Source organism: Bidens hawaiensis, unplaced genomic scaffold (genome assembly GCF_021521415.1).
Source record: "Bidens hawaiensis isolate Kalapana, Puna unplaced genomic scaffold, B.hawaiensis_p1.1 tig00010461_1, whole genome shotgun sequence".
Taxonomy (NCBI): Eukaryota; Viridiplantae; Streptophyta; class Magnoliopsida; order Asterales; family Asteraceae; genus Bidens; species Bidens hawaiensis.
The window spans coordinates 142,271-203,218 of NW_027491796.1; the positions used below are offsets into that span (position 1 = coordinate 142,271).

The 60,948-nt window shown below is 37.2% G+C and overlaps 4 protein-coding genes and 1 pseudogene across 4 annotated transcripts; 3 read left to right on the forward strand and 2 right to left on the reverse strand.

The window, feature by feature from the left end:
* Nucleotides 1–8,769: 8,769 nt before the first annotated feature.
* LOC143535272 (filament-like plant protein 4) lies at nt 8,770–14,219 on the forward strand. Its single transcript, XM_077029566.1, has 6 exons — nt 8,770–8,854; nt 9,998–10,101; nt 10,704–10,995; nt 11,073–13,098; nt 13,202–13,247; nt 13,713–14,219. The coding sequence occupies exons 2-6, from the start codon at nt 10,003–10,005 to the stop codon at nt 14,106–14,108; spliced, it is 2,859 nt and encodes a 952-aa protein (XP_076885681.1). The 5' UTR covers nt 8,770–8,854; nt 9,998–10,002; the 3' UTR covers nt 14,109–14,219.
* A 19,786-nt stretch (nt 14,220–34,005) lies between these two features.
* On the reverse strand, nt 34,006–34,407 carry LOC143535253 (protein SMALL AUXIN UP-REGULATED RNA 51 pseudogene; annotated as a pseudogene).
* Nucleotides 34,408–44,421: 10,014 nt separating this feature from the next.
* LOC143535254 (uncharacterized) lies at nt 44,422–47,594 on the forward strand. The gene is made up of 3 exons (XM_077029554.1): nt 44,422–45,123; nt 45,380–45,480; nt 46,882–47,594. The coding sequence occupies exons 1-3, from the start codon at nt 44,603–44,605 to the stop codon at nt 47,505–47,507; spliced, it is 1,248 nt and encodes a 415-aa protein (XP_076885669.1). The 5' UTR covers nt 44,422–44,602; the 3' UTR covers nt 47,508–47,594.
* A 7,930-nt stretch (nt 47,595–55,524) lies between these two features.
* On the forward strand, nt 55,525–56,844 carry LOC143535255 (uncharacterized). Its single transcript, XM_077029555.1, has 4 exons — nt 55,525–55,791; nt 55,980–56,042; nt 56,148–56,222; nt 56,316–56,844. The coding sequence occupies exons 1-4, from the start codon at nt 55,525–55,527 to the stop codon at nt 56,682–56,684; spliced, it is 774 nt and encodes a 257-aa protein (XP_076885670.1). The 3' UTR covers nt 56,685–56,844.
* A 604-nt stretch (nt 56,845–57,448) lies between these two features.
* On the reverse strand, nt 57,449–60,324 carry LOC143535256 (tubulin beta-7 chain-like). Its single transcript, XM_077029556.1, has 3 exons — nt 59,927–60,324; nt 58,849–59,118; nt 57,449–58,407 (listed from the first exon to the last, which is right to left on the reverse strand). The coding sequence occupies exons 1-3, from the start codon at nt 60,321–60,323 to the stop codon at nt 57,725–57,727; spliced, it is 1,350 nt and encodes a 449-aa protein (XP_076885671.1). The 5' UTR covers nt 60,324; the 3' UTR covers nt 57,449–57,724.
* Nucleotides 60,325–60,948: the final 624 nt, after the last annotated feature.

Genomic DNA, 60,948 nt, shown 5'->3' on the forward strand with positions numbered 1-60,948 from the left:
CTTCTGTTGGTATGGATAATTATGAAAAAAGGACAAGTTGACCACTCGCAGGCGCGTGAACAGATGATGGAACGTTTTTTACGGCTGTCACTGTTCCCGACTGTGCAGCTTTTTCTCTTTTTCGAATTTCCCGCGTGACGTGGCAATTACTGATTGGGCGATGATTTTCTCTCTCTAATGTTCATATCCATCGCATTAATTGCGATGGGTATAAATAAGGAGAGACTCTTTCTATTCGAAGTTTTATCGCTTTTTTCGTCTGATTATCTTCTTAGTTTTCTCTGAATCTTTTATATAACTTTCTTCTATCTTACTCAATTTCATTGTAATGTCGAACGTACAGACTGAGGTCGACGAAATAGAAGTGTCGTGGGATTATTCAGATTATGAAAATTATAGGAAACGTATGGTATTCCACCCGAATGGGGGCCGGAGTTTCCTTCCCCTGGTTTCATAGCCAGTTTCCCACCGCCTGGGAAAATGGCTGTGTATGTTGATTATTTCGTTCATGGGAATTTCCGTTTGCCCATAACGAGATTTCTCTAGAAAGTGCTAACTGCCTATGGGATCCACTCATCTCAACTGCATCCCCGTGCTATGATGCGGATCCGTCATTACGAATTTGTATGCATAGCACGTGACATGGTGCCACATTGATCGATTTCCAGTTTTTTACCATCTTACTATCCTTAACGGTTGGTATATATGTCAAGGGTTTTCTGATCGAAGTATCGGCTGTGAAGTTGAAAAGGTATCCAAAGACTGGCGGAATAAGTTTTTTTGGATTTCTGAGGACTTGGTACCGTTAAACATGGTTCGCCGCCCAGTGAATTCTGCCCTTCCTGACGTTGTTACCGCTGCTCATGAGGGTCAAGAATGGTATCGTGTACTCACGATGGAGCCAACACCTATGCGGGCCTTGCCGGAAGAAGCTCTAGTGTGGGCAGGCATGAGCCGTTTGTGGCTAACGGAATTTATGGAGCCCATATTCGTAGATTTGGATGAACGTAAGTTGCCTTTTACTGTCTCTTTGCTTTCTTGAGTGTTTTTATAATTAAGCTCCTATCTTTTCAGGTCGTAGTTCTATGATTAATGCTCTCTTTGAGGACTGAGGGTGTGTTCGAAAAAGTATCCGCGAGGTGGGAGACCAGCCTATTCTTGAAAAGACCAAATCTCAATTTCTTTTTCCGAAGAATGTTCGAATTGAACCTGTAATTTCGGATGCTACCTTTGAAACAGGTGCGTATGTTCTAAACCCTCCTCCACTTAATGCCATTACTTCCGACGGGATGGTCGCCATTCTATCATCAATCGATGACGATGGCGATGCTTCTGATTTTCCTGTTTCCGAAGAGGAGGAAGACTCTGACGAGGATGTCCTTAAACATTCCTCTGTCTCATCTTTATTGGCAGAACTAGAGAAAAAGAGAGCTCTAAGGAGTCAAACGGGCACGGCGACTGCGGATGCTGAGGCGGGGCCATCAAAGAAGAAACGAAAAATTCATCGTCCTAAGAAGCCACAATACAGCCTTGCTGACCGCCTGACCGTATTGACATTGTTGAAGGTACATATTGATCTTTTTAAGTACTATACTTTCATAAGATATGTGGCTAAAAATAACTTTTGTTTTTGTTGATCCACTGATCTTTAGTAAAGATGTCTCTAAGAAGTTGCCTACACCAACTCCTCAAACTGAACAGCAACCATCTCCTTCTCCAGAGAAGAATGTGGAGGATAAGCCTCCGACTCCTCTTAACAATATTAACACGGAGGATCCACCATCCTCACCTTTGGTAGAGGAAAGAGTGTCAACCCCTCCGATTGATACTGCCACTATGGAGGGATCTAACGTCCAGTCTGAAACTGATACTCGTTTTGACTATCTTTTTCAGGCTGGGGGTGGTACTGGTGGTCAGCAAGACAGTCCTGCTGTTAATGAGGAGGGTTACAGATTTGAGGAATCTCCTCCTCGACCTCCTCCCCAACAGCCTTTTTCAAACCCTGCTCGCCTTAAACCTTCAGGTTCCCATTACTACGGGGACACAGACCTGGGTGACAAACATGAACTGTTCGTCCCTCCATGGGGCATTACTAATGGGTCACGGTTCTCTCATACTAGAACTTGTATGGATTTTGTTGAACACTGTACGCCACCCGCTGAGATGGCATATCAACGTGACCTTTCCCGCCATGATCTTCACACAAACGTAGCTTATCACCTAGCTAATGCTTTGGCCGGTAGCCAGGAGGTCTTAAGTGAGTGGCGTACTCTTGGTGGGAAAGTGGGAGAAGCTCGGCGGGCCACTGAAGCTGCTAAGAAAGAAGCTGAGCAGCATCGTATTGCTGCCCAAACTGCTAAGTGGAAACAGGCCGATGCAGAGAATGCCCTTAAGAATGAGCAAGATCGTAACGCTGACGCTGCCCGCCGATGGAAAGAAGCCTGTGAAAGGCAGAATTCCATTCGTGAAGCTGATCGGGCAAAGGGTCAAAAGGACCGGGACGATTTAGTCCGGACCAAAGAAGCAAACTCTGCGTTGGAAAATCAAGTGGCTCTTCAGGGTGCCCAGATTCATGATCTTGAAGCTGAGCTAAAATTGCAGAAGGAGCGGGTCGATCTTAAGGACCAGAGTGCGGCTGAGATTCAAACTGCTTATGACACTTTCCTTCAAACTCATGAAAAAGCAACCATGGAATCCAAAGAACTCCAGATGCGAGTAGAACGTGCGGAGCAGGACCGGCAGTGGTTCCTTACTCGTGGGGTTGATGCTATAAGTTATACTTTGACACTTGTTGTCTATTTCTTATTTTTGATAATGAAAACTTATGTTTCTTTCCCAACAGGTCGTCCGTCATGTCAAGGGAAGTAAGGAGCTTAATGACAGTTTTGCCAATCTGATGGCTGCTTCCTCTTCACTTGGGCGTGTGGCGGGCTTTCATGAAGGGATGAATTATGCTCCGAGCAATCGTACATTTAAAGATCATCCGCTTCATGGTGTAAATGTTAAACAGGATCGTTCTAATCGAGTTAAAGAGCATGATACTCTGACCTTCCCTTTACAAGATATGCTCCCGGAATTTGCTTCCGCAGATGACGGTTTGCAACTTTTGAAGAACTATCTTGGTGAAGAATCTGAGGACGATTCTTCGGAAGATATGTCATTGAAGGCTTCGGAAGATCCATCGGCCTCAAATCCTTAGGATATACTTAAATTTTTTTTAACTTGTAATTTTTTCTTTCTCCTTTTGTAATTATTGTTTGGATGATTAATGAGAAAGATCTCATTGTCTTTTGTGAATAATCTTTTGTTCCAAGAAAATATCTTTTAGGAGATAGTTTTGAAATTTACAACATTTTGAAATGTTTAACAGATTGGATAACTATGATGACGTGGTGGAGAGAGAAGCTCATTGAGGACAACTGATAAGACGTGTCTGGTGCCTTCTGACAGCCTGTTTTCATTATCTTGAATTTCTCGCCTGACGTGTCAACCATCTGGCGGTTCGCGGTTTCTCTCTCCTCTGTCACTTTATGGATCGTATTAATTGCGATGGGTATAAATATAACCCTTGTGATTTCCATTTAATCTTTATCACTTTCAGATTTCTCTCAAACGCTCTAGACTTTCCAACCTTCTCTGAGATTTCTTCCCCTTTTCTGAGATTTCTTCATCTTTCTATTATTCAAATGGCTAAAGAAGTCTGCCTTAAATAGGAGGATTATAACGACGTTGTAAATGTGTACGGATTGACGACGGAGTGGGAACCGGAATATCCTGCTAGTGGTTCTATTGCTACGAGTCCACCTCCGAAGAAAATGGCTGTATATATAGACCACTTTACAACAGGGAACTTCCGGATTCCGGTGACCAAGTTTGTCGCATCGATCTTGACGACTTATGGGATCCATCTCTCCCAGATCCATCCTTTTGGGATATTGAGGATTCGGCATTTCGAGTTCTGTTGCCAATCTCGCAACCTTGAACCGACTGTTGGCATGTTTGCCGTGTTTTATAAGATGACTTTTCGTGATGGGTGGTACGGTTTTCCATCCATCGAGAAGAGGACCATAGGCACGGAGTGGCTCCGTAGCCTTCATTGCTGGAAGCCAAAAATTTTTTGGATCCGAGAAGACGTCATTCCTTTCAAGATGACAAAGCGTAAGGCGGAAGCTCCCATGCCTGTGGTTCCTGCCAGTGTTCACGAGGATCACGCGTGGTATAAAACGCTAACCTCCACGCCAACTCCCCTGCTCCCAATTCACGAAGGGGCGATGGTGAGCGCCAAGATGAGCCGTTTGTGGCCATTCCCCAAGTTAGAACCATATTACGAAATGACCAACAAGAGTAAGCTTTCGTGTTATATCTGTTTTTTTTTTTTCACAAATGCCTAATTTCTGACTTGCTTCATTGTTTGTACAAGTGAGGGTTCCGCCTTCAACACTTTATTGGATCATGAAGGGGGCATGATGGTACGTCGTCCGATTGAACCTAGGGACGGCCCCTTTTTGGATCGAACTCGCAATAATTTTTTATTCCCTACTGTATTTCGTCCGGAACCTATGGTTTCCGAACCTATGTATGCCAAATGTGAGAAGTATGTTCAAGATATCGTACTCAAAGGTGAGGGCATTTTACAACCCCGACCCGTAACTGCCACTACTTCTAGCGGAGTGATCGTACTATTTTCATCTAGCGAGGAGGTATCACTTTGTGAAGAAGTATATTCGACTGATGTTAACAAAGCTGTAGACTCAATTGCAGGTCTTACCCGTCAACGAGCCCCTTCTAGTCAGGCGGCGGGTCAAGATGACGTTGATACTGCTGCGGACGCCAAGGGTCCGGAAGCTGATAATATTACCGCTGAGGGTAAACGTCCAGTCGCTGATGCGGACGTTTCTAAAGTGGCCGGGAAGCGCAAGGTTAATCCGGTCACAATTACCTTAAAGAAGAAAAAATCCAAGAAGGCAAATCCTGCCGCCCTGGAAGCTCGCTTGGATCAACTTGACGCGAACGATCCTTCATTAGGTATGCAACATCGTTTTACTTGTAAGCTGCTATGCATTAGAATTTTTCTAACCTTTTGCTAATTTTTTCAGTGAACCTGGATAACCTTTTCGAGGGTATTTCTGGTTTGAAAGACTCACCTCTTAGTCCGCCACCACCGCCTCCTAACACTGCCACGGACCCGATAATTGTGGCGGATGATTCTCCCTTAAAGGACAAGGGGATCGACACGACTGATCATGCCAAGGTGTCGCCCTCTTATAATGTTTACCGATTAACTTGGTATATTAAAATAAATAATTTAAATGATTGTTAAATATATTTATATTAAGCCATATGCGACAACAACCGAAACAAATTAAGAGTTTGTTGGTTAAATAGATTTGTAAGAGAAATTAGGGTTTGTGAAAGGAATAGTAAATGTTAATATTTATTTTTGTACATAGGAACTAGTTGCATAAAACAATTAATAGAACGAAAAAAACAAAACAAGAAAAAAAACCCAATATAACCGAACCGAAACCGAAAACCGAAAACCGAAAAACCGAAACCGAACGGTTTTTATATATGAAAAAAATCGAATTTTCGGTTTCGGTTTCACCTAAAAACCGAACCGAACCGAACCGTGGTTAGCCCTAACTATGACAGGGAATCCGGTTTTTTTTATGGTTCGACGTGATAAAAGTATTTATCAATAGAAGGATACTAAAAATTTATAACAGTGGTATAGGTTTTAAAATATAATTAAAACTATACTTTATAAAATTTTATCAAAAAACTATACTGTTTTTTTTAACTGGTATATTAATTTATTGAATTTTTAAACCCGCAACTTTGACATTTACAATAGTAAATACTACACCACACTAAACCACTGTATCATAAATTATAGGTCTAACATATAAGTTTTATTTATATAAAAGATAAAACTATAACCATGATTATTCCCTCTCACTTTAACATTCTGAAGAAACACGGATTCAATCTCCGGGTATGGGTCTTGGATCCAATGAGTCCACATGGTACAATATGATGACTACTACCACGATATGAGTAAGGCTCTCCGAAGTCCAACGACCGGAACATACAAAACAGACACCGTGAGTCTCGTTATAGGAAGTTCAAGAGGGGGGATGATCCTGTAACCACCCTCCGGCGTGAGAATCAGTAACGTTCGTAAACGGATAAAGTACTGAAGTAAACAGACTAAGTGTAGTCAGACTGCAAGTGAGTGAATGCCCACCTCATACCATTTGACAAGGTATTTATAGCCGAAGGATATAGGAAGGTGATTGGGCCAGCTGTCCTCTTCTAGAAGATTTTCGATAACCGCCTGGACGTGTGTCCTTTTATGATAGGTTGAGTTATACGCCCCATGTGCATGGGTATAACAACATGGACACGTGTCGCCCAATGATAAGATGGCTCGCCTCCTGGCCATGTGCACGGTTATAACAACCTGGCCAGGTGTCCTTTACTCATTGGCTGGTAGGTCACGTACTCCTCAAGTAAAAATCGTGAATATTCTTCTAAGTGATAACTGGTTGATGACTGTTGTCCCGCTGGCACTTCCTCCTGGTTGTTCGGGCGGACTTATGTCCTGTCCTGCGGACGACTTCTGAGGGTGCAGGAATGCTTCCGCGCGTGGTATGAGGACGTTCCTCCTCTACCGTGATATGCGGGTGATCCGTATGCCCCGCGGGTGGCCTATTAGAGGTTCCTCTATGAACCGCGGGTAGTACTTAAAGGTATTTGAGTCTTTTTGGTACCCTATCTCTATACATTCATTCCATAAATATATAAAGGTGTATCTAACCATGATTGTTCTCTCCCATTGTCTTTTAACTGTATCTAATATTACACTCTACTCCTTAATATATATAGTTTGTACAAAATTACCCCTAATATGTAAAGATCCACTTTCCTCTTTTTCTTTCCATTTATGCATTAGTCCTTCCCTTTATGAGTTTCTGTACTTTGTTTCTTGTAAACTATGCTATGTTTTGATTTAGTTGTATTTAGAAAAGACAATACATTCAAAAATAAAGTTTTAATCTATTTATCACTATACACTAATAATATTGTTATACAATATTTTTAATATTTAATACTAAATTTTAAAATAAGAAAATAATAGTTACATAAAAAAATAAATGAACCGAGCAAACACACACACACATATATATATATCTTTATATAAAATGAAGCAAATTTTGTTTGTCTGTGTTGTTCGCTTAGGAAACTAACTTCATCATTTTCTTATTTGTGTTGGTTAGTACGCTAAGCAAATTGGGTAACTAAGTTAGTAGATGATGGCTAGTGAGTTATACTGTAATAGTACTGTTAAAAGAAAAGTAATAATAATAGAGGGTCACAGTGAATTTCCAAACTTATACAAGATATAATTCAGGGGTTAAAGTGACATGTCTAAATATATACACCAAAATTAATGAGAGAGGTTAAAATGACGTTTCCAATGCCATTTTGTCACTTTCAGATATTATTGATGATGTTACATAAAATACATGCTATGTTGTAGATTATATAGTAATTTTTATATTATATCATGTGTAGGTGTTATAATTTTTTGTGTGAAATAATTATCAAAAAGAAATATAAATCATCTTTCATAATTTATATGTACTGATTTTTAAGCAATAGAAGTGGATTAACATATAAATAAAAACGAGATTATAAGTTCTAATTCCAAGCAATTAAAGTGGTTAAACTAGGGGCCTTAGCTGCCTTTAAACAAACAGTCAATCCACCACTGTGGCTGATATATGTAAAATGTTAGGTTGAGTGAATGCAAAATACATATTAAATGAGTTTGCGAGTGATCATGTTTATGCTAACCTGCTTAATAAAACAGGTTAAACACCTAAACTATAAGACAACCCTGTATAATTACCCTATCATTATTAACCCCCCCCCCCCCCCCCCCCCTCTCCCTCTTCCTCAAATAAAATGTTTCATGTTTAGTTAGTTTTATTTGCCTAAAATAAAAGTCAACTCGAATACAACACGTTTATGAAATATATTTGACAACCAGACACTTGACCATATTCATGTCTTCTTTTGAGTCATGCTGAAAATTACCAACCGCACTAAAAGCTGTCATCAGAGTTTTTATTAAGTAAATAATTTAGACTTCACATAAATAAAAGGTGATAAAACGTATTAAAGCGATACAAAATACATATAAGCTTGATCCACCTCAATACAAAACAATATATACATATATATACAATTTGTTATTCCAATGCAATAAAAAATTACGTGCATTAAGCGATACAAAATACATATAAGCTTGATCCACCTCAATACAAAACAATATATACATATATATACAATTTGTTATTCCAATGCAATAAAAAATTACGTGCATTAATGTCCTGCATTTGTGTATGATCCTTGTATATGCAACTGCACTTATAGATAACCCAATGTTAACTCAGGTTTATCAAATCTTAAACATTAAAACCTGAAGGACTCAAACTGTACAAATCTTATAACAATGTGCCAAAACATAAACTTGTGCTTAAATACAAAAAGCAAAAGCAGGGGGTAAAAGTGTAACTTCCGTATATATATTTGTATTACATAATGAATGATATATTCACTGAGTTTTCAAGTGCCACCAACACCTTATTCCGCCACCGTCACCGCCACCACACCGCCGTCAAATTCCGGTCATCACAACCTCCAGCTCAATTGCATATAATCTTCTAATTTGGATCTCTAATTGCAACTTGAACCATAATATTATTCAACCCAGCTTCTTTAATCGATTTATTGCGTCGGTTTATTACTTTAGTTTCATCATCTGAGAGCGACTGCATTGTCTCCGGTAAATTTAATAATAATATTATTATTATTAATTGCTGTTCAAGTAATTAATGGGTTGCTGAATTTGCACTGGTCTCTAGACTATATGTTTTTTTTTATCGAATTAAGTTTCAGATTTAATTTAATATTGCAAAATTTAGATTACTGCTGTTATCGATTAAGTGTTATTCAACTTTACTGATCTTCAGTTGGATATGAATTTGGGCGATTTGTGATATGAATTGTATTATTAGTAGGTGACTGGCAAACGGGTCGGGTTGGAACGGGTTTGGGTCGGAATGCGTTCGTGTCGAAACGGGTTGGGGTCGAAATGGGTTAGGTCGAAATGGGTCAAATTAAAAAGGGTCATTTTGGATCGGGTCGGGTTAGGGTCGAAATGGGTTAGAGTCGAAACATGTCAAATTAAAAAAGGTTCGTTTTGGGTCGGGTGACAACGGGTTAGGGTTGAAACGGGTCGAATTAAAAAAGGTCGATTTGGGTCGGGTGACAATGGGGTAGGGTCGAAATGGGTCAAATTTAAAAATGGTCGTTTTGGGTCAGGTCGGAACAGTTTCAAGTTGGAACGGATTTCGATAGGTCATGAAAATTGTTTTTGCTTGGTTGTGTTTATGAGTTGGAAATATCTGTAAATTGATGTGGTGTTATTTAATTTGAAGTATTTTAATTAATTAATATAATATTCTGATTAGGTTTGATTTTCTCCTAAATTTATGTCGGTGTATTATTAATATATTATTATTATTATTTTAAAAAATAATATATCTCCAGATTTGGTGAAGCATGTAAATATGCCATTCTTGTAGGATTGGAATATTGGATTCCTTTGAAATTATTTTATGCCTTCACTTTCTGTCACTTTTTATCTTAAAAAACTTTTTGTTATATTTTTCTTTTTCACTTTTTTACCTTTTCATGAATTTGAATTCTGAGCCATTGTTTTCTAGCCTGTTGGTGATATGTCTTGATCTGTAACCTTTTTCAAAAGTAAATAGTTATTGAAAATGATAATTCTAATAAGCTTTTAGCTGGTACTAAGGTTTCTGAATGCCCTATATCAGCAGAAAGGTCCCCATTTCTATCAAGATTCCAACATTATCATTTTTGGTTTGATTTTATTTTTTGTTTATTTTGTGTAAATATACAGTCGATATGAGTTGGCCGTGGAAGAAGAAGTCATCGGATAAGTCCGGTTCTGAGAAAACAGAATCTGTTATTATAACTACTTCCGTTGGTTCACAAGGTGGCAAGGTTCGTTTGTTTACGGTTTACCTTTCTATAGTTATTTATAAAAATGTTTATATGCTCGGCCCGTTTGCTCGCTAATCTAGCTGGCCCGTTTAAATTAAAGCCCGAATTATAAATTTTGTAGATTATTTTTAAGCATTTTTGTATGTTCAAAATGTTGTTTTATATCTTTTAATGTATATCAAGAGATTGTGATCAAACTTCTATAAAAAATGTGTGGCCGAACTTTAAAGTACAAAAGTTTTGTGATCAGTATTTAAAAAATAAATTTTCAAAAAAATTTGTGGTCAAACTTCAAAGTACAAAAGTTTTGTGGTCAATTTATGAAGATTGTAAACTATAATATTCATAAGTTGCTATTTATTAAAAAAAAAAAACTTTGTGGCCAAACTTCATAGTAGAAAATTTTTGTGGTCAATCTATAAAACTTGAAAACCATATACGAAAGCTTTGTGGCCAATTTATAAAACTGGAAAGTTTTGTGGCCAACTTTATAAAGTTTGAAAGTTTTGTGGCCAATCTATAAAACTTGAAAACTACAATATTCTTAACTTGGTTTTTGTAGTTATGTATGTTATTTATTTTGTTGCAATTTTCACTTACAGGTTACACAAGAAAGCTACAAAAAGCCAAAGTATGTTCAAATTTCTGTGGATCAGTATTCAGAGTTAACTGGATTGGAGGATCAAGTTAAATCATACGAAGAACAAGTGAAATCATATGATGAACAAGTGAAAAGATATGAAGATCAACAGTTAGTATATGAAGATCAAATTAAAACTTTAGAAGACGAAGTCAAGGACTTAAACGAACAACTTTCCGAAGCGCATACTGAGTTGACCACAAAGGAGAATTTAGTCAAACAACATGCAAAAGTCGCCGAGGATGCCGTCTCAGGTTTGCACATTATGGTTATTATTTCATATTAATCGCGATTACTATAAATTATAAAATTTTAATATTTAATTTTATAGGTTGGGAAAAGGCTGAGGCAGAAGCTGCAACATTGAAGAACCATTTGGAATCGGTTACTCTGTTGAAACTAACTGCTGAAGACCGAGCGACACATTTAGATGGCGCTTTGAAGGAATGCATGCGCCAAATAAGAAATTTGAAGGAAGAACATGAAAAAACCGTGCATGACGCCGTGCTTGCAAAAACGAAACAGTTTGAGAACATGAAACATGAGTTCGATACAAAGGTAGCAAATTTAAACCAAGAACTCATGCGGGCTGCTGCTGAAAATGCTGCGGTTTCAAGGTCGTTACACGATCGTTCCAACACAATAATCAAAATTAGTGAAGAGAAATCACGAGCGGAAGCGGAGATCGAGCTGTTGAAAAGCAACATTGCGTCGTGTGAGCGGGAAATTAATTCTCTTAAATATGAGTTACATATTGTTGCTAAAGAGATGGAAATACGTAACGAGGAAAAAAATATGAGTGTACGGTCTGCTGACGTGGCAAACAAGCAGCACTTGGAAGGTGTAAAGAAAATTGCTAAATTGGAAGCCGAGTGTCAAAGGTTACGCGGGCTTGTAAGAAAGAAATTACCCGGGCCTGCAGCACTGGCACAAATGAAACTAGAAGTTGATAATTTGGGCCGGGATCACGGCGAGCCTTGGGTCAAGCGGTCCCCAGTCAAACCACCGACCCCGGTGAGCCCGCATTTCTCTTCAGTTCCCGACTTCTCTCTCGACAACGCTCAAAAACATCAAAAGGAAATGGATTTGTTGACCGAACGTTTATTGGCAGCCGAAGAAGAAACGAAGATGTTGAAAGAAGCGTTGGCTAAACGTAACACCGAGCTTCAAGCTTCTAGAAGCGTCTGCGCTAAAACAGTAAGCAAACTTCAGAGTCTGGAAAGTCAACTGCACTCAAATCCTCAACTGAAAACCGTCATCAGTCAAAATGCAAGCAACGCGCCAAGTGTGGTTTCAGAAGAAGGAAATGATGATGACGTTAGCGTTGCTGGATCTTCGGCTACCACTTTAGTCTCTGAGTTATCTCATAACAAAAAAGATAAAACCGAAAATGCAAAGCGTTTGGAGCTTATGGATGATTTCTTGGAGATGGAGAAGTTGGCTTACTCATCGAATGAAAAGACTGAACCAGATGTTTTCGAGAATCTTAAATCTAAAGTATCCGGTTTACTAAATTCATTACCGAAAGATTCAGATACCGATAAACTTTATGAAGAAATCAAGCGAATTGTACAAGGTAATGTTGAGGGAAAATACGAAGAATTTGCGGCTGCGGTTTCCCGAATTTACGACTTTCTGTTAATTCTACGGAAGGAAGCAAAGTCTGTAACGGGAACATCTCTAGAAGAGACTGGAATGTTCGAGAAGCTGGAGGAGTTTAAAGAAACCGAGTCTGGCAAAATGGATATAAATGATTTTATTCTGTGTGTTTCGGGTATTCTCGGAAAAGTTAGTGAGCTTCGGTTCAACTTTGTCGGGTACGAAATCAATGATGCTGAAGCCAGTAGTCCTGACTGCATAGACAAAGTCGCTTTACCTGAAAACAAGGTCGACTATTCAACCAGTTGTAATCAGTTTTCCGACACGGCTTCTGATCCCGACACACCTCACGATGGAAACTCAGTCCCGACCTCTGAATTAAACGTGTCGCGGTTGAAATGCTCGTTGGAGGAGTTTGAAGAGATGAAATTAGAAAAGGAGAAAATGGTTATTGAACTTTGTAAAAGTAATGAGAATTTTGAAACTATAAAGTCAAAGCTGAGTGAAACTGAGCATCAGCTATCGGAAGTCAAATCTCAGTTGACCGCCGCTCAGAAGTTGAATATATTGTCTGAGACGCAGCTGAAATGTATGGCGGAGTCGTATAATTCACTTGAAGTTCGTGCAACGGGATTGCAGTCTCGGGTCAACCTTTTGGAGTCAAAGATAGTAATGCTGGATAATGAACTTGCAGAAGAGAGGACAAAGTATAAGGAGACTGAGGCAAAGTGCAAGGATCTTCAAGAGCAATTACAAAGGTAAATAACATAATTTTTTTTTTTTAATAAAAGCCGGTGCTCGGTTTGTACTTTTATTTGATTAAAGTTTGCATCTGATTAATCTTTCGGTTCATTATGTTAGAATTGAAACATCCCCCATTGCTGACGTGGACGACAAAAGTAACCAGGTGACTTTCTCTATTACCTTTTAACATAACTGTTTTTGTGTTATATATATATATACATGAGGGTGGCAATTTCCGACACGACCAATGTATTACATAAAAGTAATGAGGTTTTGGGTTGAAATATCTAACCTGTTCAAAAAATGTGTTCAGGTTGACCAGTTTAGTTAAACGGATCATGGTTGGGTTGACTTGTTTGATCATTTCAGGCTAAACACGTCGAAACACCTAACCCATTTTTTACGACCCACCAACCCGATTAACATATTTACAACTTTATCATCACCCGCCAACCCGTTTGATTCATTTAGATAATAAGGGTTAAACGGGTCATTTTCGGGTTACACAATTTTATGTGTGTGCGGGTTAGCGTTTACGTTTTTGACATGAATAAAAATATGGGTCATGTTCGGATTCAACATGGATCTAGTGACCATAATAACGACATTTCGTTGATGGTAATCACAGGAGAGAGAATTGGCAGCTGCAGCAGAGAAGCTAGCCGAGTGTCAAGAAACGATATATCTTCTCGGAAAGCAGTTAAACGGGCTGCGACCTCAAACCGAATCCATCGGGTCACTGTTAAGTCAAAAAGATCACGCCTTTGTTGAAGACGAAGAACACGAAGAAGAGTTAACAACTAGTAGTGGCATGGATTTACATACGGGAAACGAGTCCCCGATACTATCAGAATATCACCAATACAGTGCCTCAGATTCTGAACCAACCAATCTTTTAACCTCACCCGTGCGGTCCAAACACCGGCCCACAAAATCAGGATCCTCGTCTTCGTCATCATCTAACCCGACTCCTGAAAAGAACACCCGTGGGTTCAGTCGGTTCTTTTCCGCAAAAGCAAAGTGAACCGAGGCTTGAATACGTGTAGATACTATGGAAACAGTGCGTGTTTGATGTTGTTTATCCTGTTATATATATGGTTAAGCTAGTGTATTTTTATTTTTTGGTTTGTTACTATGAAAAGTTGAAAACATGACATAAGGTTTTGATGAAGTATGTTTTTAGTTAAAGAAATAACTAATGTTGTTTTTTATTACAAAATGTGTGCATTATTTCATTTCTGATCTGTATATATCCTTATATATTTTAGAGTTTGAATAAAACATAAATATATATCTTACAAATGGCAACTTCTTTAAACTTGCTATAGCCCAGCATCTTAGATGAAAAAAAAAAGTAGTTTTTTGTATTTTTAGTTATAGTTATTTGTATAAAATCAAATAATAGTTAAAAGATTAAATGTGTTTTCTAACTATTATATATAATTTTCGAACGGGCTAACGTATCTCTTGTATAATCCTATTCCTAAATCTGTATCATTTTTCACTATGAAGAGGTATGTACCCGCCTCAACACCGAGCGAGGCGGGTCAACCCACAAGATATAGACAAGAGGCTTGAAATCAAGACATTATGAAGGCACAAAGCCAAAACCTATGCGCATGGCGCATATCACATATGCTCACGCATATCACATATGCTCATGAATCACATGCTCAGGCATCACATGCTCAGGCATCACATGCTCAGGCATCACAGATGCTCAGGCATCACATATGCTCACGCATATCACATATGCGCGTGGCGCATATCACATGCTCGTGCATATCACATCTGCGCATGAAACATCTGCGCGTGAGAATAAAGAGAAGACCTCGCGCATCCTCAGGATAGGCGCATATCACACATGCACATAATCAACCTCGTCCTTATCCAAATCAGGATTAGGGCAACCTTGATTGTGCACGTCAGACAACCTTCCAGAAGGTATCTTTTTAAGGAATAAGAATATGCTGATGTTGACAGCTGCCAATGAAAGGTGGACAACTCAGCAAAACCCATGTGCTACCACGTGATTATAACCAATGAAAAAGCACCAGGTGTCCCAAGGACACGTGGCGCAAAGCAATTGGAGGAGGCCAACAAGGCCCTAATTAGGTCTGAGCCCAATCATTGGAAACCCTAGCACTATAAATACCACATCAACTCCACAAGGAGACACAGACCCAATTACAGAGTATTCAGCTATATTAAGCAATACACTCCATTTTCCTTACTCTCATATTATTATCTTCTCCTACAAACTCTTATTCTCACACCGGAGGGTTACCCCAAAGAGGACCCCTCTGTCCCTTTCTGAGGGGTAAGTTTACGGTGCTGTTCATTTTGTAGGTGGAAGAACCCAGATCCCAGAGAACCATCGGTGAAATAGCATAATCACACCCGAGGAAAGTAGATCGTCTACCAGTGAGTCGATCCACGTTTCTTCATTGGCGCCATCCGTGGGATCTTGCCGACTGGGCAAATCGATGGGTTCGAGGAACTATTGGAAAAGTTCCAAGCCCACTTCGTACAGCAGCGCAGACACACGCGCGACCCTGATGACATCATGCACTGCGTGCGCAGGAATGATGAAACGATTGAAGACTACATAACTCGTTTCAATCAGGAGTCTCTGGCAATCGGAGGTATCACTGAGCAACTCTTGCGCGTGGCCTTTATACAAGGCGCGCGCAGTGATCAACTCCGCCGAGCTCTCGTGAGCAGAGATGGCATGCTAACCACTTGGGCCAAACTAATGGAAGCATCGCGAGTCTTCGCGAGAAATGAAAAACAAATTGCCCAAGATAGGGCAAGAGAAAGAGCGCATCAAGCTGAGACACCGCGCAGCAACGAAAGAAGGGGCAAACAGAACTCTGTATGGTCCAGGTTGCAACCAACCAGTTTTTCTCCCGCAGAAAAGCAGGCGCAACCAAGCTCACCCCAACCCCAAAAAGACATTCGTAATCGCGGGGAGGGTGACAAGAGGGAAGGCAGCAGAGATCCTAACAGACCTCTGCCAAGAATATGGACTCCCCTCACTAAAACGCCTTCACAAGTGTTAAGCACTGAGAATGTCCAGTTCAAAAGCCCCAAGCCACTACACTACAAGGGACCATCAGACAGTGGCAAGTACTGTGAGTTTCACAAGTCCACAGGACACAACACTGATGCATGCCACCACTTGAAGGATGCAATTGAAAAAGATGTGAAATCAGGCAAGCTGGCTCACCTGGTAAAAAACTCAAGACCAGAAAATGAACAACCAGAAGGTGCCTCTGCCAGCAAAAGGTTCAAAAGAATCTGTGTAGCCGAGGGAGGAAGGCAAGGGCAAAATTCAAGAAAGAGAAGCGCGCAAATCCAAGGAGATTGGCGCGAGCAACAAGTAATCTTCCCAAGAATCAGGGGAGGCCCTTCCATCAGCAGTCCTCTTGTCATCACTACACACATTGCTCATTATGAAGTGTCAAAAGTCCTGGTGGACACTGGCAGCGAATCAGACATCATGTATGAGCAATGTTTCAGGAAACTGGATCCGGCAGACCAAGCAAGGCTTGAAATTGTGAATGCACCAATCTCTGGTGTTTCAAATGAAATCATTCATCCCCTAGGTCAAATACAATTTGAACTAACCATGGGGGATGAAAAACACAAGCGAGCCGAAATTGTCAACTTCTTGGTCTTGCCCACCACTTCGTGCCACAATATGATCTTGGGTAGAGGAACGATTGCCCAATTCAACGCCATACCGTCGCCAGCGCACGGCGCGTTGGGGTTCCCAACACCAACAGGTGTAACTTTTCTATACCGAGATCATTTGTGTGCAGTGACAAGTACTCCGCGGGAAGGGAGAATGAAACTTCCAATGGCAGACAACGCGCCAGAGGAATGGATTCTCAACCCAAAATTCCCGGAGCAGACAATCACAATTGGCGATACGATATCAGACGACACGAGGTTGAGAATGAAAAGATTGCTCACAGCATATATGTCGGTCTTCGCGTGGCAACACTCTGATATGACTGGGGTTCCGCTAGACCTGGCGCAACATTCTCTCAACACGTTCAAGTCTGTAGAGCCAATTGCTCAAAAGAAGAGAGTCATGGGGGATGAGAAGGCGAGGGCCATGAATGAGCAGGTTGAGGATCTATTGCGCGCAAACATCATCCGCCCGATACGATACCAGACATGGGTAGCCAATCCTGTGATGGTAAAGAAAAGTAACGGGTCGTGGAGGATGTGCATTGACTTCAAGGACCTCAACAAAGCGTGCCCAAAAGATTGTTACCCCCTCCCAAACATCGACGCAAAGGTGGACTCCGTGGCGCCATTCAAGCTCAAATGTTTCCTGGATGCCTACAAGGGCTACCACCAGATTCAAATGGCACCACAAGACGAGGACAAGACCGCCTTCAGAACCGACAAGGGTGTTTTTTGTTACACAAAAATGCCCTTTGGTTTGAAGAATGCGGGAGCCACCTACCAAAGACTTATGGATGCTGTTTTCAACGAGCAAATTGGAAGAAACCTAGAAGTCTACGTGGATGATTTGGTGATCAAAAGCAGGGAGGAAAAACAAATGCTCAAAGACATCGAAGAAACCCTTGGGCGCCTAAAGGAAGTTAACATGAAGCTCAATCCGAGCAAATGCACTTTCGGCGTACAAGAGGGAAAATTTCTAGGTGTAATGGTCACCAAGGATGGTTTCAAGGTGAACCCTGAGAAGGTGGAGGCCATCCTTGACATGCCCTCGCCATCCACCATGAAAGAAGTCCAGAAGCTGAATGGTAGATTGGTATCAATCAACAGGTTCCTAGCGAACCATGCAAGCAAATCTACCCCATTTGTCAACACATTGAGAAATTGCTTAAAGAAAAGCCAATTCAAATGGACTCCTGAGGCCGAGCAAGCTTTCAGTGAGATAAAAGAATGTTTGATAAATCTGCCCGCGCTCACAGCTCCACTTCCTGGTGAAATTTTGACATTGTACCTATCAGCAGGAGAACGCGCCATCGGCGCAGTATTGTTGGTGGATCGCAAGGGAATCCAAACGCCAATATACTATGTGAGTCGGGTGCTGACAGATCCTGAGACGTGCTACTCCATCATGGAAAAGTTAGTTTTGTCACTAACACACGCGTCGCGCAAGCTTCATAGATATTTCAATGGTCATCCCATTGAAGTTCTGACTGGTTACAACATCCAGCAAGTCTTGCGGCGCCCCGCGCTCTCGGGAAGGCTAACAAAATGGGCGCTGGAATTAGGAGAGCACACGATCGCCTATAAGCCCCGTCCAGCAATAAAGGGACAAGTCTTGGCTGATTTCATTGCAGAAGTCCCCGAAGGAAAAATTGAAGAGGCTCAGCGCGAGGTAGACCCTCCGCGAGCCAATGATGAAGAAAATGTTTGGAGATTATTCACTGACGGAGCTTCAAACAACGAAGGATCCGGCGCAGGCCTCAAACTGGTGGATCCAGAGAATCAGGAATATACTTACGCCATCAGGTTGGACTTCAAGAGCACCAACAATGAAGCTGAGTATGAAGCCCTGCTGGCTGGCCTGCGCATCGCGCATAAATTCGGAGTTAAAAAGCTAGAGGCCCATGTTGATTCATACTTGGTAGCAGCACAGGTCAATGGCCTTTATGATGCCAAGGAGAACACCATGCCTCTATATCTAGAGCAGGCGAAAAAGCTCATCGAGCAATTTGACTGCTTCAGAATCATTCATATTCCGCGCAGTGAAAACAAATCTGCCGACGCGCTGAGCAAGATGGCATCAACCAGCTTCGATCACTTTGGCAAAGATGTCAGGGTAGAAGTAATGAGCAACCCGTCGGTGGGAGCGAAGTCTGTCCTTGTAACTCATACAACCCCTTCATCATGGATAACTCCAGTAATGGAATTCTTGAAGGAGGGAAAAGTACCGGACGATCGCGCACAGGTGAGGAAGATAAGACACAAGTCGCAGAACTATGAACTGCTTGATGGTACACTATATCGACGCTCTTATCTTGGACCGCTCATGAAATGCCTAGATGCTGAGGAAGCAAGCTACGTGATCAGAGAGATACACGAAGGAATCTGTGGAATACATGCTGGCCCGCGCATGGTGGTTACCAAGGCAATGAGCGCAGGTTACTATTGGCCAGGCATGTACTTGGACGCTTTAAAAGAGATCCAAAAATGCAAAGCATGTCAGAGATATGCGCCAAACACCATGCGGCCAAATAACAACTTGATTCCGGTGACCTCCGCATGGCCTTTCCACAAATGGGCAATCGATATTGTGGGTCCCCTACCGCAAGCGCAAGGGCGAGTAAAATTTTTGGTAGTGGCAGTAGACTATTTTACAAAATGGGTTGAAGCCAAGCCACTAGCAAAAATCACAGCCGAAGCGATGAAGCAGTTTATCTGGAGCCACATCATATGCCGTTTTGGCTTGCCCATGGAAATTGTGAGCGATAATGGCAAACAATTCACTGACAGGAAGATATCCAACTGGCTCAAGGAATTGCACATCAACCAAATCTTCACTTCGGTATACCACCCTCAGGGGAATGGCCAAGTGGAGCGCGCGAATCAAAGCTTGTTAAATGGGCTGAAGAAAAGGTTGGAGGGAGAATCCCATTCTTGGGTCGAAGAGCTACCTAATGTCCTGTGGGCACACAGGACATTAAGCAAAACCAGCAATGGCGAATCCCCGTTTAGCCTAACCTATGGAACGGAGGCTATGATTCCAGCAGAAATTGGATGCCCATCCCATAGAGTGCTCATGATGAACAAGATTGATAACGAGCGCGAAAGGAGGTTGGATCTCAACTTACTTGAAGGGCGCAGAGAGGCGGCTATCATCAGTGAAGCCAAGTACAAGAAAAAACTGGAAAAATATTACAATCAGCGCGTGAAAGAATGCCACTTCAAGAAAAATGATTTTGTCCTTCGAAACAATGAAGCTAGCCGCGCGATACCCCCGGGAAAGATGTCCCCCAATTGGGAGGGACCTTATCAAGTCTCGGAAGAATTGGGAAAAAGCGCATACGCTTTGAAAGATTTGAATGGAAAGAAGATCCCGCGCGCATGGAACGCGGCACAGCTTAGAAAATGTTTCATGTAAAAATTGTCAAGTTTGTAATCAAGGCTTTTTAAGCCATTATGAATAATGATACGCGCTATCTTCTCTTAATGTGGATTCTATTACCTTTTGCATACATGTTTCACACTTCCCTTTATTAATTTTGAGCAATATGACAACATTGTATTGTCATCAAAACGAAATAAAACGAAGTAAAACATACATGCGCGAGCTTCAAGCTCAAACGCGTTAACGAGTCTTAACTCTAAAACGTCAGGGCCTTAGCCCAATAATATGAGCCTTAGCTCAGGGCCTTAGCCCAATAATGTGAGCCTTAGCTCAAATCACTCAACATCCATCCTACATACTGCGCAGCCTGACTATAAAAATACCTAAGCACAACTAAGGCAAAGCAAATGCCAAAACATAGTTGTTAAGGTCTCAGGTCGAGGTAGCGCATGAAATTGTAATGGATATCTGAGTAACACATACTGATACGTAAAGGCTAAAAAACTCATAATTCCATATAATAAATGCGAGATAACGTCGCGCAAAAGAGGAATAATGAAAACGCCAAGGCACGTGTCAACATAATCAAGATATGGCAAAATCACTTACAATATGACAAGGATTAAGTATAATAATTTCCTTACAACCTTGTTCTTATTTCAACGTGCAAGCATATCTTATATTCAACAAGCAAACATGCAATATAAAGAGATGAATGGGGAATGCGCAAGATGCGAAGAAGGGAAAAACAAAATTTCATTCCAAAGCATTGAAATTTACAAGTTTACAAGATGATGAGATACAAACTACAAATAAAAATAAAAAACATGAAGGGCTTCTCAAGTCTCCACGTCGACGTCAGCCTCTTCATAGTCCTCATCACCGCCCTCAGCACCTGGCGCAGCCCGCTCCTCGTCATCTCCAAACTGACCATAGTCAAGTTGTTCGTCCTGAATGGATTCTTCTATCACAATAGTGTCAGGAGCGGATCCTTTGGCCACGCCAGAGCCGCTAGCAGGGGCAGCATGCCCCGCGCCATCATCGCCGCCACCAGCCCCTTCGCACTCGTCAAGTAATTTCTTTAGCGCGCCGAGATCGGGCTGGTCAGCAAGCGCGGATATCTGCAAATCATAAGGAAAAATATGAGTACAAAAAGACTTGGAAAATAAGTCAAGGTAATCTCATTAAGGTTAAAATACCTGCGCAAGGATGGGAATGGGAGTATTCAAATACTTCTCCCCCATCTGGGCCATGTCCGCGCAGGCAACGTCGCTCTGATAAGGGTAGTCGGATGGGTTCTTCTTCAGCATGCCATATTCATAGCCATCCTTAAACCCTTCAGCTCGACCCACCAAGTGCGTGGCAGCGTTGTAATCCATCACAAGGGCCTGAAACTCGTCTGAGTATTTCATCGCGTAAGCGCAACGAGTCATACCCTGTGAGATTAGCCATTGGCGATCCTGCGCGAGGGAAGCAACAGACGTCTCAAGAGCAGGAATCTGAGAGTTTAACAACTCAACAGTTTCCTTAGTCTGTTTCAGCTCCTCTTTGTCGGACGCTGCTGCCGCCAAGGCTTCTTCCTTTTCCGCTCGCGCAAGCTCGAGTGCTTCCTGGCTAGATGCTGCCGTCGCCACGGCTTCATCTTTCTCGGCCTGCTCGGCCGCCAGCTCCTTCTTCAGGCGCGCAACCTCACTCTCCAGTGATGATTTGTCAGTTATAGACTGGACAAGAGCTTGGCCACGCGCCTCCGCGTCCAGCTCCAAGTCGCGCACTCTACGCGCGTACTTGGCCGCGTCCGCCTCGGAAGCCTGTAGCTTCTCCCGCGCAGTCTGTAGCTCATGCCCGCGCTTCACGAAGGCGGTGTTGGCACTTGCTCTGTTCTCACTGAGCTCTGCTTGGAGCTTCTCAGCTCTCTCTCGAGCATCAGAAAGATGCCAAGCAGACACTTTAGCCTCTTGCTTGGCTTCCGCAAGAGCATCACGTACCTTTACGTAATCATAGCGAAGCTCTTGGGAGGCAGCAAAGAAAGCCGACCTAGCAAACAGATGATCGTTGAGCAAGTCATCGCGAGCGCGGCCCTCCTGAAACCTCCTTTCAGCTGGAGGCACAGAATGAGCCCAGAAGTCCTCACACACACCCATTGACTGAAATGAGCTGTCCTCAGTAATGTTCCATCTCGGGCGGTAAATGTGATCGGCTTCCTGCAAACACAAAGTAATGATCTAAGTCATCAAAACACTAATATGGAAGTCCGCGCAGCGGAGCAAAAACGAACCTATACCTGCGGGGATGAAGCAGAAAAGTCAGCGCCAGCCCCACGAGAAGGCTGCGCCGGAAAATCTCGTGGCGCTGCAGGGCTGGCGCGGCCGCCGTCGGAGTTTTCAACTTCAAACTCCTTATCCTCCTCTGAAACAGGCCTTTTCTCCTGCGACCTAGAACCAAAATCAGTCTCGCGAGGAGGGCTGTGCGCAGGAGGAGGTGAGGGAGGTCTCGACGCCGCCAGGTCGGCGCGTAAAACGGCCTCCTGCTCCTTAGTAATCCCGATGAGGGGAGATTCAGTGCTTGCAGGAGCAGGAGCAGAACCAACGGCGCTGGCACCGACGCCAGGAGTGCCGCCAGCAGCTTGTACGCCAGCAATGACTCCTATGAAAAAATCAACAAAAAGAAATGGTTCATGACTTGATCTAAAAGAAAAAAGTCAGAAAATAAAAGCGCAATACATACCTTGGCGCAACTCTGTTCGCGAGGCAAACATCGCCATGAAGTCCATTCTCCCCTTTTTTGAGGGTAAAACAGGGGACTTCGAAGCGACCTCCGGCCCAGGCTCGGCACCTTGTTGCGCCTGAGGTTGGTCCACCAAGGTCGCCGGCTCTACAAACATTTAAGTGATCAAGGATTCATTAGTAATTCTATCAGAATCGCGCTCATAGAACCATAAAGGATAAGGAAAGTATACCTGTCGGAGAGCAAACGGCAGGCGCAACGCCGCTTCCCTTTTCCGCCGCGCGAAGGGAGGAGGTAGCGGCACCATACCTCGTATGGACAGGAGGTCTGCCCACTTTTTGAGGCAGGGAAGACAAGGAAAACTTGGTGGTAAACACCTGGGTCTTCTCAAGTCCCTTCGCCTGAGTAGGAGGATCCTGAACAACAGGGGCATCATCTTTCTTCTGTTTCTTACTGGCCCCTGCGCCAGTTTTCCCTTTAGCTTTACGCTTTAGTTGGGGCGCCTCCTCTTCCTCCTCCTCTTCCGCGAGCTCTAGCTCGTAGTTCTCAAGCGCGTCTACAATACACGCAACAGAAAGGTTAGCCAAATCTGGTATTATAAAGGCATAAGCATAAGTACAAAGGCTTACCAGGCGCATCGCTGTCAAAGAGAAATCCCAGATCAACAGGGATGAACATGTCATCGAAGCGATCGGGGAAGCCAACCTCCCCAGCGCCCAGCGCGACGGAGCCACCCTCCATATGCTCATCATAGGCGGCGTGGACATACTCCTTGCTGACTGCACAAAACAAGTCAAATGATATCAGCAAAACGAATTATATTCGCGCAGAAGTAAGGCAATGAGATTAACTTACACAAGCCGTCAACTTGGATAACGGGCTCAGTCGCGCTGTCGGCCCACCTCCTGCTCATACCAACCCCCACCAGCGCCTCCTCGCAAATGTTCTTGGCGGGGGATGGTTCGGCAGTCAACTTTTTTACCCAGGCGCCAGTTGGGTTCTTGAAGACACCCACATCCGCAGGCGCAGAAGAGATCGCGCGCATGGTCATGCGGATGGGGATCACACCAGCCTTAATGTAAAAAAATCTCTCAGACCAGTCATGAAGGCTCTTGAATGAAACAGTGCAGCACTTGACCTTCTGACTGCGAGGAATAAATGAGAACCAAGAATCTTGGATCTTGGGCTTATAAAAAAACTGAAAGCGCCGAGGGGTGGGCTCCTCGCGCTGAGATTTGCACATGAACTCAAAATGAGTCATGCGCACGAGTCCAAACGGATGGACTTGGGATATATGAATCCCATAAAACCTAAGCACCGCACCCACAAACCTTGTCATCGGGAGACGAATGTTGCAGTGGGTGAAAAAATGGCAGTAAAGGGATATATAGCCGGTAGGCGGGTCCGCAGCCGTTTGCCCGGCCGCCGGCAGCATGCAGCCATACTCAGGGAGAAAACCCTGAGAGGCGATAAGGCTGTCAAAATCGGCCTGCCTCAGTTTGCAGGGGATCTCATCCCACTTCTTCACTGCCTTAGTCCTCCCTACCTCCTCCGATGAGGCCTCAGCAGCCCTCTTCCCCTTGCCGGTCTTCTTCAACGTAGACATCACTAACGATTTCACACGGCGATGGATAGGGGAGGTTGTGTTGTCTGAGCTATCAGACATACAACTATAAAATCGGACAAAGGATGCTTCTGAAGAACAGAGATCTGGAAGCAGAAAGGCAATCGGAATAGAATGAAAGGGAAAATCTCTGAATAAACAAGAAGATGAAGGATAAAAAACTCAAAGGGGCTGGCTTTTATAGGCCCAGGAGAGAGAAAAATTGGTGCTGATCGGACTTCACGCGCCCCAACTCGCAGGTGTAAGCCAACGCGAGCGCGACACGTGTCCCTGACACTGTGTGAAGGGACACGAAAAGAAACTATACAGGTGCTGCCAGAGTTCACGCGCCACCACTCGCAGGAACGGACCAACGCGATCGCGACACGTGTTCCTGACACTATGTGAGGGGACATGAAAGGCAACTGTAGCACCTCGAGCACACGAAAGGTCTGACACGTCTCCATCACTGACGCATGTCAGCAACAACCAACCACGTACAGGGACGATTCGTTTTCAACAAAAAGGATAGAATTTCGCGCAGCGATGAGTAATAAGAAGAAAAAGACAAACCCCTACTAAAAGAGCAAATTATTAAGTCTAATATCTATCTTACCTCGCTCGCGCGAGACAAGACACACATTAGACTGGGGGGGCTTGAAGAGGTATGTACCCGCCTCAACACCGAGCGAGGCGGGTCAACCCACAAGATATAGACAAGAGGCTTGAAATCAAGACATTATGAATGCACAAAGCCAAAACCTATGCGCATGGCGCATATCACATATGCTCACGCATATCACATATGCTCAGGCATCACAGATGCTCAGGCATCACATATGCTCACGCATCACATATGCTCACGCACCACATATGCTCACGCACCACATATGCTCACGCATATCACATATGCGCGTGGCGCATCCGCGCGTGGCGCATATCACATGCTCGTGCATATCACATCTGCGCATGAAACATCTGCGCGTGAGAATAAAGAGAAGACCTCGCGCATCCTCAGGATAGGCGCATATCACACATGCACATAATCAACCTCGTCCTTATCCAAATCAGGATTAGGGCAACCTTGATTGTGCACGTCAGACAACCTTCCAGAAGGTATCTTTTTAAGGAATAAGAATATGCTGATGTTGACAGCTGCCAATGAAAGGTGGACAACTCAGCAAAACCCATGTGCTACCACGTGATTATAACCAATGAAAAAGCACCAGGTGTCCCAAGGACACGTGGCGCAAAGCAATTGGAGGAGGCCAACAAGGCCCTAATTAGGTCTGAGCCCAATCATTGGAAACCCTAGCACTATAAATACCACATCAACTCCACAAGGAGACACAGACCCAATTACAGAGTATTCAGCTATATTAAGCAATACACTCCATTTTCCTTACTCTCATATTATTATCTTCTCCTACAAACTCTTATTCTCACACCGGAGGGTTACCCCAAAGAGGACCCCTCTGTCCCTTTCTGAGGGGTAAGTTTATGGTGTTGTTCATTTTGTAGGTGGAAGAACCCAGATCCCAGAGAACCATCGGTGAAATAGCATAATCACACCCGAGGAAAGTAGATCGTCTACCAGTGAGTCGATCCACGTTTCTTCACACTATAAGACTTAAACCACGTCCAATCTCATGAGGATTTACGCATTTTCAACAACGCTTGATATCACATGAGATGTTTCTTTTAAAACTCAATTCACACACACACACATACATACATATATATATATATACACGGACTGATTTGATCGTGTATATTGTATATATTCTACACATGTAAAATTACTAAAAAAAAGGCTTTAGTTAACAATAGTTGATTTTTTTACTTCCATTGTTAAAAGACAATCATGCTCAAACATATAAGTAACTCCTGTTTTCCCTGATGAAAAACTAACTAATTTGTGTATCTATCAAAATGTTGTAAATTGTTTTAAAATGACATAAAATGAAAGTTAGGGGCAGATGAAGTTGTTTATCCTTTAGTGGTGTTGCTCGTGACAATAAAAACAAAAGTAGTGGCATAGATCATATAATATCAATGTGAATTATTATTAACCAATTCATAGATCTAGTCTGGATATTTATAATCTTGTTTGCCTATTTCTTTTAAAATCATATCGTTTATGTGTCTGATGTATATATTTTTCAAATGTATTATTCTTATAACATGGTAAATTTATGAGACAGGTAAACATAAAAAGTAGAATGTTTTAAGATCTAAATTGTCATAAAATGTGGTATATCGAAATATAAAACGGCATAAAACTATCCTGTGTAAGTCGTTCATATTAGGTTTATATATATTATTCTAGTATTGTATACTCGTATCCATTTGTTTATATATTCAAACAAACACACGTATGTCTAAAACGAACTCATTGCGACAGAATCATAGCTAGGCACCAGACATTCTCGTATAATGCTATCTTGACAAAACAATCCTTATTAACAAAGTCCATTGCAATGGTAACATGTCTATACATAATACTATAATACACAACATGTATTTTACTGCTTTTAATCTATTTACTTTGAAATTTGAAGTATACAAAATATCATTTCACGTTTTATAAACCTTTTCTATTTCTTAAACTTAGATGTAGCCAAAAAGATATTGATACAAATTGATCCCTTAACGTAGACATTGATTTAATAACATTGGTCCTTCATATATACGTGGTGCAACATGGTTGTTGATGTTAAGACAAACCGAACTGGCATTGTATTTATTAAAACTTTGGTGACCACAACACCTAGACCGTTTAATTGTGTAATGTCGTACGGTTTCGCTAGATCAAATGTAATAAGACCCCATCGGTTTATATTAATCTATTAAATGGCTCTCACGATTATTTATTTAATTATAATATTCAAATATCAATTTCCTATGATGGTAACTATTCGATGGACGTAATTACCTTTACTATCATAACTTAAGGTTTTTCATTACGTGCAACTGTATATATAGAGAATATAAGGGAGATATTACACCTGTTAAAACCCTAGCCGTCATATCACTATTAGTGATTCGATCTCTCTCTTCAAACCGTGAGCTAATTAAGTATTTCATCATCCCATAATAATCGTGCACCTAATCGGGAACCCAACATCATCAAGATCATGACGAATTCCATAACCGAATTCACTGGATTCACATACATGACTAATAGTATTATGTATTCTTCATCTTTATATCACGGAATTGATCAACATTTCATATATGGAAATGAAATTCGGTAGGAAGTCCATTCAATGTTGTGAGTCAAATCGGTTAATCGTATGATGGCTGATGACGTTACACACACAAAATAAAAAAATTAAAAATATACAACATAACTTTAGTTTATAAAAACAATAAATTTATGATCTAACAAATACTTTGTCCATTTATAAGAAGACCTTTCGTTGAGTTAAAATTTATGGGGTCCAAATGAGCTTTACCATAAACTAGTGGGTCGATGGATAGAGTAATAACACATGATGTTGCTACACACCTGCCATAACAATTAATATAGGACCACTCTATATTCACTATAAATATTTTTTTTTATCAAACAAAATTTTAGCCTATATGTGGTCACCTAATACCTCTTCAATTCTAGATCTTCTCAATCCAATTGGTGGACTAAATCAATTTGCTTTTAAATTTCCAACAAAACTATTGAATAACATGTTTTTTCGCGATTAATTTCTACTTATAAAACTGAAGATGTCCGCTCAGTGCATGGTTGAATGACCTTGTGCTAATTCGCAACAAGTTGTTCTACGCAACGAGTCCAAAAACATAAATTCATCTTGTTAGAGTTGTCTATTTGTTTTGAAAATCGTGTTTAAAAATTTAAAAAATATTTATACTTTTATTTATTTATTTATGGTTGATTGTAACCTTATCTTAAGTTTTGAAATACTATGGAACAACTTTTTAAAGAATGTCTTGAAATGTGATTCAAGGGTCCCCAGGGGCCTCCAAGGTATCATGATACATGTGTTAGGTCTTTTAAGGATATCATATCATACCAAATTAAACATATAGGTTTGGTTTTTGTAATATCTAATGAATCCTCCATGCTCTTGTCTCATATCGCAACATGGACTATATCACTTTTTAATTAGTAAAGCATAATTAGAATTCAAAATATCCCTTTTCATAGAATTCTTTTTTGAACAACTTATGCATTAAGTCATTAACACTCACTTACTAGCAAGAAACTAGCCGGTGCGAAAATAAAACAATTACAAATTCAAGACGGTGGGGTGGGGATTAACAGTTAATCAGGATTAATCGGATTGAAGTAATCGGACTTTAATGTACATTTTTCAGTTTTATATATACACGCTCACATTTTTATATGTAATTTTCAGTTTTTTACATACACAAACGTATTTTTGGCCGAAATTGGCTAGAATCTCGCTGGAAACCGCTAGTTTTTGCTGGAATCTCGCCGGAAACGGCTGACTTTGGTCGTAATCTCGCCGGAAACCGCTGATTATCGTCAGAATTTCGCCGGAAACCGCTGATTTTAGTCGGATTTGACCGTTGACCGATTAATTAGTCGACTAACCCAAAATTAATCAATGAAGTGGGGACTAGCAATTAATCGCTGATTAATCGGTGCATAGTCAGGATTTTTGCCACACTGCTCTTAGGCATAGAAAAATCAGTATTCTGGGTTGCCACCGTTTTTTAATATGTTAAGCAAGGATCCACCAGGGTCAAACGGACCCTAACGTTTCCTGATTACACCGACCCGTCTATTTTTCCGATTACCATTGAGAGAGGTGCTTTTCATATATGAAAATAACACATACAAGTATATACAACCACTTGCTATTGATTGAAACTCTCTTTTGACTTTTAGCAATGGCATACTTTTGACTTTTAGCAATGACATATAAGGAGCATATGGGGTAATCGACATTATTTGACAATGAACAGAACTTAACACATAATATGAGGTGGTTTTCTAAGGATTATATCAGGTCAACTTTCCAATAACTATCGCGTTAGATGTATATGGACCAACTAGTCCATTCTAAATATAAGATTTATAAAGTTGAATAAACATTTTATTGATAGTGGATTGAACTTAGTGCATGACTTGATAGTTGATACTTGATACCTTTCCAATTGTTATATAGGCTTTAGATAACTTTTGCAAGAGGCTATTGGTTCGTAAATTTCGAAGATTCTTAATCTTTGTGACTAGTAAAAACAAGTCTTTAAAATAGAAACTTATGTACATAAACAAAATTAATAGGTACATAGTAATAATTGTTGTAACTAGTAAAAAAATATAGGTAACTTATAAACCTAGGGAATTCGATTCTGATAACTCTGTCTCGGGTTCAAGTACTAATTAAATTTGTTTACGCTTTATAATTCGAGTTCAGGTAATTGAGTGAGACACGCAAGCTCTCGATTAGTTGTGTGGGGCTATTCCTTAGGTCAATTTTTTGTTTGGGTGGTATGAGATGATTAGAGAGATGGTTAAATCACAATGGAACCAATTGTGGGGAGTAATTGAGAATCAACTTTTGTGTTCAAATCATGGATATAAGTAATAATAAATTAAGTTTTCTTATATGTAAAACGAGGGTAAATTTGTTGTTTGGGCCATACAAAAACTCTAGACCTTGTACGATCGCTCACTCAGCACGCCCTCAAGACTGGCCTTGACTTTACGTTAGTGTCACCAGTCAACATAGCCATGTTGCCGCGGGTCATAAGCATTGAAACCCTCTATGAAGTCTAATACAAGTAAATGCCTTCACCATCAACCATCTCCTACTCATGTGTGACCTACACTATAAGTGTAAGGGTTAGCTGACTCCAATTGAGAATTTTTTTAAGAGTTATATGTATGTTAAAATTCAGACCAATCTCTACGAAAGTTTGACATCGACCCTCTTTCTACCCTTGTTAAATTTTTTCTTGGGTTTGCAACTACTACTACTACTACTACTAAAAGCTAGCCTAGTTTATACCGGTATTCATTTTCATATTCTCGGTATTGGTACCATTTTGTTTCGTTATTTTCAATGAAACCGGTATCGAATCGATAAATCGGTACGCTATTTGGTACAATACCAATCTCATCACTTTATTATAGTATGTAAGATTGGTGATACTCTTAAGTAAAGTTTATAACTCAAAATTGACCCAAGTCAAATATAAGAATCCTTGTTGTAGGCGGTATCCGACAGTATGTGATGTGGCATGGCTTTAAAACCTGACATACCATGTCGAAGCGGTAAGGGAAGGGTTTTAAGGCATTACCGGATGACAAAGAAAATATTCAACTCATGGTAAGACTCAAATGTTAAAGATGAAACTTTAATGGCTTTAAATCATAACACGGTGTTAAAAAAGTCGAAGAGAGATTATATGTGCTTAGTCAAATGCTTTGTTACAAACTTTTTATTAAGCATGCATAATTTGACAAATATTTAGAAACTTCCATAAATCTATATCTATACTATATAATAAATAAGATTTTCTAAGTGACACATGTCATTACCAAAATGATCCTTACAAAAATTTTCCCACCTCTCTCTCATATGAAATACATTTGATATTTCGCTTTCTTATTAATAATTTGTATTTCATTTTTTTTACTTTTTAATCTTTTATTTTCTTTTTTTAATAATTCTTTCTTGATTTAAAAGTTTTAATACCAACATAAATATGTTATTTTGTTTTATATATATATTTAACTTATCTATACTATATAATAAATAAAACTTTTTAAGTGACACATGTCATTACCAAAGTGATCCATACAAAAATTTTCCCACTTCTCTCTCATATTAAATACATTTGACATTTCTCTTTCTTATTAATAATTCTTTCTTGATTTAAAAATTTTAATACCAACATATATATGTTATTTTGTTTTATATGTCTATATTTAACTTATTATATATATATGATTATTTACTAGGTCACAAGTCTTTTTCTTTCAACCTTGGAAAGACAAATTCTCTATTGATGTATTCTTAGTGTTTATGTTAACTTAAACTTGCGGGTTTCTTTGACCGGTTAAAGTATCAAATATGGTTTGGGTCAAAACAATTTATGATTTTCATGAGTTTCGGTCCACGGGTTGGTTTAAAAAGGTAACTTTTACAACTTTTTTTTAATTGACTATTTAATCAACCTATCATTTATGTTAAGTTCATTATCTTAGAAATCCACAAAAATATAAACAGTGGATGTTTTGGTTTTCAGGTGGTAAGACAACTTCTTATATTTGGAATACAAATGTTAGACATTAGCACACTAATAATCATAGATAAATTGACTTTGTATATCCTTATATTATTGAAGACTTCAAAAATACAGATTTTTTATTGAGCGAGTTATACTTGCACCAAAAAATGATTTCAACCTTAAAAATCAGCAAAAGTTTGCTATCCATGTTTATGGGAGATGAAAAATATTACCATTCTTCAGATGGTATCTATCAGACATAAAATGATACGTAAAAGAAAATATTAGTTTCCTGATGTTCTAAATGACCTCAGAATATAAGGTTGTAAAGGTATAGGTTAGTCCTAAAAGCCGATATTGCTTAAAATATAAACTTGCAAATTGTTCTATGCAATGAAACTAAACTATATGTGAAAGTACAGTATGATAATTGTGTTATAGAAGCCAAAATCATATCCGAGAGTAATATTGGAACTCACACTTTTATTCTTAAAAAATCATATACCTTTAGATAAAATGATTAATTCTAAAGAATTAAATTTTCACTTTATTTTTGTTTTGCAATGAAGATTAATAAAAGATAAGATCAACTATTATAGATGGTTAGTTTGTTTTTGAGAAAAATTTATTTTAACTCATTGTCAGTGATGTGTTACATTATCTAGAGTTAAAAACAGAAAAATATGGAACTACTAAGTTTTGATATAGAAAGTAAAATTACAAATAAAACTAAAAATATTATGTATGAAGAAATATTTAGAGATTTATGAATTTTCTAACAACTTTTTATTTCTATATTGTGTAATCTGTAATTTATTATATCATATAATATATCTTTATATCTTTTGAACATATTTTTTGTATTTCACATTGTGTTATTATTTGACTAATTTACTTATTATAACACGTGTGTACATGGGTAGCTAATCTATACTATTTAATAAATAAAGCTTTATAAATGTCACATGTTATCACTATGTTGATCCTTACAAAATTTTTCCTCTTCTCTCTCATAATAATTACATTCTCTTTTTAATATTTCATTTTAATTTATTTATAAATTCATCCTTTAAAAGAATTAATATCATCATAAATATGTAAATTTTTTAATATAAAATATATTGCATTAGTTATTAATATTAGATTTTTATCAGTAACCAATACGAAACGAATGAGTTTCTTTAACCGGTAAAAGTATCAAACATTGTTCATGTCAAAACAGTTTAAGATTAGATTTAGAATGAGTTTTGGTCCACGAGTTGGTTTAAAAAAAGTTGTCATTTACAACTAAGTTTTGATATAGAAAATAACAAATAAATAATTTATTATTTATGAATTTTCTAACATTTTATTTCCAAGTTGAGTAATGTGTAATTTTTTTACCGTATAATATATCTTTATATATGATACATTTTTTTTTACTTCACATTATGTTATTGTTTAAAAAAATTAGTTATTCTTGCCCGTGTGCTACAAGTGTAACTAACCTAGTAAATAAATAAATAAAAACTTACAAGTAGAATGTGGATTACATTGATCCAAAGTCAATAGTCGAAACCGCTACGTCTCTTCCATACTCTCTCATACACACTTACAAAAGAGTGATGTATAACTTAAGGTTATAACTTTTATAACTTCAATATTATTATTATTATTTGTCTAGATCGATCATAACGTCAATGCATAACTTCCCTTCCGTATTGCTTAGGTAATATTTCTAGCCAACCAACTTGAAAACAAATAAACGAATAAGTAAAATGAAATACAAATAAATCATACCGGCTCAACCTTTTCCGTGCCTAAAATAATTCCAAAATCGTTTTTTTTTTCTTAAATAGTAACCTTTTTCGTAGAAACATATCATGTGAGAATATGTGTAATGCGACACATTTTCCGTATACGGTTTCAAAAAGCCACAATGGTACACAATTTCACAAGAAAATTCGAGAGCGCTCTGAAAGTTATGATTGGAAAGGAGGAATTGAACGTGAATAGAGCTATAAATATTCAAGCTTCACCTTTCTTTAACCACCAAGCCGTCATTCAAAATGATGTGCCTGGTGGTAATGTGTCTGTCTTTCACAAATTTGATAGTGAGTTTAATTGATCTGCAAATGCGAAGATAGGTGATATTTTAGGTGTCAAAAATTGTTGTTAAAAAAAGTTAATAAACATGAACAAATAACTCATTTTACGAAGAACAAATCTATTCATCCCTTCGTTAATATCATTTACAATTAACTAAAAAAGTAAAAAACCCATTACATGTTGTGGGTTTTACTTCAAATAGTATCTTAATGCATGGTTAGATAAAATATGAAACAAAAGAGAAACTAATATATTGATCAAGAAGTTGATGTCATGTTCTCAAAACCGAAGAAACGATGTAAGTGACTCGAAAACTTGTTCTTCGCAAGGAATCGTTAGTCCCATGTCATGATCGAACCCGAACTCTTCTTCGGCTTGATGAAGCAAGGTCTGGAACTCTGGCCGTGACAAGAACGAAATTGGTATGACATATCTGCTGCGGTTGTCACCGACATAGACGACAAAATGGCCCTTTGGTACATCATCATAATGTTGCTTCTTTCCTATGCTTGAACATCTCTTCATGATATGTTTGATAAGTGCTGCTTGCGAGAGTTTGCTTGATGACTTCTTGAAGACCATTTTGGTAACTAAATTCTTTTTTTTTTCTCACTTTTGGAATGAGAGAAAGAGAGATTTAGTTTGTGAGTAGAAAGGTAGTGTGTGGGTATGAAACTATGAATAGAGGTGTATTTATAGGGTACTATGTGAATGTGGCTTTATAAGCAACTCCTCACACACTACATGGTACATACAAATATAAGCACACATTCTATATTTCTAATTTCTATCAATCAATATAAAACAAATTATTTTTACATCTATATATCATATATATGTAAATTGCATATTTACGAAAATGAAAAAAAAAATCGTATGTAGTTTGACTTTTTACATAAGCGTAAGTGTGTAACGAACGTTTGAAAAAAAAAACACGTGAATAGTATAATTTACATTGGTTACTTATAAATTCAATATTATTTATTTTTTCAAACATTTGTTACACATATGTACTATAGTATATATGAAAAGAAAAATTATTGCTTTTATTGTTTGTTAGAAGTCCACATGTTAAATGATTTTGAGGGTAGACATCGGAGCAACAATTGATAAGGTTGCTGCTTTATGACATCAAGGTAATAGGTTCACATTGTGGTAACAACCTTTTTCAATTTCTACATATGTTTGATGTTTGTCTCTAGTGTTTCAAGTTACTTGCAAATGTAAATTATACGGAATAATATATAAGGAAAGGTTAACATACAAATGAAATTAACGTGCTAAACGTGAAAATCAAATAGGGTAATTATGCAATTACATCATAGAGTAATTACATAATTACTCTACTTGTATATATAATTAATTACTCTACTTGATTCTCACGTTTAACACGTTAATTTCATTTGTATTTGATCCAAACACATAGTACATATAAGGCAAGGCAAAAGTATTATTTTCCTTGGTTCTTATTAGTTATTCGGTATTGTTCACTTAGTCAAATCAGGTGGTTTTGTAGGACCAATCGAGTGTGAGTATATTAATATACGAGAAAAGCAAAGGCATGTGGGAGTGCTTGGGTGTGAAAGAAGAGAGCAAAGAGCAGTCCTCAGAGTTTTAGAACATGTTGCACTTTAGCTGGACACCATGACCCCTCCCTCATTAAATGTTATTTTTTTTTTCTAACTAACGAATATAGCCCGGCTATACGGGATAACCCAATAACAAAATATAATTCCATACGCTTGCGATCGTAGACATCGCTTGGTAGTCCATGCCCAACGTCTCCTGTTCCGAAAAAAAGCTGTCGCCTGAAGACCCGCTACGGTAAACCCAGTTGGAATTGAATTCCAACTTATGACCTTTCGATAAACTTGAGACATTGTGACTTTCGTCTCAAATCTTTCCTCGTAAATCTCCATCTTAAATGTTAAATTAACTTTTTTTTAAATTAAGCTCAACACACAATGGATCAAAAATAAGTAAATAGATAAAATCATCAAACTCTTTTATTATTTATGAAAGTAACTAGTTGAATAGGGCACAACTAATGAAGCAAATGCCTCTCTATGAATGCCGCAACGAACCAAGGGTGTAATAATCAGATCTAAGAGATAAACATCTCTCGCTCTAGATTATGATTGGTTGTTAGTCCACTGTCTTCGTAACAGCAGTGACGTAACGTTTTAAGTAATTAATCAAACCAAAGCACATAATGAAATAAAACTTTTCCATTTCACTCAATTTACCCACCTACTAGATTCCTCAAATATATCATTTACAATTATGGCATTAACTATCGCAAACAAATCTAAGTACACACTAGACGTCTCAAGTGCCCCCTTTGACCGAAACACTACATTTTTCACCAATTGCGAAAGGTGGTTATTCTTTGTTTAGGGATAAATAGAAAGTAATAAATTCTTTGACAGATTTTTATTCTTTCATGGTCAAATCTTACATGTATGTAACATGTGATATTTTCCTTTTCTTTGTACTATTTAGGGTGTGTGTAGTGGGCGGGAATAAGGGGCGAAGAGGAGCGATTTTTTGGAAGAACACCCCCCCCCCCCCGGCGATAATTGGGCGAAAAGGGGCGGGGGCGGGATATATTTGTCGCCCGGTTGAAGAAGAAAATAATAATAATATATTAAAACGACCGTTGTGAAACGGTCAAATTTAAAAAAAAAAAAAATTAAACAATATATATATATATATAAACATACACCATTCTTCTCCATTTTATATCCATTTTATACACAAATCATACCCAATTTCTTACAAAAAATAAACAAAATGAATCCTAGAAACAACCCGAACCAACCGAACTACCAACTCCCTGCTTTCAGTCAAGCGTATGGTTCGCAATCGAGCCAACCGAACCAACCGAACTATCAATTCCCTGGTTTCGGTCAAACGTATGGTTCGCAATCGAGCCAACCGAACCAACCGAACTACCAATTCCCTGGTTTCGGTCAAACGTATGGTTCACAATCAAGCCAACCGAACCAACCGAACTTACAATGGAACCAACCGAGCCAACCGAACCAACCGAGCTATCCGTATCAACTTTCCGACCCCAACCTAAACATGTACGCCAACTTTCTCAGCCCCCAAAACACAATGCCGGCGTTCGGGTCTACACCACCAGAGTCGGTACCGAATACGCAAACGTCACGGGCCTCCGGTTCAAGCAAAAAGCCGACCCGTAAACACAAAAAAAAAACAACCGGGGGAGACGATGGCGCAACGTGATCCATAAAAGCATTGGAACAAGGAGGAGGATGTGGCCCTTGCAAGGGCTTGGATTAACATTCCGGAGGATCCCGACGTCGGTAAGTTTTTTAATATTAAGTATTTATTAAAAATGTATTTAGTGTTTATTAAAATATATACTAAATGTTACAAATAAATTTAATTTGTAGCTAACTTTCAAGCCACCGGGGTGTTTTGGAAGAAAGTATTGAAGCTTGGCTCGCGATAACCGGTAAACCCGAAGACTACCGGGGAAAAGAAGCGGTTCAAGCCCACTGGACGGGGATTAACGCCGATTGTCAAAAATTTGCCGGGATAATTAACCGGTTGAAGGGGTCCGGTTGGCGTAGCGGAAATAACGACGTCGACATTATAGGTCAAGCCTTGAGCGACTTTCGAGCTCAGGGTCACACTGTTGAGCGGCCCGGGAAACCGTTCAAGTATTTAAGTTCTTGGGAAAAGCTACGTCGTTGCTCGAAATGGAATGTGGTACCAACCGTTCCGACCGCATGACGAGCCGGCTCATCCCGGCCTTCAAAAAGGTCGAAGACATCGTCGTCGACAAATCCGAGCACACAAAACACACCCTCCGATGCTCGTAGCTTCTTCCTTGATGACACGGTCAATTTAGCCGATGATTTGAATATACCCGACAAAGATGAGGTAGAGGAGTTGCCTCGACCACGCGGGAGATCGAGGAAAAATAAGGGGGAAGGTTCGTCGTCAACACGATTCAATACGGAGCCCGTTGAAATAAACGAGTGGGTCGGTCGTTTGGAAACAAATGCCACCGTAATTGGAGCCGACATTCGAGCATCCAACAAACAACAAGAAAAGCTGAACTAGACATTCGAATTAAAACAAATGAAAGACGACTACGAATCCCTCAAAGCGGAGGGGTTTCACGAGGATGCCGAATTATTGATGCAACGCCGACGTGAAAAAATGCGCGAATATTACGGATATTAGTTTCTTTTTTAGTTATATTTTTTAATATTTTTAGTTATGTATTTTTTTTAGTTATGTTTTTTTTGTATTTCTTTTTAATTTTAATGCATTTTAATTTAATTATTTAAATAAATTGGTTTTTATTTAATTAGTTTAATTATAAAAAGAAAATAATAAAAAACACACTGTGGGCCCAACTTGTAGCCCCTACACCATTACACCCCAAAAACAAATTTCTACAACATGCTGACTGGGCGCCACGTGTCACAATTCGCCCCCAATTATAGCCCCTCCACTACACATAGCCTTACATGTCATAACTTAGATAATTGATAGCAAATCAAGAAAGTTTAATTTGTTTGATCAAAAAGTTGAGTTTGACTAGCCCTTTCTTTTGAGTTTTGAATCTTTGGAACAAATTGTTATATACCTTTGAAATTCACGAAACATGATATTTATACAAAAAAAAAAAAAAAAACCCAACAATTTACTTAAAATAATTTTAAAGTTAGGACAATTGTTTATTTCCTCTTTCTAAACCCTCCTTAACTGCATATCTATAATATATATAAACGAAAACAATAAAATCGTAGGTGTCGCGATGTGGTCGCTCCCCTTTTTTTGAAGTCACCAAATTTTCTTTATTTTTAAATGGATGCTTCTCATGCATTTGACCCGAATTCATGGGTATGGGTCTAATCAAACCCATATATTTCTTAAACGGGTTATAACATCTTATTAAATTAAAAACTAATGTCATCAAATATTTGATAAAAAATCCTATAAAGTAGGGATATACTAAAAATTAATATATTATTTATTTAAAAAAGATATATATTATTTATAATTAAAAAACCAATTTTATAATAAAAAAAATAAACGGGTCTTGGGTCGCATCAAATCATATAGCTTTTAAACCGGTTTATAACATCTCATTTATTTGTGAAACAATTTATCATCAAACCATAAGTATATTATTAACTTTCATACAATAAAAAAATAAAAATTCAAAACATAAATAAATATTAGAAACAAATAACATAAAATAACCCTCGTAAATAAACGAAACATTTAAAAGCTTTATTATTGTTTCTTACATTTACTCAAGCCACCATATTGTTTTATTTGTAAATGAAGACTTCAAGTGCATTTGACCCGAATTCACGGTATGGGTCTCACAATGCCTAGATTATCTTAAACGAGTTATAACATCTCACTGTTTTAAAATAAATCTTACCAAGTATTTGATATGCAAATCTTATAAAGTAAGGATATACTAAATATTAATATCCAATTTTTTTAAGAAAAATATATTATTTATAATAAGAAACAATTTTATAGTAAAAAGAAATAAGCTGGTCATAAGTCTCACCAAACCTATAGCTTTTAAACAGGTTATAACATGTCATTTATTTGTAAAACTATTTAATCATCAAACCCTAAGTATATTATTAACTTTTTTATAATACATAAAATTAAAATGCAAAAAAATATGAATATTAGACACGAAAAAGAAACACAACCCCCGTAATACGGGGGATAAAAACTAGTTTTTATTATAAACCTTGTTAATTGCATATTTACATATTTTAATTTTACTAAAACTTTAAAAATCACATATATATACCCATTTTAACTAGTTTTATGTTGTGTTTTTTTACCCATTTCTTGCGTTTTTACTAAGATATTTTTTTAATTTTTTTCAAATGAAACATTCATAATGATGAAGACAAGAGAGGCGATCAAGTTGCCTTTCTGTGGCAACATATTTTAAACACTATGCTTTAAAACAAATTAAGTGGTTACATACATTTATTAGTTAGTATTTGTTCTGGTGTTTGTCTTTGCCCGTTTATGTGTTTTAATAACAGGGCAATTTCATATACCCTAATAAATATTGAAATATTATATATACCCATGTAAAACTAAAAATATCGTATATGCACTTACAAAGTTATTAATATATCATATATAGCCAATTCATCAAAAAAATTAGAAAATGACCATATTATTCTAGTTTGATTAGATGTGATAAAAGGTTTTACAGTGTCGACCATTTTTATGCAACAAATATTCGAATGGTTTGCAATTTTAATGAAGTGATGAGAGACGATTTGGTTGTCGTTAAAGGTGAGATATGTCAATTAAAATTAAAATAATAGCATAGAGTATAAACACATTATGCAATAGAAAGTGGTAGAATAGTCTATCCGTTAAAATGAGCATATATATAAGTTAATTTTTTTGAAAAATAACGGTAAAATGGTTATTTATTAGATTATTATTAATTAATAGGGGAATATATGATAATCTAATTGTGTTTATTAGGAGATATATGATCTTTATAGTTACTTTGTAAGGGTATATGATATTTTAAGTTTTGCTCAAGTATATATGATATTCGTAATGTTTCTAAGGATATATATAAAATTAATCTTTAATAAAATATATGCCATTTGAAAGAAAAAATAAGTGATTGCGAAATTATGAGGTGAGACCAACCATCTCTCATTCTCATTCTCTTGCATCTATAAGTTAATGAAGAATTCAAATCCACTTGCCTATGCCACATCATGTTTATTTCATTATTTGTTAAAATTATCTTTATATTCACTTACAATATTTCGTAAGATTTTATAAAATATTTTGTCTTCCATCTTTGTCTTCTTTTTATTAAAATAAAAAAGGTATTTGTCATGTAAACACGACACTAGATCATAAAATATGATAAAGTATTCGTCTAATATATGGTTTGAATCAAATGAGGGCCTATAAGGTTATCTCTTAATAATTTCAACAAAATACTACTTCTAAACCGGTCAGATGTATAGTGTGTTTGGTTAAAAACAAAATGCATCGCTTAATAGTTTATGAAGTCTCTTTATAGTTAAGTTTGAGAGATATACTGAATGATTCAGATGCTACATCTTAATCGGTCCAGGTTTCTTAATAATTCAAAATAAGATTGTTAAATTCTTTAAGTTGATCCTTAAAACCTTAAATTACGAAATAAAATTCAAAATTAAAACTATTGCAAGAATGATAAATTTGGAAAGTATTTTTAATTATGTACAGTGGGCCAATAAAGGCAAACCTAAGGACTGAGGACGTACCTCAGCCATAGATGTCCATCACATGTTCTGTCTTAACTACAAACGTACAACTATTAATGCACATTACCCCATCATAAAGGACAAGACAAGTGTCTATTTCATCTAACATACGTCTATACCTACCCCTCTTTATACCCACATCCGATCATACTCACGTGAAACGGATAATATTTTTTAACCATAAGATCCATCCCTAAGTTTGTAAGAGAGGCATATGAATGAGAGATAGAAGTAAAACGAAAAACAAACCCTCATGTCATGTTTTCAAATCGCATATTAAAAGTTTAGAATCGTAATTCTTGGATTGAAGGAACAAAAATAAACAACTCTTGATCTTAAATTGCTCAGGTCTAACATTGACCATTTGATCGCGAATAATTGTACTCTCTTTGAGGAAAAGAAAGCCGAAGTAAGGCTTTTATGTAGAAAACTATTTGCAAAGTGTTAAAATTTTATGATCAATATTTTGGTTTTTAACTTGTTATCTAACCATTAGTTTTAAAAGTGTACATACTTTTCATCTTGAAATCCTTATCACTTAACACGCCTTATTGCAACAACTATATTAAGTAGTTTTAAGCTTTAACTACCCTTCGTTTCATTTAAGCTGGATCTAAATATATAAAACCAAAATTGTTAATTGTGAATGAAAGATAAGCAACTATGTATTACTCATATTCGCAAATGAACATGAACCATGTCGGCTTGAAGCACGAACAATCAAGTGTTTATGATATGGCACGACACAAATATGTAGTGTTTGAGTTGAATATTTCAAAGAGTTGATCCGAAACCTATCAATCATCAACCCGAAACGACTAGTACCATTAGATTATCATGACTAAAAGTGGAACTCTGATTATCTGTTTAGCTTTCTATATGGCCAAGATCAAAAACTTGACCCTTTCTATTAATTGGGTTTGGGCCTTCTGTCTCTTATAGGGCCTGATACCCTATACAAATGGGGTTAATATATAGTGGCCTGTTTAGATTTAATAGATAACTTATCAGAAGAGTCCAATAGTCCAATGACCTGTTCATAGACAACGAAATATAAATGCATCACCCAATTTGAGTCACTATTTTGACTTTCTAGTGTCAAATTAAGAGTTATTTTATTTGACTAGCTAAAAGGAAAAATTTATGACCCCTTAATGTGAAAATGGAGGAATTTGTTTTTTTTTTCTTTTTTCAATTTGCTCATGGGTCAAATAAATAATGTTTAGAAAAAAGGTAACAAGCCTAAACAAATGTGTTACCATGCTAATAATAATACAAAAGCTTGTAACAAGTTGTTGACTCTACATTCCGCCGCTAATGACATTTGATTTTGTTGTCTGAACGGCAAACGGAATCACCAGTCCGCCACCACTATCATTGTTTTCCTTGTCTTGTACAACTATGCATTAACGCGGTGCTTACTTCAACAATACACGGTTAGATGGCGTACCAAACGTGTATACTTATGTTGTCAAAATCTGAAGCATTTAACCGATTTGTCCAAACACTCATTTGTGTGCCTCGAAGTGTGTGATATTGTTCGATCGTATTTCATATCAGAGTACTTGAACGTCCAATGTGACACATTGCATTAATTGAATGATCATTTAATAGTCTGTTACTCTGTTAACTTATGTCAGTCATATCATATCAACTGCCTAGAGATCCCTTTCTATCAATAATATTTATTATTTGTTTGGCCCATACCATAGTAAGTTTTATTCTTGTAATAGCGTTTGGAATTACCCTCAATATCTAAGTGAGTATTCCTGAGACAGAATATCAACAGTCCCTTTCAATTTTGATACCCAGTATGACTCACTCAGGAACATATCAAAACTGAAACACACCACTCCTTGAGCCAGGTTTTGAACATGAGGTCTTAAAGATTCCAAGCCTTAACTATCACCTCATGTCATTGAATCAGAAGACCAATTTTCTGTACCATAGTAAGTTAGTGACTCATGACTTGATCTTTAATTACTCGGCAGTCAGGCAGGTATTTTTGAGATGCAAGATGTCACTCATCCTGAATCTAGAGATGATCAACAAAACCGGTTCCTGGAACCGAACCGGTGGACCCAAACCGGTTCCTACCCGTTTTTTGTAGGAACCGGACCCTATCTGATTCAACCCGATGATCCGTGACCGGTTCTTGCATTTCTGAGTGGGGGCGGGTAGGAACCGGAACCGGTTCCTAACCGTTTTTTTTGGCCGTTTTTTGACCGTTGGGGTCAAAAATAGCCGTTTTTTGACCGGTTACGGTACAGGAACCGGGTTAGGAACCGGTAAGAACCGGTTAGATAGGTTAGGGGTCCGAGGGTGGGAGAACCGGTTCGGTTCCCTAACCGGTTCGAGCCTGGAACCGGTTTAAAAGGTGGTTTTGAATATAGGAACCGGTTAGGAACCGGTTCCGGTTCCTAGTCCCAAACCGTTTTAAACATCTCTACCTGAATCAGCCTTACCAATTCATAAGTCATATCTATTATTGAGCCCAGTATCTTTGGGCCGGAGACACTCAAAAGTATCGAACATTTGTGTGGGGCAAAAGACTCTCTTAAGTCTTTCATATTAAACTGTTGAGCCCAATATTTGTATACACTTGAATTAATTCATTTTTTTTTCAAGAACAAGTTCGCCCCCTTATTAATCTTAATAACATTTAAACATTTTGTTTTTGTTTATCGCTACAATATAAGGTCCACCAATTTATTACTCGTTCAATGCAACCGAAATCCAAGGGAAATCAACCCTACCCATCCATGTACGAAAATGATCGGTTGGATTATGTCAGACATAAAGAAAGGATGAGACACTTTTAGATAGAGGGGGTAACCCGAACATGTGGATACTCGCATAAATTAGATAGGTCAAAGAGATTATGTGAGACAAAGAGAAGAGGATGAAAGGGCGTCTTTAACTACGTCTTTTCTTTCTCTTAAACGAGACAAACTATGACACGGTTGCCATATTTAGGCTTCATGTTTAAAAGGCTCAAGTTTTCATTTACTAGTCTTATAAAAAAGGATTGTTCATGAAATATATCAACTTAAAAAGTAAAAAAGCCAATAAGCTGATGGTGCAATGGTAAAGAATGGACTTGATGTTCACTAGTTAATCCTTGAATAGAACATGTTATATTACAACGCGCTGTCGTGCCTTAGAGCAAGTGCTCACGGTCATTGGTCATAGTTGAGAGCTTTTCTAAATCGAAAAATGTGTGTATCTTGATATAAATTTAGCTCGTAACCTAATTATAATATTAATTAGCCATTAAAAAAAAAGACTAAAAAGTAAAAAAATAAAAAAGGCTACAAAAAACAATAAATTCCACCAACCCTTTTACCCTCCTCAAATTTACCTCAGATCCACTCTTCATTAAAAGAAGCAAAAACTCTTTCAAAGCCATCTCTCTCTCTCTCTATACCATGAACAACATTTAACCATCACTTCCTGCATCATCTACTTGTACTCTCTCATCCATGGCAGTCCTCAAACTCCCACCTTCAGAAACCCACAAGGTACAACCCACAAAGCGTAGAAGAAAACACCAACACCACCCACAAACACAAAACACTAAACTCAAACACCAACCAACATCTTCATGGGACCAAATCAAGAACCTCTTAAAGTGCAAACAACTTGACGTAACCGGGTCGGGTCAAAAGATCCAAGAAGACCACCCGGGTCGGAACCCAAATGGGTATTCAAAGCTGAGTTCTTGTAGCTCCATATGTAGCTTTAGAGATGTTGCTAATGGCAACACCACTAGGGTTGTTCATAGGGCTGATAATAATAATAATAATAATAATAATAATAATAACTCGCCGGAAGATCTTAGAAGGAAGAAGCGTGCGTCATCATTGTCGTCATCTTCTTCTTCTGGTGCTGGATCTTTGACCGGGTCGGGTAGATCCAGTGGTTACACGTCGGGTTCTAGAGGCATGCAGTTGAGGAAGCTTTATGGGTGTTATGAGTGTCATGCCATTGTTGATCCTGCAAGGTTTATATTATTATTTTTTCATATATTTTATAAGTGTTTTGATCAAATATAAATGATTTTTATTGTTAAGTAATGTATAAATAACTAAAGTAATTATGTTAATGTATGATTTTTGAACTAGAGTTAATTATTATATTACACTATAATATTTTTTTATAACATTGTTACTCTGGTTCATAACAGTAATTATTTTAGTTATTTGTATGTTTAATAGGTTAATTTTATTTATAATAATAATAATAATTTGATGATGTAGGAATGCAAATCCAAGAAGTACAAGTTGTCTGTGTTCAGAATGTGGAGAAGTGTTTCCTAAAGTGGAAAGCTTGGAGCATCATCAAGCTGTTAAGCATGCTGGTATTCTTTTAAATTTTATTTTTATCAATATCTTCTATTTGTTTTTTTTTACTTTACAAATGGTTAAGTTAATTTTATTATTTTAGATACTATTAGATTTTGAGAAACAACAATGCTATGAACTGCTAATCATGTGATGGGAAGGTACAAGTATAGGAGATGTATAAAAGTATCTTGGAGTTGTTTAGTTTGACTTTGCGGTCTAAAAAGAAGAGTTTTACTATATACAAAACCAATTTTACATAAATAATTGTGTAGTTTATGCATGCAGTGAAGGGGCTATAAAATATGACGTTTTGTGTCATGTGACGTCCAGTCAGTAAATTGTGTGTTTTTGTTTTAATGATGTAGTGGTGTTGTAGCCTATATATATATATATATATATACCACACAAAAAAAATATAATAATAATATTCATCAATCAATCACAGGCGACAAAATAAACCCCCCCCCCCCCCCCCCCCAAATCACCTGGGGGTAGTGTTCACCCAAAAAATCACCCACTTCGTGGGCATTCGTTGCCCCATTACATATAGCCTTATATACATAATCATTTTTAGGTAAACAAATGTATAATTGCTTTAACTTTGATGCAATACGTGTAATCGCCTATCCGTTCCCTTTCCCTATAATTAGCTTTGCTAAACACTACAATATACAAGTTTCATTAAATTCGATTTATCACGATTTGATATCTACTCATTAAATGTAATTACCACTATTTGAGTGTTTGATTTCTATGCATTAAATGCGATTATCCCGATTTAGTTTCTACTCATTAAATGTGATTATCACGATTTGAATATTCTACTTAGGCCATGTGTTGTGTAGAGGTGGAGCACATCACCTCCAAAATTGTGTGTGTGTGCGCCGGGGGGTGGGGGGGGGATAGGGGTGTTTTGCCATTCTTCCACATCACTTGCAACCTATTCCATTACATCTATGTGGAGGGTGAGGGTGCCATTCAAGCCTCCGCAACACATGTATTAAAGTTGATTTGGTGTGCAATTAGACCTAAACATTATCCTAACTCCATCTTTTTGTTCATTGCATGTAATGAATAGTTTTATCACTTTACCTTTTATACATGAAGGTGACTTTTGTGTCTTTTTTTACAAGTGTGTGCCTTTTTTCCCTATATGTAATCATGTAACAACATTCTTTTGGGACCATTTGTATAAATATTTTGCCTTCTTTTTAAGGCAAAAAGAATATTTTCTCATTGAACCGTCCATATCGTTCTCCCACTACTCATATTAAACTTAGTACTATTCATTTTTTCATATACCATTATACCCTATGTAACACGTATAATATATTGAACATATTGAGCATAATTATCAGATATACAACTTTCATATATGTTTTAGAGTAATTTTGTTTGTTTATTTTTTTTTACAGTGTCGGAGCTTGGACTCGAAGATTCTGGTCGAAATATCGTCGAGATAATATTCAAGTCGAGTTGGCTCAACAAGGACTATCCGATATTCACAATCGAACGGATCCTAAAAATCAACAACACACGTCGGACCATCCAACGTTTCGAGGAATACCGCGATACCGTCAAGCTCCGAGCCACCGCGGCCGCTTCTCGTTGCGCCGCTGATGGCAACGAGCTCCTTCGTTTCCACTGCACCACCCTGGTCTGCAGCCTTGGGTCCCACGGTTCATCCAGCTTATGTGGGACCATCCCAGGCTGCGGCGTCTGCACCATCATCCGTCACGGGTTTTATAATCCGAAATTGGATGATGGTAGCAGAAAAGGGGTGTGCACCACTGCTAGTAGTGGCAGGGCGCACGACTCCCTGGTGGTGGGCCCGCATGGATTGCGGGCCATGTTGGTGTGTCGGGTGATTGCGGGGAAAGTGAGGCGCGTGGATCGAGACGTGCCAGCGGAGGAAGAGGGGCCGTACGATTCGATGGCCGGGCATCCCGGGTCATACTCGAATATTGAGGAGTTGTACGTTTATAACCCAAGGGCCATACTTCCATGTTTTGTTGTTATTTACAAGGCAATGGAAAGCTGATGTCATCTGTTTTATTGTTTTCCTTTTGTTTTAGTTTCTAATCTTTGATTAATGGGAAACGCTTAACTTATCGTCACATTTCTTTAATGTTTTCCTTTGTATATAAAATTAGTTAGTTTGTGTATTTTATATATAAGTTGTGCTAGTTTTATATTGTTGCAAATGATCTAAACAAACATGAAAGTGGATTTTTTTTGTTTTAACTATTACTAAAACGAGCTAGTTTTCTTGTTGATTCACCAGTGACATGTTTATTTGTGTTAGTTTATTTAAACGAAATAAGCAAATGGTTTATTGAATGTTCTTGGATCTAAATGAACCAACAGGAAGATTTTTCGTCTTTGCTCCTTTAGTTAAGCAGAGATAACTTAATTTGTGCTTATTTCCGCTTATGTTAACAAATAAATAAAGTTCTCGTCGAACAGTTAATGACGATTCTTTATCTTTAGATGTTACACTTAGGCAATCCATTGCCTGTGATTATATATTGGGTATGTTTGGTTATGAGCTTTTAGAAGCTTATAACTTAAAGCTTTAAAGAAAAAGCTCTTACTTATTAAAAAAACTTGTTTGATTGAAGAAGCTTAAAACTTTTAGGTTAGGAAGAAAACTTGAAGTTCATACTAGTAGCGATTAGAAAAACTCCAAACTTTTAGTATTTAAAATTACTTAAATAGCTTCCAAAATAAATACATTTAGTATTATATTTTTTACTTATGCTCATTTTGGTATTAAAAACTCCATCTACTCTGTCAAACATCTAAATATATCTAAAAAACTATAGCTCCAAACTACCAGCTATAGCTACCAGCTTCCAGCCATCAGTCACCAGTTTTCAGCTATAGCTATCAAGTAATTTTAACAAACATACACCCATTGTAGAGTAAAAAACATGATTTTTGCTTTTCCCAATATTTATATATTGTAATAGCTAGTTATTTGATTTTTGCTACTATAAACATGATTGGAATAAAACCTTCAATAATCTTTTTTCAATGAACCCAAAAAGTAATTAATAGGTATAGCACTATACTCATTAAAGACACAACATTGATGCATTCACGCATATAAGGTTTTTTTATGAATACCAAGATTAATTTGAATGCAACAAAAGTATGACCTAATTAATGAAGCACACTAGTCCATGCGTTTCCGTGAATTATAATTGCTAGCACATGTTAACGCTCATTTATATCGATATAGCCATAAAGATTCAGCATGCACACAAATGAAAATAAACAACTTAATGTTTCTAGTTTCTACTTTATAATGTTTATTAATTAATTAAAATAAAAGAAAAGAAGAAATTAATGAAAATATACTTTTTATTAAAATTAAAAGAAAAGAAGAAAGAAAGAAAAAAGACACGTTTGAGTGGAATTTATAGATTGTTAGGCCATATATACAAGACATACATAATAACAAAAGTTTTATACATCCAATCATAAAGCATTCTTAGAGATAAGTTGATTTAAATAATTTTATTGCCAAGTTGTAAACCATAATGTACCCCCATAAAATTTTAATATTTTATGAACTTGCTACCGGTATCGAATCGGTACCAAGTTTGAGTTTTCGATACCGGTACGGTACCAAACCTAACATTTCGATACCAGTACCAAATATTTTAAATTTTTAAGATCGGAATTTTCAAGGTTGGTGACGGTACCATCCCGAGCTCATCCCTGTTCCCTACTACCAATTGCCACATTCATGTGATTCTACTGTTGTGGGCTTCGACCCGTTGGGGCTGTGCTCTTAGGTTTGTGTTACTTTTGTTTTGTTTGTGCTATTTTTTAACTTGTTGGCAAAAAGAAATTAAAACAAGACATTGGCAGCAGGGCCGTCTTCGAGATTCGAGTGCCCGAGACGAATATAAAAAATGGACCTTATATAATTTTCTTTTTTAAAATATGAACGAGAATTGTAATAATAAATGATACAAAATACGAATCAATACGATGGCAAACATTAAAAAAACACACTTATAAATGGGTTGATTACTAAATTGCTTATGGAAATATAAACCCACTTTGATTACTTATATGATAACACCTACAAAAGTTTGTATTATTTATCAAAAAAGAAAAGAAAAAAGAAAAGTCAGCAAGCATATTGAAAAAGTGGGGGAAAAAAGTACAAAATAGATAATAAAATATTAATTTCTTTTATCGTCTCCTTCAATTCCCCAAACCAACAAAAGCTACTTCTCGCTGTAACTTATACATTCCAAAAAAATTTCAGGCAATATTTCTTTATCTTTTATCCTTATTATATCCTTCTTTCTTCTTTTTTCATTGTCACTTTCACTTGTTAATGTTTAAAAAGACTTATATATGGATATACATATATAAAACCTTTTAAAAATTTTGTGCCCTCTACTAAAACTGTGCCCTAAACGGTCGCCGAGCCCAGGATGGGGTCTAAGCCGGCCCTGATTGGCGGATACTATTAGAATTTATTGTTGTTGTTATTATTATTAATATTTTTATTATTATTAATTTATTACTATTGAGTATACTGTCGGATTTGTTTGATATGTATTTAATTTGGGTTTGTTGAATTTTTGGATTTTCAATACTAAAAGGGCCCTGATTGTGTTGTGCCTTATAGCCTACTCTGCAAAATTGGGCCTCAGCCTTCGTGTGTGTGATGCATTGTAGGAAAAGAATTTAGATCATGTCGGGGTTATTTATTTTTTCTAACGTTTTTTTTTGGGTCACGTGTAGGATTTGCACCCTCAACATTTGAAATACAATGTCTTAGTTAACATTTTGATATCACTAAAGTGTTGTTGGTAGCAAATCATAGCTTGATACAATGGATAGTCAAACGAGTGGATGAATAGATTTATAGATGATAATCCTTTGGTCAAAATGTTAGCAATCTGAATTGTAAGAGGAAGGTTACTAGCTTTTAAGAGTTTGTTATGCAACTCTGTCTAGAACAAATGTACAACAATCTCTGGGTGTTTAGTTCGTTGATGAAAACCAATAGCAGGGTGATCTTCCCCAAGAACTCACATCGATGAGAAGGTTTGGCACCTTGATGTCGGCTCTTTGCCTCCTAGGGTACTGAACTGAATGCTAAGTAGGTGGTGCCTATACAATCATACTCATATGAAACCGGTTTTCCTATTGGATGGTGTTTTTGCTTAAAAATGTTTGCTCAAGGTTTGCAAGCTTTATTTCAAATGTTTGTTAATTTAAAGTTTTTCATTGTTTTGTTTGATATAAGACTACCTTTAACTCATGATACTATGAAAAAGTCTATAAAATTCATATTCACAGTCACATGTGTATTATTTTTGTTGAAATTGTTTTCTTTTATTAAATACTAAATTTATATACAACTAAGCCCAAAAATAAAAACCTGATAATAGTTAACCGAATCATAACCGAACCAAATTATATCGTTATAATTGATAACTAAAACCAAAATTTAGCCATTTAAGTCTTTAAATTTTAAAATTTAAATAATGCAAGCCTTCATTAATAGCTTAAAAGTTAAAACCAACTAAAACCAAACCAAAAATTACCCAATTATATATTACACTAATAATCTTGCTACATAACTTATGGTGCAAGTTAAGATATATTTCTAGTTCTGTTAAGATATAATGATTTTAAAATCAAACAAAATAATTTTCATTTATATCAACCAATAGCAATCGAATAATCAAGATATGAATAACCCGATAAATATAAATCATAACACTACTAAACCCTAAAATACCCCTCATGTTCACGTGGCACAACCCCATTCACCCCCTCACCCTTTTACATATTTGTTTTGCACAAAAAATAATATTATTAACTTTATAAGAAAATAATCCCCCTCTTAATATTATTTGTGTACGGTAAACCCTTCGCCTCCAAGTAACAGGCAATTCGACTCTCACTCTAATCCTTCATAATTCAATTTTTGTCTATAAATATTAATATTTCATTCATTTAATCACCACTAGAAACTAGTTCTCCATCAGGGTATATCGATTCGTTTGAATATTGCAATGAAAAAGACGGCAAGACCCCTCTTCGGTGGGTGGAAGATATTGCCGACGGAAGATGAGGTTGAAGTGGCTCAAATTCTACTTGATCTTCCCAAATTATTCAAGAAGGAAGAGTTTATTAATCGGTACAGTTTAATTAAGTGGGGCCGGACTAAGAAACGATCTGTACCAGGTTCATCAACGTCACCTGAGGAAAAGCCGACGGCGACGGAAGACAATGCAAACGACGGCGGTGCATTGAAAACTTTTAAAAAAAAGGTACGTACGGATGAACTATGTTATTATTATTATTAATTTTAAAATTTTGTTTTTAATGATATTTATGATTTTCTTGATTATTTTGTTGTTATTTTGATGTTTTGATATTTATTAGTACTAATTTAGTTTACAGGCAAAAGATGATATAATGAAAGTATATTATTATTATTATTATTATTATTAGTATTAATTTTGACATTATTTTTTTTTTATGAATTTCTTGATTATTTTGTTGTTAATGTGATGTTTTAATGTTTGTTAATTGTAATTTATTTTACAGGCAAAAGATGATTTGATGGAAGTACACAATAGAATGCATCAAGCAATGGAAACCAAACATAAGCACCATAGTTTTGAAAATATGAAACTCAAAGCAAAAGAAGTACAAAAGACAAGTTATCCAAGAAACATGGAAGATTTTCACATGTGGGACAATCCTATGAAAACAGTTGATCATGAACAACAACAACGTTGTCACCAACAAATTACCATGTTTACCCCTCCAACACCACAACATCATTGTCTTCCACAGTTGGTAGAACCTGACAATGATAAATTGGTGGGAGTGTCAGGTTTTGGGTTGTCCAATCATGATAAGCCACGTGTCAAGATTCATGAAGGGGTTTATGATTTCATGGGTTTATCTCAACCGTTGGATCAAAGTGAATGTTTGGTGATGGATGATGATTTGAGGGTTAGGGTGGCAGCAGCAGCAGCAGCAAGGAAGAGGAGGATGTTAAAGATGAAGGAGAATAAGAGTTCTTTGTTGGCCATGAAACTATCAAGAAATTGTAGATGATGATAAGGGTTGTTTGGTAATTTCTTATATAAATATGTCTAAACTACATGAATTTTATTTTTGGCTATCCTTTGATTTAGGGTAGTGTTGTAGATGAATTGGTTGAAAGTATTTTTTAAAATATTATCTAGTGAGGCTTTTACTTTCATGATATATCATATGATTTTTATGCCAAAATTCTAAAGGGTTTTCACTGTATAAATGGTTTATGTGATTTGATCCAAGTTGTATTTTAAGGTTTAAGTACTAAAATTTGCATGTATATGGTTTATGGTTTCAATTTTGCAAAATGTTGTGTGTAAGGTAACTTATGATAGAGTAGATAAAATAATCAAAATACCTTTTAAAAAAGCAATTCACAGTGATTTCGATTACACATTCTTAACATCCTTGATGCTCATTTTTCAACCTTTCAATATAATTTTCGGCCTATCCGCATAATAAGTCTTAAAAAACGGTTTTTTAAGTCATTTTTATCAAAGTTCATTAACTGGATCTTTTGTTTTTGAACAATCAACGAATAAAGCGATGTTACCCAGTGTAATCCAATCGCAAAAGTTGGCCCCATACGCTCACGATCACAAATAACGTCGGGTAACCTAAACTCAACATCTCTTGTCTGAAAGCTCACTGTAATAAAACCTAATTGGGATCGGTTTCAAATTTCACATCTTGCAGTCTTCAAGCCAAATCTTTATCATCTTTTCAATGTCGGTTGAGATAAAACTCATTTGCCAATAATTAGATCTTTAAACACTATGATATTTGACTCTGAACACTTTGTATATGGTGTTCTTTAAACACTATGATTTAACTCCGAACACCTTGTATATGGTGTTTCTACAGATATGTACCAATCTTTGATGATTTAATATTATAACTAAAAATCTCTTTCTATTAATTCCCCCAATTGGTCAAAACTTTGAATCTATCACGAGATAATATAGAGCTAGACTAATATAGAGCTATCACGAGATAATATAGAGCTAGACTAATTAACCAGGTGTTATTATGTTATAGTGTCTAAATCCTTTTTCCAAAACCATTTTATACTATTGAGAGTCACAAATTTATTAGTTTCTAATTACCGATGTAACTAGTTCAATTTTGCGGTTAGTGGAATAGTGGATGTGTCACGTTTTAAATAATGATTTAATGGAAACGTCTGTGTTACTCAATTATGCTTATTAGTACACGCCAATATATATACTACACTAAAATACTTGTACGGCATGTTATTTTTGTTACAGTTAATTATGGTGATGTAGTAATATACATAATAACCATCCTTTTAATGGTTAAACCTCATGGGAGGTAAAATGGGAATTGATTATTCAAACACAAATTAAATTAAGCATCCAAATATTTAGAACAATTCATCAATTTTATTAATCAAGAATATAACCCAAACCTTGATTAATTCTAGATAACCCTAACATGAATTCGTTGAGGTTATACAAAGACTATAAAACAATAAGAAACAACATGTACAAACTCCTATTTATTTATTAAATAAAACTTCTCTATCTAATAAATAAAATAGATAATCATTTTTAATTGCAATATAACTAATTAATTAATGAGATCGATTCATTAGATGAACCGACCCCACCTTCCCGACACATATCGACTGAACAAATCAGTTTTAGAATTACCGGTGACAATGTTAATTGTGGGGCTATAGTGACCATAGTTCTTGATCACCAATGGCGCTTCTTACAATCTGGGACAACCACACCAACATATTGTTCGTTTTGCCTCAGTTGGATTGCTCATCCAGAAACTTTGCGCCTTTATTTTTACTTGGCCAGTTGCTCGCCGGGCAAAACACGTCTTGATAGGAATGGCATCCACCTCTTTATAAATAAAGTTTTGTTTTACTCTCTACTCAATGTGAGATATTAAAGTGATATAGTTTGGTCGAAGAACGGGGGCAGGTGATCAAGCGGTTGGGGCTTGATAAAAAAAACAGTTAGGATTTACTTACATTTAGTTATCTTTTAAAACATTGTTTGTAATTAGTTTAATTAGGAGATATATCCCCCCCCCCCCCTCTTCTTTTGTCAATTTTCAAAAAAAATCCGTAAAAAATACATTGTCATGATGAGATTCAACGCCGAATGAGAAATGGACACGTGGCTTCAAAATTCATCGTGACAAAATTGATCTCGTATTCATCGTGATGATGAAGTTTTGAGACCAACTTTATCATCCCTTATGAGTTTTGAGATTAACTTCATCATGACGATGAGTTTTGAAGCCACATATCACCTTCGATCCCATTTGGCATTGAATCTCATCATCTCCTTCAGAAACTTCATCGTGATAGGATTGAATCTCTCTCCTTGCTTTGGTTATTTTCAGAATTTTCCTTAATTTAAGTAAATTACATAAAAACTCTACCAACTATAAAATGTTACACAAATAGCCCTTTACGTATATAAAGACTGAAATACTTGTATTAATTTAACAGAAAGATCCAACGACATTAGCCTAAACGACTCAAACCGATAACATTTCAATAACCGAGACTATGATCAAACGAAAAATAAGAACCAGTACTCAACTAAACGAACTGAACAAACCTCAAGGACTCAAACAAAAACCAACTCTAAAATATAATAATCGTTATAAATGGAGAAAATCATTAAAAATATATTCCATTTATAAGATCCAATAACACTCAAATCAATCATGATATAAATCATCCGACCAAATATAACCCATCATACATAAACCCTAAACATACCCTTCATCTCCCAAATTATACACGTGGCACACACCCTCTTCTCTCAAATATACATATACACACACATATATATTTTCCCCTCATTATTATTATTATTTCTATCCCCTTCTTCTCCAAGCAACTCATTATACAATAATAATCTCTTATTATATTTCTCCATTCTTTTGTTTACAATCAATTCGTTTGATTATACTACACAATGAAAAACAAGACTGTAAGAAAGCTTTTAACAGAAGATAAGGTTGAAGTGGCTCAGATATTACTTGATCTTCCAAAATTATTCAAGAGAGAAGAGTTGATTAATCGTTACAGTTTTACATGGGGCCGGACTAAGAAACGATCTGTACCACCGGAGAATACGACGGCGGCGGCGGCGGCGGAAGCTGGTAAAAGCCCTTCAACTCCGCTTTGTTTCGACGGCGGTGATCGCCGGAAACCACCGTTGGTGAAGGCGTTTAAAAGAAAGGTACTGCCGTTGACTGTGTTGACTTTTTGAAGATTTGCTTTCTGGGTTTTGTTTGTAATGGGTTTTTGTATCTGGGTTTTGGTTGGATTGTTTGAATTTTGAGATTTGAATTGTTTTTGATTTCTATGGTTTAATGGTTATCTTCTTGATTTTGACTTTTTTGTTGACTTTCTTGAATTATGTTGCAGGCTAGAGATGATTTGATGGAGATGTGTAATAGAATGTATCAAGAAAGATATGATTTGATGAAGGTTTCATTATTATTATTATTATTATTATTTTTGAGTATTTTTTCTTGAAAAATAATTTGACTCTGTAATTGATTATGATTATTAATAAATTATTTTTTTGAACAGAAAGTTAAAGCTATGAGAAACCTTCATCAAGAACTTAGTTATGAAAATATGGAACTCAAAGCAATAAGACAAAAGGTAATGTACTAAATGTTGTAATGTTGTACTCTAGAATGGTGTTTGAACTTTGAATAAATTTGTTTAATTAAATATATTATGAATTAACTGCAGTTAAATTATCCAAGAAGCATGGAAGAAGATATTCATATATGGAACAGTCCTATGAAAACAAGCCAACAACATTGTCATGAACAAATTACCATGTTTACCCCTCAAACACCACAACAACAGTTGGTGGGAGTGGCAAAGTCAAACAGTAATGGTGGAGGTAGATTTGGGTTGTTGAATCAGATTGATCCACGTGGCAATATTCATTTGGAGACTTGTGAGCCGTTGGATCAAAGTAATTGGTTGGTGATGGATAATGTTTTAAGGGTTAGGAATGCAGCTGTTGCTGCAAGGAAGAGGAGGATGTTAAGAATGAAGGAGAATAAGAGTTCTTTGTTGGCCTTGAAGCTATCAAGAAATTGTAAAAGATGATGATAGGGGTAGTTTGGTAATTTGGTTGAAAGATGTCTAAAGTCTAAACTACTTGAATTTTTTGGGTCGGGTTGTGATCGACCCGATGGTGAATTGGTTGGAAACTTAGAATACCTTTTTGAAATACAATCTAGTTTTGGCTATTCTTCACTAATTCTTTTGAGTTTTGTTGATTAAAAAATGTTATATTTTATCCTTGAGTAGTTTCTTATGATACATATCATAAATTCATAATTAATGTTATGTTTTTGAGGTGACATAGTCAAATGGGAGTGGTTATCCTGTTCTGAAGTGATAATTTCATCTTACTTCGGCCTCCCCCTTCATCTGATTCTAAAATTCTTTAGTTAGAATCTTGCGGTGAGACCGAACTCTACCCGAACCTATCGTGTGACAACCCCATGCACGCTTGTATATTCCATAGATTCTGAACACGGTTCGATTTGAATTCATTTTTTTAAAACGATTCTAATAACTAAAATTGCATTATTATTCAAGATTTCATGAAGACACACCGGGCCTTTGTTTAACGGTATCAACATATAAAAACAATGAATATATACTTTTGAACTTTATCATGCCAAAATTTGTCATAGTTATCATCCAAGATAATTCATCAAATTATTAAGTTTCAGGCTAATTGGTTCCCATTCGCAACACCATAATGTAAAATAGTTGCTTTACAAAATGGGTATGGTAAAATGTAAATAACGAAATATTTAAATCAGCATATTATAAAACTGACACACGTGGATAGCCTTCAATATTCCATTATTAGAAAGAAACGCTAGTGTACCCACATACCATTTTGTCCTATATTTGCAATCATTATTCATCACACTTGCCACATCATCCATCCAACACAAAAAACAACAATATTCTAAACACATTAACACTCCATACTTCATTCAGAAACACACCATCCAAACATCACAATGTATCCAAAACAACAACCAAAGTACAAAACAAAACAAAACAAACCATATCATACAAAAGTAACAAAACATAAAACTTCACCATTTACCATTTTTTTTACCATTCTACCCTGCAAACTCCCCCTCTTCCTCACCAGCCTCATCATCATTATACTCCTCATCAACAGTAGCATCTTGATACTGCTGATACTCCGCCACTAAATCATTCATATTACTCTCCGCCTCGGTAAACTCCATTTCGTCCATCCCTTCACCCGTGTACCAATGCAAAAACGCCTTTCGTTTAAACATCGCGGTAAACTGCTCACTCACGCGTTTAAACATTTCCTGAATAGAAGTCGAGTTTCCAACAAACGTGGAAGCCATCGACAGACCCGTTGGAGGAATGTCACAAACGCTCGATTTCACATTATTAGGAATCCACTCGACAAAATACGACAAGTTCTTGCTTTGCACATTCATCATTTGTTCGTCGACCTCTTTCGTGCTCATTTTGCCTCTGAACATGGCTGAGGCGGTTAGGTATCGCCCGTGGCGTGGGTCTGCAGCACACATCATGTTTTTGGCGTCCCACATTTGTTGGGTGAGTTCGGGGACGGTCAGTGAGGCGTATTTTTGGGACCCGCGGGAAGTTAGAGGGGCGAAACCGACCATGAAGAAGTGGAGGCGTGGGAATGGGATTAGGTTGACTGCTAGCTTTCTGAGGTCGGAGTTGAGTTGGCCTGGGAACCTTAACGAGCATGTTACACCGCTCATTGTTGCGGATATTAAGTGGTTCAAGTCACCAACTGTAAACCAAATGATACAAATATACAATCAACCATATTTGATCACACACATATATCACAAAAGAAATCATGAAAATATCCATTTTAAGTTAGGATATTGAAGAAATAAAGTTGACTTTTTGAAGATACAAAAATAGTCAAATGATGACTTTTTATTTCTAATTTCTATTAATTTCTGCAAATCACAGTAGCTCATTTGCAGAATTAAACAAGTGGAAATCAAGAATGTATCTATTTTGACCAATGATATAAAGTTGACTTTTTGAAAATTACAAAAATATTCGTTTGACTTTTTTTTCCTTCTAATCTTAACGAAAACGACTGCGCTCTGGTTGATTGGTAATTTCAAAAGGTCAACGCTATCCGGTTAATTTTCTCGGTCAAAATGAATAATTTCATGATTTGTTAAAACAACAATCTAGAGTGGTTCATGGTACTTACAGCTTGGATTGCTGAGCTTTAAAGTTCTGAAACAGATATCATAGAGTGCTTCATTGTCAAGAACCATACACTCATCAGCATTTTCAACCAACTGGTGGACCGAGAGTGTCGCGTTATAGGGTTCAACGACAGTATCAGACACTTTTGGTGAAGGGAAAACAGAGAATGTAAGCATCATTCTGTCAGGATATTCTTCCCTGATCTTTGAAATCAAGAGCGTCCCCATGCCTGAACCTGTACCACCTCCAAGCGAATGACAGACCTGAAAACCTGCAATCAGAATCATACTCTGCAATGTCAAACACTTTCAATGATCTTGTTTCATACATGCTTAACACAACCGCATATTAATTTTGTGAGGATGTATTTCGATTAGTCGCCGATTAATTGCTAATCGGCATGCTACTGATTCGATTTCACCTAATCGAACCAACAAATCGGTAGAAGGTCAAAGCCGGTCCAGATTGTTCAAAATAGACAAATTTTAGTCAAAATCTTCAAAATTGTTGAATTCAAGTTTTTGAAAATTTAAAATTACCAAAATCGGTCAAAATCTTTGAAATTTTTGAAATTTAGACATACCAAAATCAGTCAAAATCTTTGATTTTTTTTTTTTTGAAACTTAAACTAACCAAAATCAGTAAAAATTGGTCAAAACACTGTAAATGATTGATTCTATATCCACTATAAACATATATCAACATCTTATTTCTTTCAACTCCAGTTGTAATAATTTAAAAAATACCCAAAATGTAATGCATCATTACACAAAACACACTATTTGACTATTTGTGAATCTAACCATTGAATTTAAATCTAATTTGTTTGATCTTATATAATAATTTAAATCTAATTTGACATTTCTAATTTCTAAAAATGCACAAAAATATAAATAATCATCACACAAAACACACTATTTGCAAAGATTAACCGTTGATTTTGAATTTTTGAATCTGTTTTGATCAATTTTATGTCAACTATAATAATAATAATAATAATCAAACATGATAATATTACTTCCTTCAATTTCAATTTCAATTTGTAATCCAAAAAATACACAAAAATGAAAACTATATACCTTGCAGCGAATCGCAATTATCCGCCTCCTTACGCACAACATCCAGGACCGAATCAATCAACTCGGCACCTTCCGTATAATGCCCCTTGGCCCAGTTATTCCCGGCACCAGACTGTCCAAACACAAAATTATCCGGCCGAAAAATTAACCCGTTGGGACCGGACCTAATGCTCTCCATAGTACCAGGCTCGAGGTCCATAAGCACGGCGCGAGGAACGTAGCGTCCTCCAGCAGCCTCATTGAAGTAGACATTGATCCGTTCGAGTTGGAGATCGGGTGTGGAGCCGCTGTAGGTCCCGGTGTGATCGATGCCATGCTCGTTGCATATGACTTCCCAGAACTTGGTGCCGATCTGGTTGCCGCATTGGCCTCCTTGAATGTGTAAGATCTCTCTCATGGTTTTGATTGATTGAATGATTGATTGTGAATGAAATGAATGAAGATTGTGAAGTGATTGGATTTGTTGTGAGGGTTTGAAGAAACGGTTATTGTATAAATGGCGGTAAGGAGTTGAATATGGTTGGTTACTTTTGGGGGTTTGGAAGTTTTGGCAAGTGTTAATTGGTCCCTTGAGTATTATTAATTGCAAAACAAACTTGAACCCGACGGGTAAATCCAAAACATTCGGAGCCGCGAATTGCTTACCCCTACTTACATACATGTTTACCGAACCGTATCAGTAAATATATTTTTGTTGTCCTTGTTATAGATAATTAGATTATACTATGGATGAGCAATTCGCAGTTCCGAACCGCCAGAACTGGAACCGAACCGTATTATTGTATTTTGGGTCCAGTTCTGGTACTTAAATTTAGGTGAAAACCGGCGGTTCTAGTTATTAAACTGCTAGAATCGGGTTAAGTTTAAACTTTGAAGATTATATTTAAAATTCTATATATTTAGTAGTTTTTTCAACTTTCATGTACTAACGACCATCCACGTTCTCATTTTCCCAGTTATATACAATCTCTTACGATAATCATCTTCCACTGCCCCAGATCTTTTTTAAAATATAATTGTTT

Excerpts from the sequence above, each read along its gene's own strand:
- LOC143535272 (XM_077029566.1), top strand. The coding sequence starts at position 10,003 with ATGAGTTGGCCGTGGAAGAAGAAGTCATCGGATAAGTCCGGTTCTGAG. Across the intron at positions 10,102-10,703 it reads TTGGTTCACAAGGTGGCAAG|GTTACACAAGAAAGCTACAA; the intron begins GTTCGTTTGTTT and ends TTTCACTTACAG. Across the intron at positions 13,248-13,712 it reads TGGACGACAAAAGTAACCAG|GAGAGAGAATTGGCAGCTGC; the intron begins GTGACTTTCTCT and ends TGGTAATCACAG.
- LOC143535254 (XM_077029554.1), top strand. The coding sequence starts at position 44,603 with ATGGCAGTCCTCAAACTCCCACCTTCAGAAACCCACAAGGTACAACCC. Across the intron at positions 45,124-45,379 it reads GCCATTGTTGATCCTGCAAG|GAATGCAAATCCAAGAAGTA; the intron begins GTTTATATTATT and ends TTGATGATGTAG. Across the intron at positions 45,481-46,881 it reads TCAAGCTGTTAAGCATGCTG|TGTCGGAGCTTGGACTCGAA; the intron begins GTATTCTTTTAA and ends TTTTTTTTACAG.
- LOC143535255 (XM_077029555.1), top strand. The coding sequence starts at position 55,525 with ATGAAAAACAAGACTGTAAGAAAGCTTTTAACAGAAGATAAGGTTGAA. Across the intron at positions 55,792-55,979 it reads TGAAGGCGTTTAAAAGAAAG|GCTAGAGATGATTTGATGGA; the intron begins GTACTGCCGTTG and ends ATTATGTTGCAG. Across the intron at positions 56,223-56,315 it reads TCAAAGCAATAAGACAAAAG|TTAAATTATCCAAGAAGCAT; the intron begins GTAATGTACTAA and ends AATTAACTGCAG.
- LOC143535256 (XM_077029556.1), bottom strand. The coding sequence starts at position 60,323 with ATGAGAGAGATCTTACACATTCAAGGAGGCCAATGCGGCAACCAGATC. Across the intron at positions 59,119-59,926 it reads TAATTGCGATTCGCTGCAAG|GTTTTCAGGTCTGTCATTCG; the intron begins GTATATAGTTTT and ends TTCTGATTGCAG. Across the intron at positions 58,408-58,848 it reads AAAGCTCAGCAATCCAAGCT|TTGGTGACTTGAACCACTTA; the intron begins GTAAGTACCATG and ends TTTGGTTTACAG.